At 44.9% G+C, this 72,089-nt stretch overlaps 1 protein-coding gene and 1 long non-coding RNA gene across 2 annotated transcripts; both read left to right on the forward strand.

Annotated features, from left to right (window-relative positions):
- Window positions 1–16,147: 16,147 nt before the first annotated feature.
- On the forward strand, window positions 16,148–26,190 carry LOC116991882 (putative uncharacterized protein DDB_G0271982; the record flags this gene model as incomplete). Its single annotated transcript, XM_033050858.1, is given in 3 exon segments — window positions 16,148–16,243; window positions 16,751–16,888; window positions 26,143–26,190. Coding segments are annotated over 3 exon segments (282 nt in total), but the record flags the coding sequence as incomplete, so codon positions are not given.
- A 4,035-nt stretch (window positions 26,191–30,225) lies between these two features.
- LOC116991925 lies at window positions 30,226–34,158 on the forward strand. The gene is made up of 4 exons (XR_004416930.1): window positions 30,226–30,325; window positions 31,216–31,287; window positions 32,648–32,719; window positions 34,086–34,158. It is a non-coding gene; the product is annotated as an uncharacterized LOC116991925 (long non-coding RNA).
- The last annotated feature ends 37,931 nt before the right edge of the window (window positions 34,159–72,089 follow it).

Here is a 72,089-nt window from a genome sequence, read left to right on the forward strand (position 1 = left end):
ATCTAAACTACAGAACAAATATCTTCAAACTATTTGCTGACCATGCCACGGATAAATCATCCTATAATGGCACAAATTTTTCTGACAATAAACGACATTATTGAGTTTAATATTTTAAGCTTACACTCAATGCATTACTACTGATATTGCAATTATGTCCATACTATAGGATGTATGATACGGCTTTCCGTAGTTTTTCTTAAAGACGGGAGATGACTGTAAGCTTATCAAATTAAAGTCCATCGCTATTTAAGATAAATCACCATCAAATAATATAATATTTCGGTTTAAATTATACTCAGGCCTATATAGCATAGTGTATTGCACAAATTCCACAGGGCTTGTCTACGCACTTGCTGATATATGATGCAAACCACGTGTCAGTTATTGCAGGCCATGTGCTCTGGGCGTGGCATTGCCCACATGGCATTGGTTTTAACGTAAATTATCAACTGAACACTATAACGGAATCATGCATGATATCCCTGCATTATAACAGCAAAGTATAACTATGTAGCAAAGTAAAACAACTTACCTCAAACAGCCGTAAACAGTGATTCTTTAATGCAAAAACTCCCATCCATTCTGATGTTGATATATTGATTGGCTGCAGCTAAGGAGAGCTTGTCACCGCATTCAGCCAAATGGCCAAATATATAGAAAGCCAAATAGGAAACTCCAACAACTTATACCCACTATTAGCCTCTTCTCCCTCTTTTCTCATTGAAATGGGTTGTTATGGAAATGGTCGATAAAGTGGTAATTTTTTTGACATGAGTCAATTTCAATTCACTAGCCGAAGGTTATGGTTGATCATATACATCTGGTTCAGCTCATGTCTTTAATACCTAGACAAGCTTACTTGGGCCCAAGGACTTATTAGGGGGAGGGGGGCAAAGCAATGGGTTATCATTCTGGCATGGGTCACTTTGTATTTCACAGGTTGTGATTGTTCATCTAAACCTGATTTTAGCTGGTTCCGGTTTAGCTGGTTTAGTTGGACAGCAGGGTCTAGGGCATCCATTTTTGGTGTGTCTGGAACCTGTATTGCAACGGACTATTTTTCTGGCCTAACCCATTTTGTACTCGGAAATTAACTTGTTCATTTCACATTATTTTTGAGTGGTACATAGCTCGTCTATATGCTAGCCCGTTTTTTAGGCCCTTTGTGGTGGGTCTGGCGGGCCTTTTGCAGCGGCAAAAATGTCTGCCGTTGGTGTTGTTGATATAGACGCGGCCGTGAGCACACCATGGTATTTAATTGAAGTGGTACCTCACTCATCTAATTATCACCCATGTTTTGGCCCCTTGGGGAGTTCCCCAGATGTACACGCAACGAGTGGTACCCGGTAGAGTCCCAATTCCGTTCATTTCAGGTGACACCCTGCACTACCAAGTCCCTTGGTTGACGGTCTAAAACCCACGCGGTCACTGGGAGACTGCACACATTCCCTTCAGCCAAGCACACGTTGTAGGGATCGAAGCCGGATCTCTGCAAGCTCTGTAAGGCAGCAGCTCTACCACTGCGCCACCATCACGCCCTACATGATATGGACCTGGCTTCGGATTTTCCGGCTGATGTCCAACTCCAGGGTCAGGAACACCGGGAATTTCACGCAGCTCCTAGATCTCCATGTTCTCAACTTGAAGACCTCCTTATCTTTGAAGAATATATGAGCGGAAATTATTTGGTTTTGGCTGCATTTCCCCATGTTGTACTTCAGTATTCCGTGTAAGATCTGGATCAGAATTCCATATAATCTAACCACTTCTGCTTCTGCTACTGCCATCCGGAGCTCACGGTTACCTGCCATTTTAATTCCTCTTTCATTTCCCACAGAGACTGGTTTCCCTTCGGCCTCCTTCACTGCCATGGTGCGTCTAAACGCAAACGAGAGGAATATCACATCATTTTCCACATGGGTACCTGCAAACTATCGGCGGGGAATCATGAATTCTCCAATTTCAGATAATGCCCACCCCCGGTGATCCTTTCCATCTCATCCTATCTATCCCGGTTCTCTCACACCCACAATTGTTATCACAACGAGCCCAACCCCGATCACCCTATCCTCTGTCCCGTACCCTATGTGCACATTGCCTACCCACACACTCCACCCATTGGAGTCACTCGCCGTCAATTTTAGCCACTCCTTCTTTTTGTTCTTACTATCTGTCCACCACCCCCATTTGTCGGCTTCACTCTGCCGCTTCATTTCCTATCAGGGTCGGAAACTGCACCCTTTTGTTCTCCACCTGCCACCTCTCAGCCTCCGGTGCTATCTTCACCCTTCCCTCCTCAGCTGACTCGTATCTACCAGTCAAGCCCTCTTCACCTGTATCCATCTGTTGCATGCTGGCTCCTGCCGCACAATTCACCTCCCTATCTATAGTACCTGCTTCCCCTCGGCTCATTGACAAGTTGAAGTATCTGCATCCGAATCCCCGTTTCCCTCCACAGATGCTGCCCGACCAGCTCAATTTCTCCAGCAGCTCTACTTTATTGCTTTCATCATCTGCAGTGTCTTGTTGCTCAACTTCTGCCTCTTGCCGTTGGGCTCCAGTGGCACTGTCATGGTTCCCGAGCCTGAATGGTCGATACACATTCCCGGAAAGATGTGCTTCCACATAATGTCACAGAGTAACACAATGTGGAACTTGTTCCGTTGATCCAATTTGTCCATGCCGACCAAGATGGTAGAATTAGTTTGAAAGAGACATGCATTAGTTTTATTTCAGAAAGTTTATCTAAGTAACGCTTGTTAAATAATGAAATGACATGTGTATGTAACGAAACACAAAGTGCTGGAGTAACTCAGCGGGTCAGGCAGCATCTCTCGCGAAGTGGTTTGATAAACCAGTCTGAAGAAGGGGGTCGACTCGACTGGAAACGGCACCTACTCAAGTTCTCCCAAGATGCTACTTGACCAGACGCAGTTACTCCAATCTATGGCACATTTTATAATCCAGCATCTGTAGTTGTTTGTGCCTCTCGATCACATGATCAACTTGTTTAATTCTTGTTTTCAATGCACAATGCGCACCCACTTCAGTATTCCCCACATTAACTCCATCTCTGGAGTGTAGAAACCACCCGCCATTTCAGCGGAGAAAGCAATGTTCCCCTGATTCGCGCTGAATCGCTCGATAGTCAGTCGAAAACATAAAGCTAAGATCAACTAAGTTTGTTTGCCTGCATATGACCCAGCTCCATCCATTCCCTACTTATACACGTGATAATATAAAACCTTCTTAAACTCTACAATCATATTTGCCCCTACCACCACATTGGGCAACGTGTTCTCGGCACTCACCACTCATGTATACATGACGTACCACACATCTGATGTATACTTTGCCCCTTTCATCTTAATGCTAAGCTCTTTGGTCTTTGACATTTCCATCCTGAGTAAAAGGTTCTGACGATCAACACTATCCACATCTCTCATAATATTATTTACTTCTATCAGGTTTCCCCCCCAATCTCAGGCGCTCCAGTGAAAACAAGCCAAGGCTGTCCAACTTCTCATTAGAGCTAATATCCTCTAATCCCGACAGCATTCTGGGAATCCTCTCCAAAGCTTCCGCACCCTTAGTACAATTGTGCGACCAGAACTGCATGCAATATTTCACATGTAGATCATCAGGTTGCCTATCTCAGCACAGTTTTTGTATCACCCCACGCGTTTTCTCCCTTCTGCTTTGCAAGTCATTCTTCGCCAGATATTTATCCAGTTCCTGTATTTAATACCACAAGTACCAGGTTCCACACTTCAGTTTCCAATCACAAGCTGCGCAACATTTCTTCCTCTTTGCCCTCTTGAATTGACTTCCCCTTTAAGTTACACTTGCGACCTCTGGTCCTGAACAGGCTAACATCGCACTACCCACTTCACACTGAACCGTAATTTTTTTTAAATTCAAATGGACATTTTCTCTTATCCGTCTCTTCTCACAAGAATCAATTCCAACCTCTCCAATGTATCCGTGTAATTAAGGTCGTTACTCCCAGAAGAAGTTTTCATCAATCTGTTATGGAAATTCTCTAACGCCCTCGTTCATTTCCTACAGAGACTATATTGGAATCAAATGTTGAAATTGACACCGGACCGAGGTTTGCTAAAGGTTCAGCACAACGACTAGGTATTTGACGCTACAATCGATACAATACAGAACTGTGTGCGTCTTATTTACTATTTCACCATTTACTATTGTATCATCCTGTCCACAAAGTCTAATAACTGCTGTGGCGCCGGCACATGATGCCCGGTTCGGCAGTGACCACATCAACATGGCTGTTCAGTCCTTCTTGGTTTACAAAGAGGAGACGTTGCGAAGATGGTAGGATTACCCCGCATTTGGCCCATATCTCTCCAGATGTTTCCTATCAATGTTCCTGTCCAAATGTTGTTATTGTACCGGCCTCGACTACTGGCAGCTCGTTCCACATTCCATCCACCCTCACGTGAACATTATGACCCTCAACTTCTGTTAACTTTTCCCTTCCCGCATAAAATCTTCAGTTCTTGATTCCCCTACCTCGGGAAAACTACACCGTGTATTCATTCTATCAATTTATCTCATGGTTGTGTACACCTTTGAACATATTATGCGAATCTGAAGCATTGGTTGCTCAATGTTCAGTTAATATTCTGTCGTATTAACTTCCCTTCTGGAGTAAGTTACTCGAAAATCCTCTCGAGCCTGCAGGCCAACACCGATAAAACTAAAAGGTTGGCGGTGGACTTTAGGAGGAGAGAGAAACCCCTGTCCCCTGTCTCCATCAATAGTGTCGATGTGTAGTTTACCAAGGAGTACAAATACGTAGGAGGTTATCTGGACAGTAAACTGGACTGGTCCAGGAACGCTGAGGCCCTGTACAAAATGGGACAGAGTCGGCTGTACTTTTTGAGAAGGCTCCGCTCCTTCAACGTCTGCGGTAAGATGCTGCAGATGTTCTACTAATCGGTGGTAGTCAGTGCCATTCTCTTCACTGAAGTGTGCTGAGGCAACAGGGTGAAGGCCGCGAACGCCAACATGATCAACAAAGTCATCAGGAAGGCTGGTTCCGTCCTGGGGGCGGAGTTCGATGCATGGCAGGTGGTTTTCAAGACCATCTTGGAAATACAGCTCACCCCCACCCTGACACACTAGTCAACCTGAGGAGTACATTCAGCAACAGATTGGTTCCATCACAGGACGCCACATGAGATCCTTTCCCTGTGGCTATCAAACTGTAGAACTCCTCCCCATTCTGTTGTAGGGTACACTGACTCCCCTCCCCCACCCCACCCCCCTCCCCAATCTTTTCGCACCCCCAATCCTTGCCACTTGTCACATTATTTTCATGCATATTATGTGTTATGACTGTTGCAGATTAATTTCCCTCCTGGGATAAATAAAGTTCCATCGTATCGTAGCGTAAAAACATTTGCATTTATTTGCCGATTCCCTGTTGAAGGTGGGTGGGGGTGGGGTTCAGGTATGGTTATCAGTTGGAAGGTATTTTGTCCTGAAATGAATTGTAAGCAGTAACGAAGGGAGTGCACTATTTTGACCTCCATCTATTTCAAAGCCTAGACTGTTTCTTGTGCAACATGCATGGGTATGGAACATTTCCAAATGGGCATGGATATAATGGGGCTTTTTCACGGGGCGAGTTGACGCAAGATGTCAACAGAGTGAAGTGGTCGTGGTCCAGCACGAGTCTCGCACGATATAACGGGTGGTAGATAAAGAGTTCCCACGGTATTCGGCATTTCTGTTATTTGTGCGAGTGACTTGTCCGTCTCCCGAGCTTTCGCGTTAAATCTTGAATGAACATCGTGAACTACACGTGACACAAATTATGTAACTTTTTTTTTCACACACTATAAATATCCTCCCTTGGTTGAATTGGCTCATTTGGAGACATGTTTTACTGTGTATGTGGGAGACACAGACAGGGCCGGTGCTAGGAATTGCGGGGCCCAATTAGAAAATTGATGGCGGGGCCCCTACCCTAGAAAAGTAAAAATTTATGTATGTTTATATTTCGTGTAGTATGCTCGTCTTTAACCAAAAAAAACATTAAATGCTTGATATACTAAAATTTTGAAAAACTATATGAAAGTGTCACACATCTAATAAAATGAGCGGCACTTTGAAAGATTGAATGTGTGTGTGTGTTTATGAGTGTATGCGATTGTGTCTCTGTGTCTGTGTGACTGAGTGTGTGTGTTTGTGTGTATGCGTCTGTGTGTGTGCGTGCATGGCCGGCCTTAGGGGGTTTAAACGGGTTAGAGATGTTTAGAGGGCTTCAGATGGGTTCAGGTGTGTTTACAATTGTTTAGAGGGGAATAGAGGGAAATAGGGGGGCTAGAGGGGGTTTAGAGGTGTTCAGAGGGTCCCAGAGGGGTTTAGAGACGTTATAAGCCCCCCGTGAGAAATTGTATTTCTCTGAAATTGAAGATAGACATAAAGCTGGAGTAACTCAGCAGACAGGCAGCGCAGCGACTCTGGAGAGAAGACCCTTCTTCAGACCGAACTGAACTCGCGTCGGTGAGAGTACTTGTGATTGACTGAAGAAGGGTCTCGACCAGAAACACAACCCTCTCCCCAGAGCCGCTGCCCGTCCCGCTGAGCCACCTTCAACTTCAGAGCCAAACAAAAAACACAGAGTGCTGGAGGAACTCAGCGGGCCAGGCGAATGCCTCACGAGCTGAGTTTCTCCAGCATTTTTGTCTACCGCTAAACATCAATGATTCCGGGAATGCTGAGGGGACAGGGTGATAGAGAGGGAGTAGGAGAGCTAGAGAGAGACGAGACGGGGAGCGGGAGAGAGAGCGCGAGAGAAAGAGGGAGGGAGGGAGTGAGCAAAAGACAGAGAGACACAACGTGGGTCGGTAGGTGAATGACTAACCTACACACCAGGAAGAAGCCCCTTCTCGCGGTCCGGGGCCCTCACTCATGATGGTGAGTTAAATGAAATTCTCAACGTGTCATCGATCTACATTCCTCAGTAATGTAATTGTGTTTTAAACAAGTATTAATGACGCCGCGTGAATTTTATTCAAAGGAACACGGCGTCATTAAATGAGTCTGAAGAAGGGGTTCGGCCCGAAACGTCGCCTATTTCCTTCGCTCCATAGATGCTGCTGCACCCGCTAAGTTTCCCCAGCAATTTTGTGTACCTTCGATATTCCAGCATCTGCAGTTCCCTTTTGAACACGGCGTCATTAATACTTGTTCAAAACACTATAACATTTACTGAGGAATGTGGATAGATGCAGATTCATGACATCGCATAACAAGGTGTTAACTACTTACCGTTAAGAAGTGCTAACAGCACTAGTTAACAATTCGTTTGTGTATGATGGCCGTGCAGCGGTTGTTATGCATGTTCGTTTAAAAAAATCCGGTTGGCGAATTTAAAAAAATCTTTATTTAACAAAGAGAATTCGTATTTCCATACGAAATACTGAACATTAGTGCGGGGCCCCCATTAGGCGCGGGGCCCAATTGGGAGCAATCGGTCAAATCGGCTTAACGCCGGCCCTGGACACAGATGGACTGAGCACAGTACCTCGGTCTTACTGTGTGTGGGAGAGGGGGAGAAAGAGACGTACACTCACAGAGGCAGAGTCTCTCAGCCTGTGTAAGAGGGAGGGAGAGAGAGAGAGAGGCACACACAAGGTGGATGTGAAATCTCACCTGCCTGTTTCAGTGACAGACACCCGCCGCCAGTAAATGAAGACACCCCCATCTGTCTCCCCCTCCTCTCCCTCGACTCCCCCACCTTTCCCTCCCAACTCCAGTCCCGTCCCGACCCCCTGGGAAACTGAATAGAGCAACAATATAGATATAGAAACTGAAACAATATAGAAACTGAATAGAGCAACATGGCAAAAACATCTCTGACACGCTTTACCCCCTTTCTTTGAGATTTTCTGGGAGCCATCTCTGCAAGTGTTCCTGTTAAAAAGATTATCCAACAATGACAATTAGGTGGGACGTCCTCGAAGGACACATGTTCCCTTGTCGATATTGAGACCACCTTTTTTACTCACCTTTTCTGTCCCCTCTGTCCAGCTTCCGGGTTCACCGTTCGCAGGAGTTCCCACGGTACCCGCAAGAGTTATTACGGATATCGCACTGGCCACTACGTCCATATAATGTTGCAATGCTCAACCACAAGTGTATAAGTCACTCTTGGAGAAATTCAAACTTTCTTGAATTTTCTCCCGAGTGACCAAGATACACGATTACCTGCCGTTAGCGCTACGGTGGTCCACGGTGGTCCACGAATGCCGTACTGTTATCGCACGAGGTTCCCACGATGTTAAACACTGGTTAACTCTTGCGTCAAGTCGCCCCGTGAAAAGGCCGCTTAAGCATTGATTTCTGGATGTTGCTTTAGAAGCGTTTGCACGACGGAGTGACGCCAGTGAATTTGCTTCGATCTCTCTCTTGGTAGTAATATCTCTTCTGGAATGGTTCACTTAAAAGCCACCGATCTGCAGACATACAGTACTCCAGGATTTTTTTTTGTCCTGGACTGTACCTTGATATCGCATTCAGTATCTGCGGCGATTGCGTTAAGTGTGTTATCATGTTTCATTCTGAGCATTGTCGCATTCCAGTGACAGTATAGTAAAATAATCTGAAATACCTACATACATTTTCATTAACTAACTGATATAATGTAAAATCAAGGAGGCAGGGGGCAAATTTGAAAGAGACATGCATTAGTTTTATTTCAGAAAGTTTATCTAAGTAACGCTTGTTAAATAATGAAATGACATGTGTATGTAACGAAACACAAAGTGCTGGAGTAACTCAGCGGGTCAGGCAGCATCTCTCGCGAAGTGGTTTGATAAACCAGTCTGAAGAAGGGGGTCGACTCGACTGGAAACGGCACTTACTCAAGTTCTCCCAAGATGCTACCTGACCACACGCAGTTACTTCAAAACTATGGCACATTTTATAATCCAGCATCTGTAGTTGTTTGTGCCTCTCGATCACATGACCAACTTGTTTAATTCTTGTTTTCAATGCACAATGCGCACCCACTTCAGTATACCCCACATTAACTCCATCTCTGGAGTGTAGAAACCACCCGCCATTTCAGCGGAGAAAGCAATATTCCCCTGATTCACGCTGAATCGCTCGACAGTCAGTCGAAAACATAATGCTAAGATCAACTAAGTTTGCTTGCCAGCATATGACCCATCTCCATCCATTCCCTACTTACACACGTGATAATATGAAACCCTCTTAAACTCCACTATCATATTTGCCCCTACCACCACATTGGGCAACGTGTTCCAGGCAATCACCACTCATGTATACATGACTTGTACCACACATCTGATGTATACTTTGCCCCTTTCATCTTAATGCTAAGCCCTTTGGTCTTTGACATTTCCATTCTGAGTAAAAGGTTCTGACTATCAACACTATCCACATCTCTCATAATATTATTTACTTGTATCAGGTGTCCCCCCCCAATCTCAGGCGCTCCAGTGAAAACAAGCCAAGGCTGACCAACTTCTCATTAGAGCTAATATCCTCTAATCCCGACAGCATTCTGGGAATACTCTCCAAAGCTTCCGCACCCTTAGTACAATTGAGCGACCAGAACTGCATGCAATATCTCACATGTGGATCATCAGGTTGCCTAACTGAACACAGTTTTTGTATCACCCCACGCGTTTTCTCCCTTCTGCTTTGCAAGTCATTCTTCGCCAGATATTTATCCAGTTCCTGTATTTAATACCACAAGTACCAGGCTCCACACTTCAGTTTCCAATCACAAGCTGCGCAACATTTCTTCCTCTTTGCCCTCGATAATTGACTTACCCTTTAAGTTACACTTGCGACCTCTGGTCCTGAACAGGCTAACATCGCACTACCCACTTCACACTGAACCACAATTTTTTAAAAATTCAAATGGAAATTTTCTCATCCGTCTCTTCTCACAAGAATGAATTCCAACCTCTCCAATGTATCCGTGTAATTATGGTCGTTGCTCCCAGAAGACGTTTTCATCTGTTATGGAAATTCTCTAACGCCCTCGTTCATTTCCTACAGAGACTATATTGGAATCAAATGTTGAAATTGACACCGGACCGAAGTTTGCTAAAGGTTCAGCACAACGACTAGGTATTTGACGCTACAATCGATACAATACAGAACTGTGTGTGTCTTATTTACTATTTCACCATTTACTACTGTATCATCCTGTCCACAAAGTCTAATGATAACTGCTATGGCGTCGGCACATGATGCCCGGTTCGGCAGTGACCACATCAACATGGCTGTTCAGTCCTTCTTGGTTTTCCAAAGAGGAGACGTTGCGAAGATGGTAGAATTACCCCGCATTTGGCCCATATCTCTCCAGATGTTTCCTATCCATGTTCCTGTCCAAATGTTGTTATTGTAACGGCCTCGACTACTGGCAGCTCGTTCCACATTCCATCCTTCCTCACGTGAACATTATGACCCTCAACTTCTGTTAACTTTTCCCTTCCCGCATAAAATCTTCAGTTCTTGATTCCCCTACCTCGGGAAAACTACACCGTGCATTCATTCTATCAATTTATCTCATGGTTGTGTACACCTTTGAACATATTATGCGAATCTGAACCATTGGTTGCTCAATGTTCAGTTAATATTCTGTCGTATTAACCAAAGATCATAGAGGAGCAAGATAGACCACTCCTCGAAAAACGCGTAGTATGACGCGTGTGATTGTCGCCGCCATTTTTTGAGGCATTTTATTGGGCTTCCCCCCACACTGTCATGGCGTCCTTATCTAAATCTTCATCTCACTGCTCTGCTATCAATTGTTCTAATCGTAAATCTAAACGACCAGACCTGTCAATCTTCAGGTTCCCCAATAAAAAAGAAAGGTGAGAAAATATTATTATTATTTTCAGTCGATATTCTGTCGTGAAAATGTCATTTTCTGTTCTCCCATCAACGGCCATTGGGAAACTAGGTTTGTCGGTACATTAGAAAGTTATTAGACTTATTTTTTAATAGATCTTTACTTACCGTAATAATAAAGACAATTTTAACACTTCTGTACGTTTTTGGTTTTGTTCTTGTAAGATTGGTCTCCAAAATATGGCCCGCGGGGCACATTACGCCCAGTGACCAGGAGATTTTTCGAGCTCAGATTCGAGTCCGAGAACGTGGCGGCTGTTACCCGTTATGTCCCTCGAATTGTCTAGACATCACAAGCAAAGATCACAAGCCCGCCGTGAAGAAGGGTGCAATCAAATATTATACAACTCTGCTCTATCATCTTTGGGTGCAATGGTGGGCCGGGGGGTTCGGCGGCGGCCGCAATCAAAGATACGAGAGGAGATCTGCTCTATAATCTTTGGTCGGAATGGGACGGCTGCGCGTTATAATGTGCTATCGTTCCACTCCCCCTTCTCCCTGTCCCCCTTCTCCCTCTCCCCCCTTTTCCCCTTCTCCCTCTCCCCCTTCTCCCTCTCCCCCCATCTCCCTCCCCCCCTTCTCCCTCTCTTCTCTCGATCTCTCTCTCCCCTCTCTTTCGATCTCTCTCTCCCCTCTCTTCTCTCGATCTCTCTCTCTCTCCCCTCTCTTCTCTCGATCTCTCTCTCTCTCCCTCTCTTCTCTCTCCATCTCTTCTCTCGATCACCCTCCCTTCCCTCTCTCCCTCCCTTCCCTCTCTCCCTCCCTTACCTCTTCGTGAGAGTTGGCAGCTCTGCTATGCCTTGGGTCCAAAAGAGGATAGAAATAAAATACTTAATGGTCTTTGTAAGAAGATTTTAATAAGCTTTTCTACATTTAAGATAAATTGACATATTAGAGGCAAAAAGCATCTTCAACATACAGGTCTCTCCACACAACTGAAAACAATTGCATTTAAGTGATATATCATCCATTGTTCAGGCATGTAGTTATGATCATCTTTTTTCTTATTAGTTAACCCTAAATTATATCTCCTGTAATTTCAGATGTCAACAGTGGGTCCAGAATACTCGTCGACAAGAACTCCTGCACCGAACTGCAGAGTATTTGTCAAATAACTGCCGTCTTATGTACATTGTGTGAAATTGTGATTTGTTAACTGCACAAAACTAATGCAAATGGCGATATATTTATTATTGTATCTACGTTGGACATTTTGCTCTTTGGTGTCAGAACGCGGGGTGGAAGATTGCAACCCTCACGTGGTCCGCCCTGTTTCGACAAATCCAATCAACCTGGTGTGCACAGTCAAATAAGATCAAATAGAACAAGTTGTCCTACAACATTAGGCTGTGCACGCCATACGCAAGAAGAAGAAGAAGAAGTGTCAGAACGCAGTCTGAAGAAGGCTTCCGACCTGCAACGTCACCTATTCCTTTTCTCCAGAGATGCTGCCTGACCCACTGAGTTACTCCAGCATGTTGTGTCTATCTCTGTTTAGATTGGACTCGTGGGTGGAGATTGCGGCTGGTCTGGTGATCTAGAACGAGGGCCAAAGTCTCAGAATATGGGTAATGATATTTAGTAATGAGACAAGGAGCAGTTTCTTCACTCAAGGGCTGGGAATCTTGGAATTCTTGATCGCGTGAGATGGTGGAAGTCGAGTCCTTGAAAGGAGAGATATTTTTTTTCAAATACGAAAAGGATGAAGGATAATGGAGAGAATGTGGGAATAAGGTGTTGAGGTGCAGGATCAACAATAATCTTATTGATGGTGGTGAGAACTTAGATGGCTTATCCTTGCTTTTATTTCTTACAGAGATACAGCGCGGAAACAGGCCCTTTAGCCCACCGCGTCCGCTTTGACCAGCGATCCCCGCACACTAACACCATCCTACACACACTAGGGACAATTTACACTTATACCAAGCCTACAAACCTGTATGTCTTTGGAGTGTGGGAGGAAACCGAAGATCTCGGAGAATGCCCATTCAGTCATGGAGAGAACCTACGAACTCCGTACAGACAGCACCCACTGTAAGGCAGCAACTTTACCGCTGCACCACCATGCCGGCCTGAATCCACTAGGGCACTAGGTTACAATAAACTTCCTACATATTCCAGGAATGCATCTCATAAAAATGGGAGAGGTTTAAATGCATTGTAAAATCTGCTCTCAGTTTCCTAGATCGGTATTGCTCTAATGGCCTCTTTGTATCATTTTCTTTGATTTAAACCATCCATTGTTCTGCATTTAGATTTTATTTTTTCCCCTGTGGATCACAAGGCACTGTTTGTTTCAGGGGTGACTCTAATCTCCAGCGTAATTTGACAAGACAGCCAAGAGGGCAAACACAGGCAGTTCAGATCTGCTGCCTGTATCGCATGAGAGAACAAGAATGAGACCAACTTGTTTTTTGCAGATCATCAACCCCTGACTGATGTTATCAATGCCGATGGTGACTCAAGGAGACTCAACCAGGTGGTGGTTTACAAAGGTCCATGCCCATTGTTCCTCATGGCATACCACCAGCCTCAACAGATCACCTAGTCATAGAGTCTCACAGCGTAGAAGCAGGCCCTTCAGCTCAACTTGCCCACGCTGGCCAACATGTCCCATCTACAATACAATACAATACACAATACAATTCAATTTATTGTAATTTGGACCCCTTGAGGTCCAAACCAAATGCCGTTTCTGCAGCCATACATTACAAACAAATAGACCCAAGACACAACATAATTTACATAAACATCCATCACATGGCTGTGATGGAAGGCCAAAAAAAATTATCTCTCCACTGCACTCCCCCACCCCGATGTCAGAGTCAAAGTCAAAGCCCCCGGCGGGCGATGGCGATTGTCCCGTGGCCATTAAAGCCACGCCGGGTGATGCAAGGTCGCACACCGGGTCTTGGTGTTAGAGCCCCGGCGCACGCTCGCAGTCCCGCAGCCATTCCAAGCCGCGCGGGGTGGTGCTGTAAGGCCCCGCTCCAGGAGCAATTCAACCCCGCAACTCGAGCGGGAGAAGTCGCCGTTGCGGAAGCCCCGAAAAGCGGTCTCCCTCCAGGATGTAAATAAAAATTGTTTTCTTTGTTTAAGAAGTTCAATTTACAATTATTTGAAATTGTGGGGGTTGGTACAAAATACTGCTGACCCACAAATATGTTGCTATGAGACATTCACATTTAAAAAATCCATGTCTCAAAAAAGCAAGAAGGTGCCCATGTTATTTGACCAACTTATCAGATGAATTTAAATATGTAGGTATGTATGCATTAGTTTTGCTCCTAATTCCCTTTTCCAAATCATCAATATATATGGTAAACAGTTGCGGCCCCAACACCAAGCCTTGCGGCAAAAAAATCCAGAAGATTAGTCAAACATGATTTCCCTTTCATAAATCCATGTTGACTTGGACTAATTATTTTACTGCTATCCAAATACCCCATTATTACATCTTTAATAATTGACTCCAGCATCTTTCACACCACCAAAGTCGGGCTAACTGGTCTGTAATTCCCCGTTTTCTCTCACGCTCCTTTCTTGAAAAGTGAGATAGCATTAACTATCCTCCAATCCACAGGAACTGATCGTAAATCTACTGATCGTTGGAAAATGATCATATGTATAATATATATGTATGTGTACATATGCATGTATGTGTATATATGCATGTATATGTATATGTGTGTATATATGTATGTATATGTTTATATATGTGTATGTATGCATATACATGTATCCATATGTATGTGTGCATATGTATGTGTATATGTATGTGTGTATATATGTATGTGTATATATATGTATGTGTATAAATATATATATATATATATATATATGCATATATTTATTATTACTATATAATTATATATATAATTGCCTTTATGGTTTATGTATATCATCTTACAAGACAAATGAATTAATAGTGATTATTTAAATCAAAGTTGCTTCTGAGCCATGAGAATAAACTTTATTATCTCTAACTTGCCTCTCACACACAGACACACATTCATATAAATATATAAAATATATATGTTAAATTTAATTTTGTGCAGTGTGTGTTAAAGCAATACAAGGGAAACTGCACAATACAATACAAGGGAAACTGCACAATGCAAGGGAAACTACGCAAAGGAGGGGGCTGTTCCCGCTACAAGATACTCGAGGATCTTTGCTTTGGATCAAAGATTATAGAGGAGCTCTATAATCATTGCTTTGGATCACAGCGGGTGGCATACCGGAAGTCGCGTGTCGCATTAAGAAATGGCGGCCGTGACGATCCGTCACGTACTACACGTCAGTCCATTGGATTTCGGAGGAGTGGTCTATCTTGCTCCTCTATGATCTTTGGTATTAACTTCCCTTCTGGAGTAAGTTACTCGAAAATCCTCTCGAGCCTGCAGGCCAACACCGATAAAACTAAAAGGTTGGCGGTGGACTTTAGGAGGAGAGAGACACCCCTGTCCCCTGTCTCCATCAATAGTGTCGATGTGTAGTTTACCAAGGAGTACAAATACGTTGGAGTTTATCTGGACAGTAAACTGTACTGGTCCAGGAACGCTGAGGCCCTGTACAAGAAGGGACAGAGTCGGCTGTACTTTTTGAGAAGGCTCCGCTCCTTCAACGTCTGCGGTAAGATGCTGCAGATGTTCTACTAATCGGTGGTAGTCAGTGCCATTCTCTCCACTGAAGTGTGCTAAGGCAACAGGGTGAAGGCCGCGGACGCCAACAGGATCAACACAGTCATCAGGAAGGCTGGTTCCGTCCTGGGGGCGGAGTTGGATGCATGGCAGGTGGTTTTCAAGAGCATCTTGGAAATACAGCTCACCCCCACCCTGACACACTAGTCAACCTGAGGAGTACATTCAGCAACAGATTGGTTCCATCACAGGACGCCACATGAGATCCTTTCCATGTGGCTATCAAATTGTAGAACTCCTCTCCATTCTGTTGTAGGGTACACTGACTCCCCTCCCCCACCCCACCCCCCTCCCCAATCTTTTCGCACCCCCAATCCTTGCCACTCGTCACATTATTTTCATGCATATGTGTTATGACTGTTGCAGATTAATTTCCCTCCTGGGATAAATAAAGTTCTCTCTCTCTCTCTCTCTCTCCGCTCTCGAGAGAGAGAGAGAGAGAGAGAGAGAGAGAGAGACGAGAGAGAGAGAGAGAGAGAGAGAGAGAGCGAGAGAGAGAGGAGAGCAGAGAGAGAGAGAGAGAGCAGAGGAGAGAGAGAGAGAGAGAGAGGAGAGAGAGAGAGAGCAGAGAGAGAGAGAGAGAGAGAAGAGAGAGAGAGAGAGAGGGGAGAGAGAGAGAGAGAGAGAGAGAGAGTGAGAGAGAGATATAGCTCTCTCTAGATCGCGATCTCTCTCTCTCTCTCTCTCTCTCTCTCTCAAAAACTTTATAGGCATGATTAAAAATACATTGTTATATTGCCAAAGTATAAAACATGATACACATATTTAAGATGCATGTGCATGGATAGGTATGTCCCTGTACATAAACTCGCAATAGGCCTATAGCTCTTTATTGATTGCCACACGTTCTTGTAGCCACACGTTCTTACAGCACAATAGCAAGTTAGCGGAGACAAAAAGAGGAGGGAGGGGGAGGAGAGAGAGAGAGAAAAAGAAAAAAAGAGAGAGAGAGAGAGAGAGAGAGAGAGAGAGAGAGAGAGAGAGAGAGAGAGAGAGAGAGAGAGAGAGAGAGAGATGCGAGGGAGAGAGAGAGGCGAGAGAGGAGAGGAGAGAGAGAGAGAGAGAGAGAGAGAGAGAGAGAGAGAGAGAGAGAGAGAGAGAGAGAGAGAGAGAGAGAGAGAGAGAGAGAGAGAGAGAGAGAGAGAGAGCGAGAGAGAGAGAGAGCAGAGAGAGAACAAAACAAAGAAAAAGAAACTAGAACGAGCAGAGAAAAACAAGACGCAGACGAACAAAAAAGAGAGAGAGCAGAGAGAAGAGCGAGAGAGAGATCGAGAGAGAGAGAGAGAGAGAGAGAGAGAGATAGCTCTGCGAGAGAGATCTCTCTCTCTCTCTCTCGATCTCTCTATCTCTCTCTATCTCTCTATCTCTCTCTCTCTCTCTCTCTCTCTCTCTCTCTCTCTCTCTCTCTCTCCCTCTCTCTCTCTCTCTCTTTCTCTCTCCCCCCCCCAGAGCCCCAACTCCCCACGAATGATTGGAAAGTACCCAGTCTGAAAATAGTAATGTACGAGCATGTGACTGAGAGATGACGCTCCTCAGTTCGAGCCGGTTCCTCGTGTAACCAGCGCCAGGAAACAGATGTAGTGACATTTCATGGAATTAATGAGAACAAATTTAGATTTAATGGAAAGTACTGCGTGGGTAAGTGTGTAACCAGACACTACATCTCTCTAACTGAAGAACACACACGCGCGTTCTAAAAAAAAACAGGAACAGTTCCTCGGTGACATGTTCGGATTGCACACAAACAAAGGTTTTATTTTATAAAAATAACTGAACTAAATTAGTTCATATACTCGAGGGATTCATGGCAGAGAGTTTGTAAAATCAATGGTAAAGATTGAACATTGTAAGGAATGGATGTATAAACTTATTTGTACACACAAGCAAAATCTACGCTATTGAATTAATGGAATTACGCAATTGATGCAAGCGTATAGTTGGAATGGGAGTGCATAGACTAGGTACACATTGACGGAAGGAAGTGGACAATGGTGAAATTACGATGCACGATCAATTGGCGTTATGGATTCAATAGAATGGAATAATCATGGGGAATTGGAGTGCATAGCCACATTTGGCCGTAATATCCCTATCTGAGATTAAGTTGCACGTGCACGGAAGGGTCTGTAATGAGAATGAGCTACCAGTTAAGTTGTAATATAAGCCTGATGAAATGTGTGCATATTAGATCCAGCTCCTAGCAGCATGGTGCGCTGACAACAACCTGGTCCTTAACTCCAAGAAGGCCAAGGAGCTCATTGTAGACTTCAGGAAGTCTAGGGGCGGCACGCATACCCCCATCCACATTAACGGGACGGAGGTGGAACGTGTTTCCAGCTTCAGGTTCCTGGGGGTCAACATCTCCGATGACCTCTCTTGGACCCACAATGCCTCAACTCTGGTCAAGAAGGCTCACCAGCGTCTCTTCTTCCTGAGGAGACTGAAGAAGGTCCATTTTTTTTTCTTCCGGTAGGGGGCGCTGCACTGGCAGCAGCCTGTCGGCAGCGTGTCCGTCTTTTTTCAACTTTTTTTATTTTTTTAGTATGTTTAAAAGTCTGTTTTTAATGTTTCTTCGTGTGTTATGTGTGGGGGGTGGTGTGGGGTGGTAAGGGGGAAACCGTTTCGGCCGCCTCTTCCATGGAGAGGCGACTTTTTCAGGTCGCCTCCCCCGTGGCCTAACAGCAAGGATCGGCGCGGACTTTCCCGGAGACGCGCCCGGAGCTTCAGCGGCGGGCGCAGCGTGGACTCTCGGCGCGGAGCGGGTGAGACCTCGTTGGAGGGGAGCGCTCCGTTACGCTGGCCCGCGGCAGCCGGCAGCCGGCAGCCTGAAGCCGCGGTCTGCAGAACTCCAGCTAGTGCGGCGTCTACAGCCCGGGATCTCACGTTGGGGACCTGTGTGGAAGAAGAAGCTTCCACCGCCGGCCCGCGGCCGTCTTCTACCGCGGGCGCGGTATGGACTTAACATCACCCCTGGAGGGGAGCTTCGACCGCCGGCCCTGCAGACTGCGGTGCTTCCGGCGGCGGCACGGCAGGTACTTTAAAACGTTGACCGCCGGCCTGCGGCCTACACCAGCCTGAAGCCGCGGTCTTTGGTTGGGAAGAGCCGATCCTGGACTCACCTTGACTTTGACTTTGTCCCTTACCATCTGGACGCCCGCAGCAACGGCTGTGGAGGGTGGAGGTCCCGACCACGGGCGAAAATGGAGGAGGACTGGGCAAGCTCTGTGCCTTCCACCATAGTGATGAATGCTGTGGTGGATGTTTGTGTAAAAGTTTTATTGTGGTTGTGTTCTTTATTATTGTACCTCTGCTGGCAACCCAAATACCACCGACCTTGGTTGTGTGGCAAATAAATTATATCAATCAATCAATCAATCAATCATCTGTCTCCTCAGATTCTGGTGAACTTCTACCGCTGCACCATAGAGAGCATCCTTACCAACTGTATCACAGTATGGTATGGCAACTGCTCTGCCTCCGACCGGAAAGCACTGTAGAGGTGGTGAAAACTGCCCAACGCATCACCGGTTCCTCGCTCCCCTCCATTGAGTCTGTCCAAAGCAAGTGTTTTCAGCGGAGGGCGCTCAGCTTCGCCAAGGACTGCTCTCACCCCAACCATGGACTGTTTACCCTCCTACCATCCGGGAGGCGCTACAGGTCTCTCCGTTGCCGGACCAGCAGGTCCAGGAACAGCTTCTTCGCTGCGGCTGTCACACTGCTCAACACTGTACCTCGGTGACTGCCAATCACCCTCCCCCTCCCTAGACACTCCTCCCACAGGAAAAATACTATGTCTGTATACATGTAAATAGATTTATTTATTAAAATCATATTCTATGTCGCTCTTTCAGGGAAATGCTAACTGCATTTCGTTGTCTCTGTACTGTACACTGACAATGACAATTAAAGTTGAATCTGAATCTGATAGTGGAAGCATCGGGGTACACATTCGATCGAATGGAATGTCAAACACAATAGAATGTGGATGGACAATGAATGGAATTGGGATGTACATTCATTGTAAACAGAACCTGAAATGCCTTCTATAACACGTGGATATGCTTAGCTTAGTTTAGTTTAGTTTAGTTTAGTTTAGTTTAGTTTAGAGATACACCTCTAAACTCTCAGCCCTGGTGAAGGGAAGTCCGCACCGGTGCATTGTGAATGCACAATGGTGGAATGCAATTGTGGTGCCATTAAGTATTCACTCAATGGAATTTAGATAATGAAATCAATGAAATGGTGGCAACAAATGAGTGAAATCGCGAAACACAATTGATGGAACGAAGTACATTATTGAACAAGTTGAGCGAACACAATTAATGGAAAGCAGTTCTCAACAATGGAAAGAAAAAGTATGCTCATTGAAGTGATAATGTACCTCGTTTAATAGAATATATGATAGAGAACAAACTCGAATGGAAATAGGTGGACCAATGAATAGAAACACAATTCCCTGTGACATGCTGTTCTGTCTCCAATGTTTGAATATGGGGATTAAAGGGGAACAATGTGAATCCCAGTACGCTGCCTGGTGATCAACAAAACAGAGATAGTTTCAGCCGGAAAGCTGAAACTTGCGGTTTGATTGGTGTTGTAGTCATTGCAGTTACTAATGCTTGGTTTAACCAACCAGTACATTACGCAAAATAAAGATTTTCCACTAAATCTCTGTAAACCTGAGAACGATCACCCTACCCATGCCAGAGTTTCCAATGCTCCAGTAAATGGGTGGATATTCATCGCACATTCACAGTCACAGACGGTGGAAGTAACCGTGAGGGGAATTGGGTAAACTGTGAGGAGGAAGGTGGAAGACGTATGAATGCAGAACTAGTATCACCTCTTTCCCTCTGTCCGTTTAGAACACTTCTATTCGTCGGGCGAAGGATCCAAGATGTTTGTTTTGGGCAATTTAATTATCTTTGTGTAGAGGACAACATTGCAGTCTTCTGCCATTTGTCAACGTCTAAACGAGAAAACGTTTGTCATCTTTCTGATTGTTCGATCCCACTCGTACGTCCAGAGGCGATATTTTTTCATTTCTAAATGTCAGCATGTGGTGTTAGACGGGTGGGATCAGACTTAGAAAATGTCAACCAACCCCCAAATAACAGGGTCCAAACCTCAACCTGGAACATGGCCTGCTTCTGGGTTTTTTGGCTGTCTTGATGGCTCCTTGGCTGTCCTTTCTACCTCTCTGCACTGGTTGTGTGAACACGCTGAAAATAAAATAAAGTTATAGGAAGTTCTGGAAATTATCGCCAGCTCAGTTTGGTTTCCTCTGGGACAGATGGGTGGAGTATTTCGGATAATTGAGAACCCTCGTCAGTTTGGTTGTGAAGGAAGAATGAGAGAACAATTGTGTGGTGGTGTTAGAAAATTAATGCGCCTTTCGGCTGCTGTTGATTTGAGAATTAAGGGGCAGAAGTTTAGGGGCATCATGAGGGGGGACTTCTTTACTCAGAGAGTGGTAGCTTTGTGGAATGAGCTTCCAGTGGAAGTGGTGGAGGCAGGTTCGATTTTCTCATTTAAAAATAAATTGGATAGGTATATAACCATGTAACCATATAACAATTACAGCACGGAAACAGGCCATCTCGGCCCTACAAGTCCGTGCCGAACAACGTTTTTCCCTTAGTCCCACATGCCTGCACTCATACCATAACCCTCCATTCCCTTCTCATCCATATGCCTATCCAATTTATTTTTAAATGATACCAACGAACCTGCCGCCACCACTTCCACTGGAATCTCATTCCACACCGCTACCACTCTCTGAGTAAAGAAGTTCCCCCTCATGTTACCCCTAAACTTCTGTCCCTTAATTCTGAAGTCATGTCCTCTTGTTTGAATCTTCCCTATTCTCAAAGGGAAAAGCTTGATCACGTCAACTCTGTCTATCCCTCTCATCATTTTAAAGACCTCTATCAATTCCCCCCTTAACCTTCTGCGCTCCAGAGAATAAAGACCTAACTTATTCAACATATCTCTGTAATTTAGTTGTTGAATCCCAGGCAACATTCTAGTAAATCTCCTCTGTACTCTCTCTATTTTGTTGACATCCTTCCTATAATTGGGCGACCAAAATTGTACACCATACTCCAGATTTGGTCTCACCAATGCCTTGTACAATTTTAACATTACATCCCAGCTTCTATACTCAATGCTCTGATTTATAAAGGCTAGCATACCAAAAGCTTTCTTTACCACCCTATCTATATGAGATTCCACCTTCAAGGAACTATGCACGGTTATTCCCAGATCCCTCTGTTCAACTGTATTCTTCAATTCCCTACCATTTATCATGTACGTCCTATTTTGATTTGTCCTGCCAAGGTGTAACACCTCACATTTATCAGCATTAAACTCCATCTGCCATCTTTCAGCCCATTTTTCCAAATGGCCTAAATCACTCTGTAGACTTTGGAAGTCCTCTTCATTATCCACAACACCGCCTATCTTGGTATCATCTGCATACTTACTAATCCAATTTACCACCCCTTCATCCAGATCATTGATGTACATGACAAACAACAAAGGACCCAACACAGATCCCTGAGGCACCCCACTAGTCACCTGCCTCCAACCCGACAAACAGCCATCCACCATTACCCTCTGGCTTCTCCCATTCAGCCACTGCTGAATCCATCTTGCTATTCCTGCATTTATACCCAACAGTTTAACCTTCTTAACCAACCTTCCATGAGTAACCTTGTCAAAGGCCTTACTAAAGTCCATATAGACAACATCCACTGCTTTACCCTCGTCAATTTCCCTAATAACCTTTTCAAAAAATTCAAGAAGATTAGTCAAACATGACCTTCCAGGCACAAATCCATGTTGACTGTTCCTAATCAGACCATGTTTATCCAGATGCTTATATATATTATCTCTAAGTATCTTTTCCATTAATTTGCCCACCACTGAAGTCAAACTAACAGGTCTATAATTGCTAGGTTTACTCTTAGAACCCTTTTTAAACAATGGAACAACATGCGCAGTACGCCAATCCTCGGGGACTATTCCCGTTTCTAATGACATTTGAAATATTTCTGTCATAGCCCCGGCTATTTCTACACTAACTTCCCTCAATGTCCTAGGGAATATCCTGTCGGGACCTGGAGACTTATCCACTTTTATATTTTTCAAAAGTGTCAGTACTTCCTTTACTTTGAAACTCATAGTATCCATAACTACTCTACTCGTTTCCCTTACCTCACATAATTCAATATCCTTCTCCTTGGTGAATACCGAAGAAAATAAATTGTTCAATATCTCCCCCATCTCTTTTGGCTCTGCAGATAGCTGCCCACTCTGTTTCTCCAATGGACCAATTTTATCCCTCGTTATCCTTTTGCTATTAATATAGCTGTAGAAACCCTTTGGATTTAATTTCACCTTACTTGCCAAAGCAACCTCATATCTTCTTTTAGCTTTTCTAATTTGAACCGGAAAGGAATGGTGGGTTATGGTCTGAGTGCAGGTAGATGGGACTAGGTGAGAATAAGTGTTCGGCACGGACTAAAAGGGCCGGGATGGCCTGTTTCCGTGCTGTAATTGTTACATGGTTATATGGTTACGGACATCTCGCGGGAGTCCACGTTGCATGCAATATATTTAATCCCGCATTACATCACGAAATGGACAAAGACACTTGTATGCAGCGAATGTTACGGGACCTGTCAGTGTCTTAGCAGTATTGGCGGTGATGTCAGAGGGTTAGTACGGGTGTCGGGGGTTACAATTATGGGGAGAAGGCAGGGGAATGGGGTTAGGTGGGAGACCTAGATCAGTCATGATTCAATGGTGGAGTAGCCTTGATGGACCAAATGGCTTAATTCTGCTCCTGAGACTTGTGAGTATGACCTCAGTGACAATGAAGCTTTGTTAAATAAAGTGGGTGCACACAAACCATTCGAATGCAGGCCGCCAGTTTAATCTAAGAGGATGTAGACTTTACTGAAACATCAATCTGGGGTAAACATGAATCTCGGATAATATTAACAATTATTAGAGAAAATGAAGCAGTAGATGCAAAGCAACGTGGATTAACTAAGAACAAATTCCGTTTAAACATATTATAGGACTTTCTTGATAAGGCCGCAGATGAGGTGGATGAGGCCAAGGCAGTCGCTATGTTGTATATAATCCATGATGATGACACGTTGCATGAGGGCGGGTTGGGGACTCTGGGCTACAAACATAGAATCATATAATATTATGTAGACTCCGAAATCTATCAATAAAAGGTTAATAATGTCTTTCTAGGGAATCCGTACAGGATGGATCACCAAACCCACGGAGGGTTTGATGAAACTTCACCGTTCAATTGTGGTAGACGATGGCTGAAGGTGAAGGGCCAGTGGCAACAATCAAAATGTACTGACGTGCCACTCCTCTTGACCAAGGGCCAGTGAGTATCTGTCAGCTTGAGCCCTGGAGACGATGGTCCTTCTTGCCGGGGCAAATATCTAGGACAACTCTGGAGTCACCTTTTCAGCTAGACTCCAACTGCTTATGAGTGTCTACACGTCCACCGAAATGCACTTAGCTAAAAATACATTTAAGATAGGAATATATGACTTAGTGATCGTGCGCCATGGTTAAACCGATTTCCTCTTGAACCCATCAAAATATCAGAAGTGAGCACTTTTCGTGCATTCAGCAGCAGGCATTTTAATTCGAGTCTATCCAGTCTTTCTTCATATGAAAGTCCTGACATCCCAGGAATCTGTCTGGTGAACCTTCTCTGTACTCCCTCTATAGCAAGAATGTCTTTCCTCAGATTAGAAGACCAAAACTGTACGCAATACTCCAGGTGTGGTCTCACCAACCCCGTACAACTGCAGTAGAACCACCCTGCTCCTATACTCAAATCATTTTGCTTTGAATGCTAACATACCATTCGCTTTCTTCACTGCCTGCTGCACCTGCATGCCTATTTTCAATGTGTACCATGACACCCAGGTGTACCATGTGTACCATTCCCCTTTTCCTAATCGGCCACAATTCAGATTAAAGTCTACTTTCCTGTATTTTGCCACCAAAGTGGATAACCTCACATTTATCCAGTTTATACTGCATCTGCCATGCATTAGCCCACTCATCCAACCTATCCAAGTCACCTTGCAGCCTCGTAGCAGCCTCCTCGCAGCTAACACTGCCCCCCAGTTTCGTGTCATCCGCAAAGCTCCGCTGGAGATGTTGCATTAAATTCCCTCGTCCAAATCGTAATTATTTAAACTGTACCTTTACTAAAAAGCACTATACCCTTAACTCACTGAACCCTTAACTCGCTGAACCCTTAACTCACCGAACCATTAACTCACTGAACCTTTCTCCCCGCGACCTGCGTGGGTGTTCCCGGGTATGCAAAGTATCAAATATACTGAAATTGATTATATTTGCCGATGATACGAATATATTTTGTTCCGGTGACAATTTAAAGCAGCGTTTGGAGGTAATCACATCAGAAATGAATAAATTAAAACAGAGGTTTGTTGTCAACAAATTGTCTTTAAATTTAAGCAAAACAAAGATTATGCTATTTGGAAAACATAAAATAAACCCTCAAGTACAATTGAAAATAGATAACATAAGTATAGAAAGAGTATATGAAAATACATTTCTTGGTGTGATCTTAGACCACAAAATCTGCTGGAAACCACATATAAACCACGTCAAAGCAAAACTGGTAAAGTTTATAGCAATATTGGGGCAATCAAGACACATTCTAGACCACAAATCATTACATACTCTGTATAATACACTCATATTGCCACATCTGAGTTACTGTGTGGAGATATGGGGTAACACCTACAAAACCAACCTGCAGCCGTTATGCACATTACAAAAAAGAGCAATAAGAATTATCAATAACGTTGGATATCTTGAATATCTTGAATTATCAATAGCGTTGGATATCTTGAATATACCAATTTATTATTCTTAAAGTCACATACACTGAAGTTCACTGATCTGGTTAAATTTAAGACTGCGCAAATCATGTACAAAGCAAGAAATAATTTACTTCCAAGAAATATACAAAAACTGTTTATGGAAAGACAGGGTGGGTATAATTTGAGGGAAACATAATTTAAAAAACTCAATGTCAGAACAACTCTTAAAAGTATGTGCATAGCAATCTGTGGTGTGAATTTGTGGAATGGTCTGGAACAGGAGATAAAACTTAGCACAAGCATAATTCAGTTAAAAAGATGTACAAAAACATTTGTCTAAAAGGATATTGGGATGAGGATAGGTGATTGTGAGTGGGATATTTGTTATACTGATTGTATTGGGAAGGGTGATTATAGAGTGATGGGTTGTATATATGACTAAGATACTGTCTCAGCCCCTGGCCCGAGCGGAGTCCCCTACAGGGTCTATAAGAACAGCCTCTTGTTACTGAAACGGCTGTGGAAGATCCTGAAAATCATCTGGAGGAGAGGAAAAGTGGTGCAGCAGTGGCGATTCGCTGAAGGGGTCTGGATCCCAAAGGAGGAAGATTCCAAGAAGATCGATCAGTTCAGAATCATCTCCTAGCTAAGCGTTGAAGGCAAGATTTTCTTCAGCATAGTGGCGAGGCGGCTGACCAACTTCCTCTCCAGCAATGGCTACATCGACAGCTCATTGCAAAAGGGAGGCTTATCTGGAGTGCCGGGGTGTCTAGAGCACAAAGGAGTGGTGACCCAGCTCATCAGAGAAGCCAGGGAGAACAAGGGAGACATGACAGTGCTCTGGCTTGACCTGGCCAACGCCTACGGCTCAATCCCGCACAAGCTGATCCAGACAGTCATGGCCAAGCATCATGTGCCGGGCCAAGTGGCAGATCTCATCCTGGACTATTACAACCAGTTCAGCATGAGAGTCTCATCAGGGTCAGTAACATCAGAGTGGCACAGACTGGAGGTTGGGATCATCACAGGCTGTATCATTTCTGTGATCCTTTTTGCCTTGGCGATGAACATGATCGTCAAGTCTGCTAAGCCAGAGTGCTGGGCGCCCTCGGACCAAGTCAGGAATGCGCCAATCAGAGCCTTCATGGACGACCTGACTGTCACCACTGAGTCAGTGCCAGGAGGCAGGTGGATCCTGCAGGGGTTGGATAAACTGATTGGATGGGTAAGGATGAGGTTTAAGCCAGGAAAATCAAGGTCACTGGTGCTGAAGAAGGGCATAGTCATGGACAGGTTCCGCTTCAGCATCGAAGGGACACCAATCCCAACTGTCTCCGAAAGGTCAGTGAAGAGTCTTGGCAAGGTGTTTAACAGCAGCCTGAAGGATACAGCATCTGGCCAGTCAACCTGTCAGGAGCTGGAGAGCTGGTTGAGAGCAGTTGACCGGTCGGGGCTTCCCGGCAAGTTCAAGGCATGGGTTTACCAGCATGGTTTCCTGCCAAGGATACTCTGGCCACTGCTTGTCTACGAAGTCCCAATATCCATCGTAGAGAGACTGGAGAGGAAAGTCAGCAGCTTTCTCAGAAGGTGGCTGGGACTGCCCAGGAGCCTTAGCAGCATCGCCCTTTACGGAAATAACACTAAGCTCCAGCTGCCCCAGAAGTCCTTGGAGAAGGAGTTTAAGGTGACTCGGGCCAGAGAGGTGATGCTGTACAGGGACCCCAGCGACCCCAAGGTGCCTCAAGCAGGGGTGGAGGTGAAAACTGGCAGGAAGTGGAGAGCCGGCGAAGCCGTGCTGCAAGCAGAGTCCCGGATACGCCACAGAGTCCTGGAGGGAGCAATGACTCGAGGAAGTGCTGGCCTGGGAATCATCCCATCTCCCCGGTTTAACAAGGCCAAGGGGAAGGAGAGGCGCAGGCTGGTCCTGGAGGAAGTGAGGGCAGTGGTGGACTAGGAGAGGCCTACCAGAGCAGTTGGATTGAGGCAGCAGGGAGCCTGGACAAGGTGGGAGCAGGCCATGGACCGAAAAGTCACATGGACTGAGCTCTGCCAGGCTGAACCACAGCGCATCAAGTTCCTGGTCCAGGCAGTGTATGATGTCCTGCCCAGCCCATCGAACCTCTTCATCTGGGGCAAAGCGGAATCTCCAGATTGCCCGCAATGCTCAGGCAAGGGGACGTTGGAACACATCCTGAGCTGTTGCCAAAAAGCTCTTGGGCAGGGCCGGTACACATGGCGTCACGACCAGGTTCTTAAACCTATTGCAGAAGCCATCAACATGGGAATCAGCAGCTGTGGACGAGAACGCCCCTCCACCCAGATGATCACCTTCGTGAAGGCCGGTGTGCAGCTGCCAAAAACCACAGCAGCCAGGAATCGGTCAGGAATCCTGGCAACTGCGCAGGACTGGCAGCTTTCCGTAGACCTGGTGAAACAGCTGAAGTTCCCACGGCACATTGCCACGACCACTCTGAGGCCAGATATCCTCCTGGTCTCAGAGGTGACCTAAAACGTCGTCTTGTTGGAACTTACTGTGCCGTGGGAAGACCGTCTGGAGGAGGCCCACGAGAGGAAGATGGCCAAGTATGATGAACTGGTCATAGACTGCCGCAAGCAGGGCTGGAAGACAAAGTGTATGCCCATCATGGTTGGCTGCAGAGGTTTTACAGGGCAATCGCTCTACAACGCCTTGAGTGCACTCGGCATAAACGGAGTGCCGAGGAGAAAGGCCATCACGAACGCCAAAGAGGCAGCGGAGAAGGCCTCGAGATGGCTCTGGATCGGGAGAGGAGGTCCATGGGGAGGAGCGAATGCCACCTGAACACAAGTCGTGGTCTGATCAACCACGGCTGGGTCGCCTGGGTGAGGGTGTCTGATGTTGAAAGACCCGAAACACCCAATGACCCCAGGTTACATCACTGATGATGTGTTCAGGAGCATCTATCGATGTATTTGTATCAATAGTATATGAGGGATTTTTCTTTTCTTTTTCTTTTTTTCTTTTTTATATGGCTTTGTAAATATTTGATTAGTGTATAAATGTAAATAATTTGGTGTACATATAGAGGCTGGTGTACATATGGTGTACATATAGCTGCTAAATTTGTATAAGATAATTACAATCTGTTGAATAAGGGGTGGGAATTAAGAAGCTTTGGCTTCTTCCTGCTCCGGACACATACGATTTCATTTATTTATAGATATTGTTTATGACACTTTATAAATATTCTTGTTTTGTTTTTTTGTATGCTGTTTCACACTTGCTTTTTATTCTTTCATTCTGTTCGAAATAAATAATAAAATAAATAAATAAATAAAACGGTGTGAATGGAGCGAGGATTCTTGATTCCTTGTACCTCCGCTTACATGTGGCCAGGTCCGTGCCTTAAGCAAATTGCAAAATCTCTATTCTCTGCTCGGGTTCGATCTGGAATCTGAAAATCACAAGTATGTCGGAAACTTACCATCGGAAGAGAAAATGTTGGAAAACCTCAGCATGACAAGTACGCGGGAAAGACATTGTAGAAATCATTAATTAACTCGTCAGAATATGCAAAAAGAATAAACTCGGTCGATGGATTTAGAATTATGGATACATATCCAGCGACCATGCATTGTCTTAACTCTGGCTTCATGAATGTCGCTGTGCCGCCATCCGTCCATGGTTTTACATCAGCCAACGACTTTAAGTTGGCGGCGAAGTTTCAAAGGCCGAGCTCCTGGGCCCCATTTCAATGTTACAACAGTGGGTGTACACACTTGCACAGAGATCCGCATTAAGCCACCAGTCTGAGAACACGTCTAGGGCAGAAATCGAGGTCAGAGTAATGTCACTTGAACACAGAACCTAATAGCAGAAGTGTTTTTGCAATGCCATTAATTCAGCGAAACAGATTTGGTATTTTGCAGAATTGAGCGGAAAAGTGGAAGTGCAGCTTGAGGAACTATATGAGCTCAAAATCGTCATCTCTCTGACTACTTCTTAAAAGTTCAACACAGACCAGATCTCCCAGCCGAGAACATGGAAGAAATGGACATTTATCAAATACCACTGCATTTCACATCGATGAGAGAATGGAGGCAAATCTGAGCCGGAAGATCTGAAGCCAGGTTTCATCACTATGTTGATAATATATATTAATGTTTCCTATTCATCCTAGTTTTCCAGTTCAAATAAATGGGCTTGAAGTAATTACTCGTTCATCATAACGGACGGGGGAGGCTAGAATTTAACTGCAGGGCAGGAAGGGGGTGAATGTGCGAAATGTTGAAGAAAAAGAGGAATGGAAATTCTTCCCATTTGAATTTAGCTTACGGAGCGAATGATCCTTTAGTCTGCAGATAGACACAGAATACTGAAGTAACTCAGCGGGTCACGCAGCATCTATGGAGAAAAGGAATAGGTGACATTTCGGGTAGAGACCCTTCTTCAGACTTCAGCTTTTCTCTGGTGTGTAACATACACCACCTCCACTCTCTACTCAGGTCTATGCCCAGGTTGTTTTGCGTTAAGGAAGATAAATATTTTTGTCAGTTGAAAATTGTGGTGCTGCCAATAGCCGTCGGCTCCGTTGGCCGTCGCCAAGTTTAAACCGGGAAAGGATTGGTATATTTTCTAATGGAGGAATCAATATTTTGCTTTCATTGATTAGTTTCACTTGCACTTTGCAGAACATTGGCCCAGAAGAGCAGATACTGCTCGACGAAATCTATCACCCAAGATTGTCTACACTCTTCTGGGTATCTGCATCCTGGTGTCCGTTCTGTCGCTTGTTCTTGCGTTGATACTGAGTAAGTTTAAACATTGAAAACTGCTCTGTAATCTAAATCTAAAAAAAAAAATTGTAAATGGTGGTACCCATGAGTAAGTCGGGTCGCATCGCTGCACAGAGAAACATTTAATGTTTCAGATCTGAGTTCAGTCGTGGGGGGGGGGGGGGGGGTGAAATATAAATATCTGTGATGCGCTGGAATACAGTCGCTACTATATGGACATTTAACCTCCTTTGTCTCTGTATTGTGTTGCTAAATTTCCGTTTCACGGACGCTTGGCATTTCTTGCATACTCTTTTTAATTTCTAGATTTCTGGTGTCTGCAGCTTTTATATTATTAGTTTCGAAACCTAATTGAGGAATATACATGGATCCGCAAGCATTAATATGAGAAGTGACATTAATCCAGTCTTGAGGAGCAACGCTGGTCGTAATACAAGCTTGAGGGTGTGTGTAGTCGTAACCCAATATCAAGGGCAATGTGGTTTATTTGAAAGCACGGGTCAATGTGTTGTTTTCTTCTCAGTTGCCCGTTACACTTTCCTTTCCGGATTTCCCATCACATAAGCGGTAGTATTCTAAGAGAAACATACGAGGACACGACAGCTGCAGTATGGAACTAATTTGGAGCAGGTGAATTCGGAGAAGTGGAAAGCCCTGAACGTTTTTAAGACATCCCGGACATCCATCCATGTTTATTGTTGCAACCAGAGATGTGTTTGTAGCTTGCAAGGAAGACGAAGGAATGCCATATCCTAACATATCCTAACTGGTGGTCAACATAATTCCTGCAGAATCTCCGATCTCTTTCATTCTCCGCCTCGAATAATGGGCATCAAGGTACTGTAGATGTTGTGGGGGCAAATTATATCGAACATGTGATATTCAAATCTTAGTTTCTATTTCAGTGGCACAGATGGGTGAAATGAAGAGGTCAGATGCTGACTTTCGGATGGAAAGTTCCCAATGGAAGAGCAATGGTGAGTGTAATAATCTAATCTGACAGATCTCTGTAATGTAGACATCCAATCTCAATTTCTCTATCCCGATAGATCTGCTAATCAATGGGTCAATTATCCCGAGTGTGTAGAGAATAATGTTGTGTCACATCCCCCCTCCCCACCTGCTTCACGTGAAATCACGTGCCTATTTTGTCAGAGAGGGATAGAGTGATACAGCGTGGAAATAGGCCCTTCGGCCCAAATTGTCCACGCCGGCCAACATGTCCCATCTACACTAGTCCCACCTGCCTGTGTTTGGTCCATATCACCTCCAAACCTCTCCTATCCATCTATCTGTCGAACTATTTTTTGAACGTTGGGATAGCCAGTCTCTGCTACACAACTTTCCCTCATCCACAATCCCCATCTATCCATCCACGACTGCCACTTCCCTTAATCCTCATTTGGTCAAATCGCAAAGTGCCGGAGCAATTTAGCAGGTTAGGCAGCTTTTGTGGAAAAAACTATCTAAGTGCCAATTCGAGTCCTACCTCTTAAAGCAGCTTCTTACAAGCTGCGCCACCTGCTGGTTCCTTGACTGAACGGCAGTCCTCTGCAGCTCACATCTCTCGGATAACAGCGGCCACCGGCGACGACGATGATGCATAGCAACTACTGGGCATTTGCTCCTCATCTGATGTCCAGTCCCAGTTCACAGAGCCGCATGCTATTCTGCTGCGCTTGAACGATTTTCTAGAGTTCAGATCACACTTTCAATGCTCGAGAGTGTGGGCCATACATTCTGAGGACAAGTAGTTTGATGTTCAAATGGAACCCACTTTGACTGTGTCTGGTCCATAACACTCCGAATTTTTGTATCAATTGACTTGTCGAGTGGTTTATTAAATGACGATATTGTAGCCGCCTCTCTCATTATTTTGGCAGCTCATTCCATGAATGTGCGTACTGTGCGAAACCGTTACGCCTCGGGTCATTTTAAATCTTTCCTCTCTCACCTTAAACTTGGACTCCCTTTCGCTGGACCGTGTCATTCCACGATTTATATGCCCTTTGTGATTTTATGAACGTGCACACATTCACTCCCCAGTCCACTACATCCCAGAGAATAACAGACTAGACTATTCAAACCCTTTTGATACTCAAACCCGTCAGACCGGGTAACATCTTCGTACATTTATTTTTGAACTCTTTACAGTTGAATGGAATTCTCACTACGACAGGGTGACCACGATTGTACACAGTTCACTCTCCCGTGCCGCCCGTATTTGTACAAACCGTAAACGTCAAGTAAACTCTGGAAGGAACGCGGAGTGACGGCTCGGGAACAGGGTCATTTAGAAAGGGGCTCCACGTAACCTAAACTGTCGTCCCTCTTCAGTTACAGGAAACGTTGAGAAAGCAACCAGCTCACTTTCCGACGTTCAGGCTGAGATTGCACTTCTGAGAGAGCGTAAGTATAATACTCGTCAGACGGACCGCAGGTCACCAATGAATCATCCGGAAAAAAATCCAAGTAGTGCAGTTGAGTTCAGTTTAGTTTATTGTCACGATCTGGGCGAGTTTAGCAACCGCCCCCCCCCCCTTTTCCCAACACACCCCATCCCAAATTCACAAGCAACTGATTCATCCGACCACTACTAGAGCAAGCCCTCAACTACTATCTACGTCATTATTGTCCCTCGGACTATCGTTGGTTCGACTGTATTCATGTATTGTCCTTCCGCTGACTGGTTAGCGCGCACAACGGTTTTCCACTCTACCCCGGTACACTAGCAATGTTACAACATATTGAGATTAAAAACATCAGGTCTGCAATGTATCACACCAGATAAAGCATAAAAAGAAGTTTAATTTGACACCTAATTCACTTTCATATCTTCAGTATCTTTCATATATTCAGTCATAAAAAGGGTAGGGCCATTTTATGACTCTGAAATTAGCATCCTGTTCCCTATGGCTTTTCAATTGACTTCTCAAATGCTGTGATCGAAAACAGTCAAAAGCCCATACATTTCTTAAAAATTAAGAGAACTGAATGACATTTTCAGTTATTATAGATTGAAGCATCCTGAAACAAATATGAAACAATCTTACTTGAATGACCTGAAGTTCAAGCGTATAATTATTTAGTTATCTAATTGTAGCTAATTACAAAATGCAATTACTGGATCTAAACATCTATCCATTTCTTAAGAAACGGTTAACATTTTTAAATAGCCTAAGTGTTCAAATAACATTCACACAAGAATTCACAATATAACATGATTTTTATTGTCAAGAATTTATAGGCCAAATGGAAGGAATTTAGTGTTTAATTCCCGTAAATTAATGTTTATTTAAATCGTCTTGCGAGTGAGATGTTGTGGAACGCGATCGTTTGGAACGTTGCGGTTGCGGTGAATTTAAACTCCATTTCGGCAGGAAAAACACTGCCGGTTCGTATAGGGCCTTAATCACATTTTCGCCGATGAAATTTTGACGAAAGCAATCCTAAGAAGCAAGTTTATATGTAAAATAAACGACTTACCTTATGTTTTGTCCCCTACGTGAGACCCATCCCGTTGTCGGCGTTGACAGCGTTAGAAGTAGATTTTATTTTACTCCAGCGATTAAATTGTCCAGCGGTTTTTTTTTTAAACTTCCGAGAACGCAAGTCGGAACGATTTTTCAGCATCAGGCAATAGCCCGAGAAAATATATCTCGGACAGATAGGAGTAAACGGCATTTTTATTCCCCCCACAAAGGCGCCAAAGTCGAGCACACGGCCAGTGACAGAACTGCAGCGCCGCTGAAGGTACGTTTTGTAACATACCTAGTTACAGGGAACCTTGAGAAGGCAATGCCCAACTCTCCAAACTCCAGCCTGAGATTCCACGGCAGAGGGAGAGTAAGTATGGTGATCATTGAAATGAGAAGAAGAATCAGAAATCAGAGGTGCAAAGGGAATTGGGAGTGCTTGTGCAGGATTCCCAAAGGATTAATTTTTACGTTAAGTCGGTGGTAAGGAAGGCAATCGAAATGTTGCCATTAATTTCGAGAGAACTAGAATATAAAAGCAAGGATGTAATCCTGAGGCTTTAAGAGACACAGGTCAGGCCTCATTTGGAATATTGTGAGGAGTTTTGAGCTCTGTACCTGAGGAAGGATAAGTTAGCATTGGAGAGAGTCCAGGGGCTCTGGATTTTAGGATACGGGACATCCCATTGAAAAGCCAAGATAGAGTGGATGAAGAAAGCATAGCGAATTTCATCATTCTAATCAGATCTTTCCGCAGTCTTCGCCTTCTCCCTATAATAGCAATGACTGAGGTTATTCGTTGCTACCCGATGGTCTGGGCTGACATCTTTGTTCTGGTATCAACCTCGCCCATATTTCCCACACCTTCCGTAGTTTACGGATATAGCGCGGGAACAGACCCTTCGGCCCACCGACTCAGCAGCGACCAGCACACTAACAATATCCCACACACACCAGGGACCAAGCCAATTTACTCGAAACCTGTACGTCTTTGGAGTCTGGGAGGAAACCGAAGATCTCAGGGAAAACCCACGCGGGTCACGGGGAGCACGTACAACCTCCGTACAGACAACACCCGTAGTCAGGATCTAACCGGGCTAAGGCAGCAAATCTACCGCTGCGCCACCGTGCCGCCCTGCTTTCTATTATGTAAAACGTTGATCTAAACTGGCCCTGGTTTTGTCCGGATGATTGTCTCGATAATTGAAACTGGAAGAGTGGTGAAGGTTTTTTACCCTCGCCTCGATCATCCAAATATGGCCGGAAATATTCCCGTCTGAAGCGGACTCCTCTGACAATCACCTCAATATCTTCACAGGTGTGCTTTGTTGTCCCGAAAAACTGGATCAGGTTCAAGCAAAGCTGTTGTTACTTTTCCTCAAGCTCGTACACCTGGGTGGAGGCCCAAAGAGTCTGTGCATCAGCCGCCGCCCACCTTGTTGCCATTAATAATGCTGAAGAACAGGTAGGGGTTTTTCTGTGATAACACCTGCAGACAACGTTCCCTGCTAAGCGATACTTTCGATCCACTACGAAGTGCGTTGCTATTCCTAGTAGAAATGAAAGTAATGTTTGACCCGGACAGTTTGCGTTCACACGCGGGATATTCTGAGCGCAATCACACACCATTTGTGTTTTCATGGAAATATCACCTGCTTCTTTGTATCGCATGAAATAGCGGTGGATATCTGGATCTGGATCTGGATCTGGGTGTAAAATGGCTGAAAAGCTCTAGGTGGAGCATCACTCAGCACTATGATGGTGGGGGACGTGCTATTCGAGATGGAGATGCTTTTGGAGTTGCATCTTTGTATGTGTTGATGTTTTGGAGATCTCTGATGCTGGCTGGTAGGGTATTCCAATCCCTTGCTGTTTTGAAGAAAAACGAGTTAGAAAGTGCCAATGAAGTGCCGTGCGGAATGAACTAATGTCCAGGTTGGTAGCTTCTAGATGATATGCCTATGGGTGCTTGGATTTACTGGATGTGATCCTCCATCTTTACATCAATGGTGGTATTCTTGATCTTGTGTAATGTTGTCAGTCTGATGAATTTGCGACAAGTTTTGGGCCGTGTTATACGACTTCACCTCCAAATGCAGAACGAGTTATCCCTACACGAGCACCGCCATAAAATACTTCGTCAAAGTCCTGCCTGATGTTCAGGGCATCAGCTTTATAACATGGAAAATGCAAAAACACATATTCCTCTCATCCTATATCTGCATTTCATTTCGCTAGTTGTTAATAAATAATCGAGCGTTATAGAGCGGGATAAATATTACACGGGGTTGCACATACAAGTAATACAGTACTGTCATCAGCTATTGTTTTCACATGTACTGACATCATTTCGTTTCCATGACAGGACTTTTTGAAGAAAAAATGTAATGCCCGTCGGTGGATTGGACTGAGTGATTCGGTCTCTGAAGGCGACTGGCGCTGGGTAGATGGAACAGATTATAGTTCCTCTGTAAAGTGAGTGGCTTTCCGGTCGCACGTTTTGTTCAGTATCTGTGGTGTTGAATGTTGAGAAGAAAACAAAATACTCTGTGTCAAAACTTTATAATCCACCTGGTGGCCAACAACCCACTGGCACGAACAATGGCTTTTTAATTTCAGGTGACCCTTAGGATTGCGAAGGAAATTCTCTCTTGTTGCAAAATACTCCATTAGAATTGGACCCTCATTGACAATGCCTAATCTTATCCGTTTTAGGAAAATGTAAAACTTCACCTTTCACTGCATAGACTTTCAAATGAGACACCGATCCACCCATGCCATGCTTGTATCTCCTTAACATTCCTTCGCGATTCTCAGCATAGTTCATCCTTTAGTTCTGATCTTTAGTCAGAGGGTGGTGAATCGAGGGAATTGTTGGCCACAGAAGGCTGTTGGACATTTTTAAGGCAGATATATATAGATTCCTGATTAGTACAGGTGTCAGATGTCAATGGGAGAAGGCAGGAGAATGGGGCTAGGAGGGATAGGTAGATTAGCCATGATTGTATGCCAGAGTAGATGATGGGCCAAATGGCCAACTCCTACTCATATTCCTAATAACCTTGTGATCAAAGGCAGTGAAGGATAACCTTTCAATTTCCGGGGGCTTCTCCATCCACAATAATTCTCAGGGATCACGACTCCCCACAGGATAAAATAGATGTCTTGGGAGGCAGTCCATTGACTATTCATCATCGTTTCTTTCCCCACCAGCTATGCACTGTGTCATCACCCACACAACAAACCACATTGACCTCCAAGGCTTATGACAATAGCTACACCCAAAGCCTCGTCCTCTTTCGCCAGAACATGGATAGTAAGAGGAAAGGATCGCCACTAATCCCCTTATTCCATTAGCATGCATCATACAATGTAAATGGCTCGGGTGTAATAATGTATTGTCTTTCTGCTGACTGCAAAGCACACAGCAAAAGCTTTTCACTATACCTCGGTACACGTGACAATAAACTAAATTGAAACTGAAACTGAAACAACAGGTTTGAGATCAACATGCCCTCCATCCTGTCATGGAAATTCAATGCTGGTTCTTTATGGTCAATGAATCGAAATGCTGAAATAGACAACCTTTGTGGGAACACCTTCAGCAAACGGAATTCATAATACAATCTAAACATTTGATGAGAAATGCTGGTCATGCTAGCGGCACCACAGGCTGTTAATGTTGAAGTAGGAATCCTTATAACATTTATATTTTCCATGTTCTATTTTATTATAGGTTTTGGGATGTGGGAGCACCCAATAATGAGCACGATGTGGAAGAGTGTGGTGAAATGATTGTTGATGGACGTTGGAATGATTTACAATGTAGTGATAAACTGAAGTGGATCTGCGAGAAACCAGCAAAGTGATGTTCTCCTTAAATTCGAACTTCGTGCAAAATGTGCAATGAACCGCGTTGGCAATGTTGAGCAAGTTGCAGGAATGTGATAGCAGTGTAGGAGGCCATTCGAATTCCGTGGTCGTTGCTTACATTTTGCAAAATACTTTAGAACCTTTTCGCACCTTTTCTCCAGTAGCGCTACCCAGTATTTGCCACCATGTTCTGAGCAGATGCCATTTCCAAATCCTTTAGTTGTCTGTTTCAGCCACTCACGCAGCAGAATTTTCGATCAACACCAATAGCAGTGAAAATAGGGCTTTCTCCACCCCTCCACAAACCCAACCCCCCCCCCCCTCCACACACACCCCTATCAACCCCAAATCCTATCTATATCACTTTGAATTTATCCCTGCTGATTCATGGAGCATGCTGTAATGGACTAACCTCACTACCTTAGCTCAATCAAATCCACCAGAACCCCATGTATCTCATGGAATGCTCTACTATGTGACCCCCAAACTACTGTCCATTATATATTCAGAGTTCGAAAGTCTCAGCCCCGGAGGCAGTCTAATTCACAACCATCCCACTCTGGGCCGTCCGACAAGATGTTTCATTACAGTCCCCTTGATCCTCCAGTGCAAATACTCACAGGCTATGCCTTGTCCTTTAAAAATGCTCGAATGATTTTGGCTGCGCTAAAAATTATAAACATGCCTTGTTTCGTAGCTGTAACTGAACCTCTGTAGGTTAAGCTGATTTATTTTCTATTCCCTGGCATGGAATGAATGTGAAAACATTATTCTTATAATAATTCCACAGGAACGTCATCTCTTTAGACAGTCCTCTCTATCTAACCTCGTCTTTCTCCTCACCCACACACACGGGGGTGGGGGGGGGGGGGGGGGGGGGGGGGGGGGGGGGTGTTAGCCCAGAGACATTAAGTTAGGCGAACTAGGTACCGATGTCTGACGACGGGAGTGTGCAGGGGTCACCTGAAATGAACGGAATTGGGTGTCTGCCGGGTACCACCAGGGCCGGATTTAGATGCAGAGAGACCCTAAGCTATTTCACTTGTGAGGCCCCACCCCCCTCCCAATCCCCCACCCCCACCAGTAGAGGACAATGACTACCCGACAGGGACAGTGTGACACTTTTAGATCATACTGTATGTGTCATTAAACAGTTGGTTATAAAATACACATTGGATTCACCGCGGAGCGGGCAATGCCTTGCCTGGATCGCCGTTTGAAGCTCTGGAGTGTTGGGCCTGCTGCTTCAAAATCATGGAGCTGCGGTTTACGGAGCTCCCAGCCTCGGGCTGCGCTGATTTAAACATCGTGGAGCCCTGGGATCCCTTTGCCGAAGGCCGCCAGCATGAATCTCCGCCCTGCTCAGTCTGTGGACTTCGGGTGGTGCGGGAGGGAAGGGTAGATTTGACCAGGGAGTTACGGAGGGAGCGGCTTTTGCGGAGAGCGGACGGGGGGGACGGGGGGGGGGGGGGGGGGGGGGGACGGGGGGGACGGGGGGGGGGGGAGATGGGAAGATGTGGCCAGTGGTGGGATCACGTTGGAGGTGGCGAAAATGATGGAGGACTATTTATTGTATGTGACGGCTAGTGGGGTGACCGTAACGACCACTGCGTGTAGACCTTGGGGACCCTCCAAATGGCCAAACAATGGGTGCTAAATAGATGAGTAAGGTACCACTTAAATCCACCACCATGGTGTGCTCATTGTCACGCCTATAGCAACAACACAAACGGCGGACGTTTTTCCAGCTGCAAAAAGGCTCACCAGACCCCCCACAAAGGGCCTAAAAAATGGGCTAGCATAGACGAGCAAGGTACCACTGAAAATATTGCCAAATTAACAAGTTTTGTTCCTAGAGTACAAAATGGCTTACGCCAGACAAATAGTGCGCTGCAATGCCGGTACCAGACACCACAAAAATGGACACCTGCTGTCCAACTAGGCAATCACACCTTGGGGGATATAAAATGACCAATGCCAGAACAATTATCTGCTTCCTTGGGTCTACCAGACCCGCTAAATTGGCCCTTGGGCCCATCTAGTCTAGCTTAGATATTAAAGGTACCAGCTAAAACCAGGTTTAGATGATCAATCGCAGCCTCGGAAATACAAAATCACGCATGCCAGCATAATAATCCATTGCCTAGGTCATACTAGACTCCCCAAATGGTCCCTTATTTGCCCAACTGAGGGGAGTTGATGGTCTGATAGGCACAAGGCATTCCCCAAGGTGTGATTGATCATTTAAAGCAAACATTTAGCCCGATGGCAAACATGTGGTCCAAAATTGACACTTTGGTCCAAAGCTCATTTGTATCAAGCCCAATGTATTTTAAAGTTTATTATTAATATACTTGTGTAAGGAATGATTCATTAAAGAAATACAGACTCAAAGGTTAACCAGACGCCTAAGGAATTTTTCTTTCATTATGTTACATAGTTATATTATACCTTTAAATTTGAAAGATATTGACTCCAAATTGTGTAGTAATAGTTGGAAGATACCCAATAAGATGTTCTCTAAACTTATTTGTGCGAAACGCTGTTAAAGTACAATAATCATTATTGTCGCGTGTTCATCTTACATTGGTGGTGAATCTAGCTTCCATTACCTGCACCGTGTCCTACTGGTACACTGTTCAATAACTTGTACTCTCAGGTAATCGTGGATTTCCCCGGAATTAACCAGCCGCCGAGGACAGGAATTTCTCCCCAGCTCGGACCTCAGTGGCCAATGTTCATCCTGAGGTTGACGCCCATTTCCATATCCCCGCCGTTGCAAAGAGTATCTCAGCCCCAATCCCTTCCAGCGTCGCTTTTTACATCTCTCATTCCTCCAAAACGTATTGGGCACGGGTCCCTCTTGCTTTACCCCACCACAGGACCCAGGCTCAGAGTGGATGTCCATGTGCTGAATGTGATCCACACTGCCCCAGGGCCAGTTTATCCCGTTGCAGGCTCGGAGACCAAAACCACACACAGCTCTCCATGCTTGGTCTTATAGAGTGCCCGGGGTTGCCATCTCTCCTCTTGGGATTTGATGTGAGCGCTGTTTCTCTCTGGGAAGGGCCGCCATCTGAGACACGAATTGCTCTAGGGTGCTGGATCTCAGAAAGAGCCACTAACCTCTCTGAGCATGAAACTCAGAATATGTTAGTTACAGGAAGCATCTCTCTTGACCTCTGCGACTACTGACCAGAAGAACACTGAGCCAAACACACGCAGTCAAACAACGTTCCTTTATTGAGCAATAGAATTAACAGAGGCACGCTCGCAGAGAATGGCGCTTATCAGCGGTTTATACAATCTACAGACTCTTCAGATGAGAGGACCGTTTATTTCACGATCCCAAAGGCCCCGTTGTCTCCTGAACAGCTGGGCCAGTAGGGATCGGAAGGGAATGACTACGGCGACTGTAGGGGTAAGGAGCAAAATGTTGTGCGGGTGGGGGAAGCCTTGGGAGATGCGCTGATCCTATGAGTGGTGTGGCTTCTGTTAGAGATTTTGTGAGCGCATTGTTTTTCACGCTACCGTGTCGGTGACAGAAAATGAAGCATGTTCACTCATAGAAGCCCAGTTAAAGTTGCTGCACGCCGAATAACATATTTAATTGAGCTTTGCACAGACACGCGGCGGGATGAAGGAAGTGACCATCTTAAATGCGAGTGTAACGCTGGCAACTGGTCCATTAGCTAATTCAATAGTAATTCAGCGGGCCATGCAGCATCTCTGAAGGACATGGATCAGCGACGTTTCAGATCGTGACACTTATTCCGACATTTCTGCATTCCATATTCCGACATGACTGTCCTCTTGATTCCATTGTATGCCTTGGTTGTCACCTTCCCCTCAGCTAACAACGATCTATTCTACATTCTCCTTGACCGGCGTACACTTTGATCTCTCGTTCACACCTTACACTTCCCTATCTCTGTGTCTCCCTCTCCCCTGACTCTCAGTCAGAAAAAGCGTCTCGACCCGAAACGTCACCCATTCCATATATCCAGAGATGCTGCCTGTCGCGCTGAGCTACTCCAGCTTTTTGTGTCTATCGTCGGTATAAACCGACACCTGCAGTTCCTTCCTACATATATTTGCATGCGGGCTTTTCAATGCCGTGTTATGAAAATGAAGCAAAACGGAATCTCAGCAGTGGGCTTCAAGGTGGGTGCAGTGGTGAAAGGAAGGGAGGTAGAGCGCGGCCTATGCAATCAAGTGGCCAATCTCAGCTAATGGTCGCACACCTGATACACATGTGCGGGACATTTACAGCCGGACGCATTGTCCGCTTTGTCCCCTATGTAACGCCAAAGGCAAGGTCACTTTGCTGGTTTTTCACAGATGACGCGGTGCTTGGCAATGCACGGCCAATCGCGCCACAATCCATCATCAGAGAGTACTGCGCAGTCTTCGTCGAAATCCTTGTGGCCATTGGGTTCACCATCCGCCCAAAATCTGAGGGAGGAAGAAGATATGAATGGGCCGTTGGGTAATTGATGAATGGACCAGTTCTGTAGCAATTTTTGCGGTGGGTTGTACAGACGGCTGGGTTGAACGTTTAATAAAGGCTATGTCACCTTATTCAGTACAGGAAACATGGAAACTCTTTTAGTGCTTCTGCAGGGACCACCATTCCTTTATGAAGCGGCTGCCATCTCGCTCCAAGACACTGGCGTGTCTCCTTTTGCATCTTGCTCCCGACATTCGGTTAATAGATGTTCATTGAGTAATAGAGTGATACAGAGTGATAACGGGCACTTCGGCCTAACTTACCCTCACCGACCAACATGTCCCAGCTACACTAGTCCCATCTGCCCGAGTTTGGTCCATATCTCTCTAAACCTGTTCTGTCCAGGTACCTGTCTAACTGTTGTTTTTTTTATATTAGGAAGTCCCTGTCTCAACTACGTCCTCTGGCAGGTTGTTCCTTACATCCACCACTATTGGTGTGAAAAAGTTACCACTCAGATCCTATTAAATATTTTCCCCTTCACATTAAACATATGTCCTCTGGTGCTCGATTCCCCTACTCTGACCAAGAGACAATGTGCGTTTACCTCATCTATTCCTCTCATGATTTTATACGCTACTATAAAGTCACCCCTCATCCTCCTCCGCTCCAAGGAATAGTCCCAGATTACTCAACCTCTCCCCAAAGTTCGGACTCGCCAGGCCTGGCAACATCCTCGTAAATCTTCACCGTACCCTCTCCAGTTTTACAACATCTATCCCATAACATGGCGTCCAGAACTGAACACAACACTCTAAATGAGGGCTCACCAACGTCTTATACAACTATACAATATGATGAGCGTTTGACGGCACTGCGCCTGTACTCGCTGCAGTTTATGAGGAGGGCCCTCATTGAAACTTACCGAATATTGGCTCGAATAGATGTGGAGAGGATGAATCCATTCAGGGGAGAGTCTAGGACTAGAGGTCGTAGGCTCAGAATTAAAGGACATTCCTTCATTATCTATTTAGTCAGATGGTGGTGAATCTGAGGAAATCTTTGCCACAGAAGGCTGTGGAGCCCGTTAATGGATTTTTTAAAGGAAGGGATAGATTCTTGATTAGTACGGGTCTCAGGGTTATGGGGAGATGGCAGGACAATGAGGTTAGGAGAGAGAGATAGATCAATAATTTTACGATACCAAATAGCCTCCGAGCCGCCATTAAAGTTTTGTGCAGTATTTCTCGTGTTGCCTTCCCGCTAACCTTCCGTTTCCACTCTGTGCCTAATGTCCAAACATAGGGTCTTTTGGGAACACTACCTCTTCTGTCAGAAGTAGGGTCTAGACACGAAACGTCGCCTATCCATGATCTCCAGAGATACTGCCCGGCCTGCTGAGTTACCCCAACACTTCGTGTATTTTTCAATGGAATCAGGGAATTAGTGGCGATCCTTTCCTCTTAGTATCCATGTTCTGGCGAAAGAGGACGAGGCTTTGGGAGTAGTTATCGTCAAAAGCGTTGGAGGTCAATGTGGTTTGCTGTGTGGGTGATGCCACAGTGCATAACTAGTGGGGAGATTAACGATGATGAATAGTCAATGGACTGCCTCCAAAGACGTCTATTTTATCCCGTATGGAGTCGTGCTCCCTGAGAATTATTGTAGATGGATTAGCACCCGGAATTTAAGAGATTATCCTTCACTGCCTTTGTTCACAAGGTCATTAGGAATAGTAGTAGAATTTGGCCATTTGGCCCAGCTAGTCTACTCTTGCATTCAATCATGGCTAATCTATATAACCATATAACCATATGACAATTACAGCACGGAAACAGGCCATCACGGCTCTACAAGTCCGTGCCGAACACTTATTTTCCACAAGTCCCATCTACCTGCACTCAGACCATAACTCTCCATTCATTTCCCATCCATATACTTATCCAATTTATTTTTAGATGATAAAATCGAACCTGCCTCCACCACTTCCACTGGAAGCTTATTCCACACAACTACCACTCTCTGAGTAAAGCAGTCCCCCCTCATGTTACCCCTAAACTTCTGTCCCTTAATTCTCAAGTCTTGTTCTCTTGTTTGCATTTTCCCTACTCTGGATGGGAAATGCTTATCCACGTCAACTCTGTCTAACCCTCTCATCATTTTCAAGACCTCTATCAAGTCCCCCCTTAACCTTCTGCGCTCCAAAGAATAAAGACCTAACTTATTCAACCTTTCTCTGTAACTTAGTTGCTGAAACCCAGGCAACATTCTAGTAAATCTCCTCTGTACTCTCTCTATTTTGTTGACATCCTTTCTATAATTGGGCGCGAAAATTGTACACCATACTCCAGAATTGGTCTCGCCAATGCCTTGTACAATTTTACATACATTTCATCCCAACTTCTATACTCAGTGCTCTGATTTATAAAAGCTAGCACACAAAAGCTTTCTTTATGACCCTATCGACATGAGATTCCACCTTCAGGGAACTATGCACAGTTATTCCTAGACCCCTCTGTTCAACTGCATTCCTCAATTCGCTACCATTTACCATGTACGTCCTATTTTGATTTGTCCTGCCAAGATGTAGCATCTCACACTTATCAGCATTAAACTCCATCTGCCATCTTTCAGCCCATTCTTCCAAATGGCCTAAATCTCTCTGTAGACTTTGGAAATCTACTTCATTATCCACAACACCACCTATCTTAGTATCATCTGCATACTTACTAATCCAATTTACCACACCATCATCCAGTTCATTGATGTACATGACAAACAACAGTGGACCCAACACAGATCCCTGAGGCACCCCACTAGTCACCGGCCTCCAACCTGACAAACAGCCATCCACCATTACTGTCTGGCATCTCCCATTCAGCCACTGTTGAACCCATCTTGTTATTCCAGCATTAATACCCAACAATTGAACCTTCTTAACAAACCTTCCATGAGGAACCTTGTCAAAGGCCTTACTAAAGTCCATATAGACAACATCCACTGCTTTACCCTCATCAATTTCCCTAGTAACCTCTTCATAAAATTCAAGAAGATTAGTGGAACATGACCTCCGAGGCACAAATCCAGGTTGACTGTTCCTAATCAGACCCTGTTTATCCAGATGCTTATATGTATTATCTCTAAGTCTCCGTACCTTTAATTTGCCTACCACTGAAGACAAACTAAAAGGTCATAATTGCTAGGTTTACTCTTAGAACCCTTTTTAAACAATGGAACAACATGCGCAGTACGCCAATCCTCCGGCACTATTCCCGCTTCTTATAACATTTGAAATATTTCTGTCATAGCCCCAGCTATTTCTACACTAACTTCCCTCAATGTCCTAGGGAATATCCTGTCAGTACATGGACTTAAGCACTTTTATATTTTTCAAAAGTGTCAGTACTTCTTCTACTTTGAATCTCATAGTTTCCATAGCTACTCCACTTGTTTCCCTTACCTCACATAATTCAATATATTTCTCCTTGGTGAATACCGAAGAAAATAAATTGTTCAATATCTCCCCCGTCACTTTTGGCTCAGCAGATGGCTGTTCACTCTGTCTCTCTAATGGACCAATTTTATCCCTCGTTATCATTTTGCTATTAATATAGCTGTAGAAACCCTTTGGATTTACTTTCACCTTAATTGCCAAAGCAACCTCATATCTTCTTTTAGCTTTTCTAATTTATTTCTTAAGATTCATTTTACATTCTTTATACTCCTCAAACACCTAATTTACTCCATGCTGCGTATAATTATTGTAGATCTCTCTCTTTTTCCGAACCAAGTGTCCAATTTCCCTTGAAAACCATGGCTCTTTCCAATTTTTACTATTTCCTTTCAACCGAACAGGGACATAAAGATTCTGCACTCTTAATATTTCCCCTTTAAATGTCCTCCATTTATCATCTACATCCTTCCCATAAAACAAAATGTCCCAATTCACTCCTTTTAAATCATTTCGAATCTCATCAAAGTTAGCCTTTCTCCAATCAAAAATCTAAACTCTAGCTCCAGTTCTGACCCTCTCCATAATTATATTGAAACTAATGGTATTGTGATCACTGGACCCGAAGTGCTCCCCAACGCATCCCTCCGCCACCTGACCTGTCTCATTTCCTAACAGGAGGTCCAGCACTGCCCCTTCTTCAGTAGGTACCTCTATGGATTGCTGCAAAAACTATCCTGCACACATTTTACAAACTCCAAACCATCCAGCCCATTTACAGAATGTGTTTCCCAGTCTATTTGTGGAAAATTGAAATCTCCCACAATCACTACCTTGTGCTTACTACTAATATGTGCTATCTCCTTACATATTTGCTCTTCCAATTCTCGTTCCCCATTTGTCGGTCTATACGTGTTGCTACACCTTTCCCACCTCTCAGTTCCACCTAAATAGCCTCCCTAGACGAGCCCTCTAATCTATCCTGCCAAAGCACTGCTGTAATATTTTCCCTGACAAGCAATGCAACACCTCCAACTCTTGCCCCTCCAATTCTATCACACCTGAAGCAACGAAATCCAGGGATATTTAGTTTCCAATCGCAGCACTCCTGCAACCATGTTTCACTGATCGCCACAACATCATACATCCAGGTGTCAATCCAGGCTCGAAGCTTATCCACCTTTCTTACAATGCTCCTAGCATTAAAATATACACATTTAAGAAACCCACCGCCTCTTATTCTCCGTTTATTATCTTTTTCTTCTTTCTCCATTAGACATTGGGTTCGAGTGCTTACCTTCTCTGCCTCCTGCCTCACACTCTGTCTGCTAGCTTTCTCTATTTGAGTCCCTCCCCCCAACCGTTCTAGTTCTCTCTCTGCTAGCCCCATTCTCCTGCCTTCTCCCATTGACCCCTGACACGTGTACTAATCAGGAATGTAGACAAAATTGCTGGAAAACATTGCCTATTTCCATCGCTCCATAGATGCTTCCGCACCCGCTGAGTTTCTCCAGCACTTTAGTCTATCTTCGATTTTCCAGCATCTGCAGTTCCATCTTGTACTAATCAAGAATCTATCTATCTATGCTGTAAATTGTCAATTGACTTGGCCTCCACAGCCTTCTGCGGCAAATAATTCCATAGATTCACCATCTTCTGACTAAAGATCAAAGGTTCAAAGGTTATTTATTGGTCACATACACCTAGGTGTAGTGAAATGCTTCTTGCCAATTCAGCACATAAAGAAAGAACACAGACATAACATTAATAAGAGATTTAAACATAAAGAACATCCCCCCACAATGGCTCCCACCATGAGGGAAGGCACAAAGTCCAGTCCCCAACCCCAGTTCACCCATAGTCGAGCCAATTGAGGCCTCCACAGTTGCCTCTACGGAGGCCCGATGTTCCTGGCCGTTCTCGCTGGGTGATGGTGCTCCGTCGTCGGGAGAATCCTCACAGCGGCTTGGGTCACCTGGAACGGCCGCTTCCGTACTGGAGGCCGCGGCTTCCAAAGCCAACAAGGCCGCGCCGGTTGGAGCTCCACTACTGGCGATCTCGTCGCGAGATCCCAGGCTCCCGGTGTACAGTTCGGCGCCACCGCCCGCAGCTGGCCGCTCCTCAGACCCGCAGCTCCGCGATGTTGTTCCCGGCGGTCTTCAGCTCACCGGCGCTCCAGCGCGGCGACCCGGGCAAGGTATCGCCCGCTCCACGATAGCGCTCCAGCGCTGTGCCGCTGCAGAAGCCGTGGTTCTGGGCGGTCCCCGACAGGAAACGCGCTCCAGGCCCGCTGGTAAGCCGCGAGGACGGGTCGAAACTGCAGCCCGGAGAAAAGCTGCCTCTCCGACCAGGTAGGGATGCTGAAAGGTAGTTTCCCCCTCCCCCCTCCCGCCCCCCCACCCCCCCCATAAAAAAGTCTAGAACTCCAGAAACAAAAACACTTTAACTAACTAAAAATATAGGCTCAGAAGGATGAGCTGTCCCGAGAATCGCGAAGGAATGTTAAGGAGATACACGCAGCATGGCATGGGTGGAAAGATGTCTCGTCTGAAAGTCTATACAGTAAAATGTGAAGTTTTACATTTTTCTCAGAAGAGACATTGTCAATGAGTGTTCAATTCTAATGGAGGATTTTGCAACAAGAGAGATTTCCCTTCGCAATCGTAAGGGTCACCTGAAATTAGCAATTAATTGTTCATGCCATTGGGTTGTAGGCCACCAGGTGGATTATAAGGTTTTGACATACCGTATTTTGTTTTATTTTCAACATTCAACACCACAGATACTGAACACAACGTGCGACCGGAAAGCAACTCACTTTAAACTGGACCTATCATCGGTTCCATCTACCCAGCGCCAGTCACCTTCAGAGGCCGAATCACTCAGGCCAATCCACCGAGTGACATGACAAAATTTCTCCAAAAAACCCTGTCATGGAAAAGAAAGGATGTCAGTAGACGTGGAAACAACAGCTGGTGACTGTACTTTATTACTTGTATGTACAACCCCGTGTAATAATTATCCTGCTCTATAACGCTCGATTATTTATTAACAACTAACGAAATAAAACGCAGATATAGGGTGAGAGGAATATGTGTTTTGCATTTTCCATGTTTGCATGGCCTGGTTAAAAAGCTGATGCCCTGAATATCAGGCAGGACTTTGACGAGGCTCGATGCTCGTGTACGGAAAGCTTTTTCTGCATTTGGATGTTAACTCGTAGAACAGGGCCACAACCGGTCTCTAACAACTACACACACAACAAGACCCTCCAACACCAAACCCCTGCTACTGGGGCTACCTCCTGTGCCTTGTTGCTCAGCCTGGAGCTTTGGATACCAGCAAAGCAGAGCAGCAAGGTTCATATGTAACAACTACATGTGGCAGAGCTCAGTCTCCAGCATGATAAAGGACCTTAAACTTCATCCACCTACTATTCGTCGCAAGTTCATCAGACTGACAAATTCCACAAGATCAAGAATACCACCATTGATGTAAAGATGGAGGAACACATTCAGTTAATTCAAGCACGATAGGAATGTCAACTAGAAGCTACCAAGCTGGACATTAGTTCATTCCACACTGCACTTCATTAGCACTTTCTAACTCGTTTTGCTTCAAGACAGCAAGGGATTGGAATACCCTGCCAGCCAGCATCACAGAACTCCAAAACATCAACACATACAAAGAAGCAACTCCAAAAGCATCTCCACCTCGACTTGCACGTCCACCACCATCAAAGTGCTGAGTGATGCTCCACCTAGAGCTTTTCAGCCGTATTACACCCAGATCCAGATCCAGATCCAGATATCTACCGCTATTTCATGCGATACAAAGAAACAGTTGATATTTCCATGAAAACACAAGTGGTGTGTGATTGCGTTCCGAATATCCCGCGTGTGAACGCAAACTGTCCGGGTCAAATATTACTTTCATTTCTAATAGGAATAGTGCCGCGGTTTCATTGTAGATCGAAAGTATCACTTGGCAGGGAACGTTGTCTGCAGGTGTTATCACCGACAAACTCCTACCTGTTTTTCAGCATTATTAATAACAACAAGTTGGGCGTCCGCTGATGCACAGTATCTTTGGGCCTCCTCCCAGGTGCTCGTGTTTGAGGAAAAGTGATAACATCTTTGGTTGAACCTGGTCCATTGCTCGGGACAAGAATTCACACCTGTGAAGATATTGAGGTAAATGTCAGAGGAGTCCGATTCAGCCGGGAATATTTTCGACCATATCTGGATGATCGAGTCGAGGGAAAAAAACCTTCACTAATCTTCCAGTTTCATTTATGGAGACAATCAACCGGCCAAAACCAGGGCCAGTTTAGTTCACCGTTTTACATAATAGAAAGCAGGGCGGCACGGTGGCGCAGCGGTAGAGTTGCTGCCTTACAGCGCCAGAGACCCGGTTCGATCCTGACTACGGGTGCTGACTGTACGGAGGTTGTACGTTCTCCCCGTGATCCGCGTGGGTTTTCACCGAGATCTTCGGTTTCCTCCCACATTCCAAAGACGTGCAGGTTTCGAGTAAATTGGCTTGGTCCCTGGTGTGTGTGGGATATTGTTAGTGTGCTGGTCGGTGCTGAGACGGTGGGCCGAAGGGACTGTTCCCGCGCTATATCTCAAAACTAAACTGAGCATTGCGGAAGGTGTGGGAAATATGGGCGAGGTTGATACCAGAACAAATGTGTCTTCCCAGACCATAGTGTAGCAACGAATAACCTCAGTCATTGCTATTATAGGGAGAAGGCGAAGACTGCGGAAAGATCTGATTAGAATGATGAAACTCGCTATGCTTTCTACATCCACTCTATCTTGGATTTTCAATGCGATTTCCCTTATCCTAAAATCCGGAGCCCCTGGACTCTATCCAATGCTAACATATCCATCCTCATGTACCGAGCTCAAAACTCCACACCACATTCCAAATGTTGCTTGGCCTGCGTCTCTTAAACCCTCAGGATTACATGCTTGCTTTTATATTCTAGTCCCCTCGAAATTAATGGCAACATGACGATTGCCTTCCTTACCACCGACTTAACGTTCAAATTCATCTTTTGGGAATCCTGCACAAGCACTCCCAAGTCACTTTGCATCTCCGATTGGTGAAACCTCTTCTCATTTCAATGATCATCATACTTACTCTGCCGTGGAATGTCAGTCAGGAGTTTGTAGAGGTGGGCAATTGTCATCTCAATGTTCTCTATAACTGAAAAAGGGACAATAGTTTAGATCGTTCGGAGCCTGTTTCTCGATTAAACCTGTTCCGACGCCGGCATTACAGTTTCCTTTCATCGTTCATCTGAAGTCTACGGCTTCTATAGGTTAGAAAATCTGGAAAATTGGAATCGTTTCGCGATGATTCACATCATCCTGCAAGAATATAGCAGGGCCCCAAGAACCACTAGTTGCAGTTGGAGAGAGTTCGGGTTAGCCACGGGCAGACTGGATTGCACTAAGTGGATTTACTTTAAATTGATCTGACGTGCGTCAGCCGGCTTTGTGCTTTAATTCCAAGCATTTCTCCATGATATCCCAGACATTTTCACTTTACCATTGTAAGACTTGAGTTGTTGCATACCATCTTTCATACCTAACGGTTTCATTCCCACCATTCGATCTTACCGTGCCTGTCAACGATTCTCTGGAATGGACGCAGCTTAGATTGCGATCAGTGCAGTAAATGTTGGGCATGTCGGTCAAAGGACCTGGTATGTTGATATTGAATAAGAGGTCACTGAGCAAATAGCGCTGAGAGGGTCTCTTCCCAAGGCTGAAGCTCACTCTTCATACTCCTCTCATATTGGGCACATAAGCGGGGACACGGTTGCCTTTCACTCTCACGTTACTGGACAACCCAATAGCTCCGACCCAGCCCCTAGCAGCTGCAACCAATTCCATTCCACAGGAGTTCTTTCACTCGCCCTTCCATGTAATCTTCCCTTCAAGGGAAACTGGTATCGTTGGTAAGAAAGGATGAGTAGCTGGGCAAGTTTCATAACCGCCCCCAACAACCCCCCCCCCCTTCCCCAACACACCCCATCCCAGATACAGAAGCAACTGAATCATCCGACCACAACTAGAGACAAGCCCTGAACTACTATCTACATAATTGATGATCCTTGGATAATCATTGCAGCGATTGTAATCTAGGCTCGATTATAATCATGTAATATACTTCCGCTGACTGGTTACCACGCAACAAAGGGGTTTCCCTTTACCCCCGGTACGATGACTCCTGGTGCATCTTACCCGTTTCCACCCTCGCACTCACCCACAACCGACTCTCACGCCCACATCCTTCTACCCCCTCTCCCATTTCCATCCGTCGCACTTCTCCTACTTTTTCCCCACCCTACACACCTCACACTGGTCCCTGACTTTAGAATCCCAAGTCAGAAACGTGTATTATCTCAGGACCACTTGCTCCTGCTACAAGCCTAGATGTAACTCCTGTGGCGCAGGAACGAACACGTCACATCCAACACCACTCTTCCACGCTCCAATCGACTCAAACTCTCCCGCCACACTCTAAACATTCTGTCCCAAGATACGTTTTTCTTTGAAGTTTTCCCGTCCAAGGTCTCCCCAGACACAATCTAATCAGCGAAGTGGTTACATGATATTTATTGCTGCGAGTTTGACCTACACTGATGCACCTTTTGTTGCAAATTCCACTAGACGAGTTCCAATCCACCAGTCAGGAAAATAGTTCCAGGCGGAGTCAGGACTGGAGTCTGGATATGATCAGAGGCGAACAAGAGATCTCCCGTGATGTGGGAAATGGACCAGTATCAGATTGAATTTCACAGTCAACATTCCTTTATTAATGGGCAAATCCCATCAGAAAACCAGGGTCTGACATTCGGAAGGCTGTTGATGAAAATGAAAACCTATGGCACTGTGCCCCTCTCAAAGAATGGTTAGGTGGGAGAAGGTAGGATACCCGAATTGGAAGGAAATGGCAACTACAAAAATGTCTATGTTGGGGATTGTTTTATCAGAGGGATGTTTAACCAAGTCTGTTGATAACCCGAGATTTAATGATGTTTCATTCATTGTTGTCCATCTATCTACATCCTCATCTATATCTCTCGTTTCCCTTTCCCCTAACTAGTCTGAAGAAGGGTCTCGACCCGAAACGTCACCCATTACTTTTCTCCAGAGATGCTGCCTGTCCCGCTGAGTTACTCCATCTTTTTGTGGCTATCTTCGGTTGAAACCAGCATCTGCAGTTCCTTCCTACACACTGGTTTTCCTTTTGTGGGGACACATATTGTGAGAAGTGGGGATTTTGTGTTTGTGCATGCTGCTTGTGAACTGAGGTAGAGAAACTGCGTCTACTTTGAGAATCAGATCCTTGTGGAGGTTTGAAAACGGGTAGTTTCAGAAGGCAGGAATAACGCCCAGTTTGATGTATAGAACAAGAAGCGCGCCACCGTATTATTTTGACCCGGTGCGGTTACAAAATGCATTGCATAATACGTACAGATCCTTTGAAAATTTCGAAATAACACTTTTTTTATACTCGGGCAAGTTCCTTTTTCTCCTTGCTTAGAAACGTTAAAAACCGGATTCTTACAGACTAGGTGCGTATCACAAGAAACAGGAATCAACGGGGGAGAGGTTGAGGTGGAGGGGGGGGGGGGGGGGGGGGGGGGGGTGGGAGGGAGGGTTCAATCCATTAAAGTGATGACCCTATTCAGAATTTTGCGCATCTCTCAACTCAATTCAAAATGTACCTTGCTCATGGCTTTTTAATCCGAGTTGTGTGTTATTCACGGCTCCAACTGCAAAAAGGCATGGAAAACACAGAATTAACAGCATTTTCGAGTGGAAAAGCCTCCGACAGACACAATGCGCTTCATTCTCATATTCTCCTGATGTGGTTCAGCTCACTGCACACGCCCCCGCCCCCTGCCCCTCGATTAATATCAGAACCACGAAGGTTGTCCCAACTATTACCAAGCAAATAATTATCTGCATATTTGTGACCGTCACGTGGTTAGTTTATATATTTTATCCAATAAGAAAAGCTTCACATTTTATATATTTGTTTTCACAACTTACTCAAAATAACTGCAACGCAGAGAGCCGCAGCCGATAACACGATGCTGAGTCCCAGCAGAGAGTAGACGACCGGCGCGGAGAGTTTGTGTCGGCTACGGTCCTCCGCTTTCATGCCACGGTCTGCAAAGTGCAAGTGAAGGACATCTCATAAAGTAGGCGAGGGAAACATCAGTAGAAAAATATCGGAATGTATTTCCTTGTTTACTCCGGAGCACGGGGCAAAGGAGCCTTGTGTTTTGCTAGTACCGGGATCTGTAAATTGTCCAACACCTGATTCGTCAATATGGGAACCCACATCAGGAAATATATCTAAACTCGGCGGGGAACAGAGGTGTTGCACATTCTTGACACTGGATCCCAATGAACCGATAATGGTACCCGTTTATGTAAGATTTAAATAAAGAATAATCAACCCCCATCTCTCCCTTCTTCGAAACTGAATGCCAATTCCATCACTGGAAAAGAATAAAGACAAAACAACAAGGAACCCACAATGTTATTCACGTCTCTGTGGACGAGTAGAGATTCACCGTTTGTCGGGGAATGCCTAACGTTCATCATTAAATTAAATTAGCTGCTAATTTCTTCAACGTTCTCCACCATGCCCAAGATTCAAGTTGATGAAACACTCCTAACTCCCATGACTGAGAGGCGTTAGATCGAACATCAAGAAGCTGGAGATCATTAATACTGAGTAGTGCGCTTGCTGCCGCTAAACACAACCCTCCCACTGGTGGCTGACGTGGTGTCGGTTTAACTATTGGTTTAAGAACTCCATTTCACCTAAGTCGTCGCTGCCTTCTATTCTGCATCTCTTGGAAATGTGCGTGCGTGTGCCTGTGTTTGTGTGTGTGTGTGTGTGTGTGTGTGTGCGTGTGTGCGAGTGTGTGTGTGTGTGTGTTTGTGTGTGTGTTTGTGTGTTTGTGTGTTTGTGTGTGTGTGTGTGTGTGTGTTTGTGTGTGTGTGTGTGTGTGTGTTTGTGTGCGTGTGTGTGTGTGTGTGTTTGTGTTTGTTTGTGTGTGTTTGTGTGTGTGTGTGTGTGTGTGTGTGTGTGTGTGTGTGTGTGTGTGTGTGTGTGTGTGTGTGTGTGTGTGTGTGCTTATGCCTATGTTTAATTCGACCATCAGAGTTGTGTACTTCCAACCCGCGATTTACTATTCTATGCCGTTGATTATGTATTCAATTTCAGTCCGTCTATGGAGCCAATTCTCCATATATTTCGGCAAGCTCTCCCTCCATCTCGTGCAATCAGTCTACCACGCTGAAGCTTATCAAATGCCTTGCTACGCCTCAGAGCGCCATAGACCCGGGTTCGATCCTGACCGCGGTTGCTTGTCTGTACCGAGTTTGTGCGTTTGCCCCATGCCTTGCGTGGGTTTTCTCCGAGATCTTGCTTTTGTAGGTTAATTGGCTTGATATAAAAGTAAATTTCCCCCAGAGGGTGTTGGGTAGTGTTAATGCGCGGGGATCGTTGGTCAGTGCTGAGTCGGTGGGCCGAAGGGCCTGTTTCCGCGCTGTATCTCTAAACTAAACAAAACTAAATGTCAATATGCAATGTTTATCCGTCTACCCATTGGAACATACCGATATTGGTATCTGTTGGTTTATAATTGTCATGTGTACCGTCGTAAAGCGAGAAACTTTATGTTACGTGTCATCTAGATAAATCAACCCATTCAGTAATCTCTATAATAACTACAATAATGATTAAACCACTGGTTTCTGTTTTTTCAGACTGAAATCTGCCATCGTTTTTCTCATCAATGCGCAACCGCGAAAGTTTCAACTTATTACTCCCTTGCTGCATGTTTATTTAGCTGCAAGATTTTCATGTTTATGAAACACACATCGCAAGATGCGGCTTCTGGTTCCTCGTGCTTTCGATATTTCGTGGCAAAACTCAGGAAATTCAGTGTCTGAAGAAGGGTTTCGGCCCGAAATGTTACCTATTTCCTTCGCTCCATAGATACTGCTGCACCCGTTGAGTTTCACCAGCATTTTTGTGTACCTCAGGAAATTAATTGCGTGTTGCTGAAATCCACGAATAGTGCTCACGTCTGATTTTTTTGATGGGTTCAAGAGGAAATCGGTTGAACCATGGCGCACGATCACTGAGTAATATATTACTATCTTAAACGTATTTTTAACTAAGTGCATTTCGGTGTACGTGTAGACACTCATAAGCAGTTGGAGTCTAGCTGAAAAGTTGACTCCAGTGTTGTCCTAGATGTTTGCCCTGGCAAGAAGGACCATCGTCTCCAGGGCTCAAGCTGACAGATACTCACTGGCTCCTTGGTCAAGAGGAGTGGCACGTCAGCACATTTTGATTTCTGCCACTGACCTTCACCTTCAGCCATCGTCTGCCACAATTGGACGGTGAAGTTTCATCAAACCCTCCGTGGGTTTGGTGATCTATCCTGTACGGATTCCCTAGAAAGACATTATTATTGATAGATTTCGGAGTCCTCATAATATGATATGATTCTATGTTTGTAGCCCAGAGTCCCCAACCCGCCCTCATACAACGTGTCATCATCATCGATTATATACAACATAGCGACTGCCTTGGCCTCATCCACCTCATCTGCAGCCTTATCAAGAAAGTCCTATAATATGTTTAAACGGCAATTGTTCTAAGTTAATCCACGTTGCTTTGCCTCAATTGCTTCATTTTCTCTAATAATTGTTAATATTGTCCGAGATTCATGTTTACCCCAGATTAATGTTTCAGTAAAATCTAAACCCTCCTAGATTAAATTGGCGGCCTGCAATCGAATGGTTTGAGTGCACCCACTTTATTGAACAAAGATTCATTGTCACTGAGGTCAGACTCATAAGTCTCAGGAGCAGAATTAGGCCATTGAATCATGACTGATCTAGGTCTCCCACCTAACCCCATTCTCCTGCCCTCTCCCCATAATTGTAACCCCCGACACCCGTAATAACCCTCTGACATCACCGCCAATACTGCTAAGACTTTGGCAGGTCCCGTAACATTCGCTGCATACAAGTGTCTTTGTCCATTTCGTGATGTAATGCGGGATTAAATATATTGCATGCAACGTGGCCTCCCGCGAGATGTCCGTAACCATATAACCATGTAACAATTACAGCACGGAAACAGGCCGTCTCGGCCCTTCGTCCTTGCCGAGCACTTATTCTCACCTAGTCCCATCTACCTGCACTCAGACCATAACCCACCATTCTTTTCCCGTCCATATGCCTATCCAATTTATTTTTAAATGATAAATTCGAACCTACCTCCGCCACTTCCACTGAAAGCTCATTCCACACAGCTACCACTCTCTGAGTAAAGTCCCCCCTCATGTTGCCCCTAAACTTCTGCCCGTTAATTCTAAAATCAACAGCAGCCGAAAGGCGCAACAATTTTCTAACACCACCACCACACAGTTGTTCTCTCATTCTTCCTTCACAACCAAACTGACGAGGGTTCTGAATGATCCGAAATACTCCCCCCGTCTGTCCCAGAGGAAACCAAACTGAGCTGGCGATAATTTCCAGAACTTCCTATAATTTTTTTTTATTTTCAGCGTGTTCACACAATCAGTGCAGAGAGATAGAAAGGGCAGCCAAGACAGCTTAAACGCTCAGAAGCAGGTCATGTTCCAGGGTGGGGGTTGGACCCTGTTATTTGGGGGTTGGGTGGCAATTTCTAAGTCTGATCCCACCCGTCTAACACCACAGGCTGACATTTAGAAATGACAAAAAAGAAAATCGCCGCTGAAGTACGAGTGGAAATCGACCAATCAGAAAAACGACAAACGTTTTCTCGTTTAGACTTTGACAAATGGCGGAAGACTCCAATGTTGTGCTCTACACAAAGGTCATTAAATTGCCCAAAACAAACATCTTGGATCCTTCGCCCGACGAATGGAAGTGATCTAAACGGACAGAGGGAAAGTGGTGATACTAGTTCTGCATTCATACGTCTTCCAACTTCCTCCTCACAGTTTACCCAATTCCCCTCACGGTTACTTCTACCGTCTGTGACTGTGGATGTGTGATGAATATCCGTCCATTTACTGGAGCATTGGAAACTGTGGCATGGGTTGGGTGATTGTTCTCAGGTGTACAGAGATTTAGTGGAAAACCTTTATTTGCGTAATGTACTGATTGGTCAAACCAAGCATTAGTAACTACTATGACCTTTCCGGCTGAAACTTTGTTCCTCACCAGGCAGCACACTGGGATTCATATTGTTCATGTCAGGGTGGATGGTATGTGGAACCAGCTGCGAGTAGTCGAGGCCGGTACAATAACAACATTTAAAAGATATTTGGACAGTAGCATTGATGGGAAATGTCTGGAGAGATATGGGCCAAATGCGGGGGGATTTCACCATCTTGGTCGGCATGGACAAACAGGGTAAAAGAGACAAGTTCCACGCTGTTTTACTCTATGACATTACGTGGAAGAACATCTTTGCGGGAAACACTCAAGGCTTAGAAATAGACGGATGTCAAAATAGTGCACTCCCCTCGTTATTTCTTACAATTCATTTCAGGACAAAATACCTTCCAACTGATAACCACAACTGAACCCCACCCACCTTTAACAGGAAATCGGCAAATGAATGCAGATGTTTTTAGGATACGATACGATGGAAGTTTATTTATCCCAGGAGGGAAATTGATCTGACAACAATCATAAAACAGAATATACATTATATTAATGTGACGAATAGAAACGATTGGGGATGTGCAAAGATTGGGGAGGGGGGTGGGGTGGGGGCAGACGAGTCAGTTTACCCTACGACAGAAGGGGGAGGAGTTGTACAGTTTGATAGCCACAGGGAAAGGATCTCCTCTGGCGTTCTATCCTGACATTATGTGGAAGCACATCTTTGCGGGAATGTTTATTGACCATTCAGGCTCGGGAACTATGATAGTGTCACTGGAGCCCAACGACAAGAGGCAGAAGTTGAGCAAAAAGACACTGCAGATGATGAAAGCAATAAAGTAGCTGCTGGAGAAATTGAGCTGGTCGGGTAGCATCTGTGGAGGGAAACGGGGATTCGGATGCAGATACTTCAACTTGTCAATGAGCCGAGGGGAAGCAGGTACAATAGATAGGGAGGTGAATTGTGGGGCAAGAGCCAGCATGCAATAGATGGATACAGGTGAAGAGGGCTTGACCGGTGGATAACAATCAGCTGAGGAGGGAAAGGCGAAGATAGTACCAGAGGCTGGGAGGTGGCAAGTGGAGAACAGAAGGGTGCAGTTTCCGAACCTGATAGGAAATTAAGCGGCAGAGTTAATGGGGGTGGTGGACAGATAGTAAGAACAAAAAGGATAGGGTAAGAAGTGAGGGCGAGTGCATCCAATGGGTGGAGTATGTGGGTAGGCAATGTGCACATAGGGTCCGGGACAGAGGATAGGGAGATCGGGGTTGGGCGCATTATGATAACAATAGTGGGTGTGAGAGAACCGGGATGGATAGGAGGAGATGGAAAGGAACACCGAGGGTGGGCATTATCTGAAATTGGAGAATTAATTTCCCGCCGATAGTTTGCAGGTACCCATGTGGAAAATGATGTGATATTCCTCTCGTTTGCGTTTGGACGCACGTTGGCAGTGAATGAGGCCGAAGAGAACCGGGTCTCTGTGGGAAATGAAAGAGGAATTAAAATGGCAGGTAACCGTGGTATCCAGATGTAAGTGGCAGAAACAGAAGTGGTTAGATTATATGGAATTCAGACGTAGATTTTACACGGAATACTGAAGTACTACATGGGGAACTGCAGCCAAAACCAAATAATTGCCGGTCATATATTCTTCAAAGAAAAGGAAGTCTTCAAGTTGAGAACATGGAGATCCAGGAGCTGTGTGAAACTCTCGGTGCACCTGACACTGGAGTTGGACATCAGCCGGAAAATCCGAAGCCAGGTCCATATCATGTAGGTCGTGATGGTGGCGCAGCGGTTGAGCTGCTGCCTTACAGAGCTTGCAGAGATCCGGGTTTGATCCCGACAACGTGTGCTTGGCTGAAGGGAGTTTGTACGTTCTCCCAGTGACCGCGTGGATTTTAGACCCTCAGCCCAGAGACATTAGGTTAGACAAACTAGATACCAATATCTGACTATGGGAGTGTGCAGGGGGTCACCTGAAATGAACGGAATTGGGAGTCTGCGGGATACCACCCATTGCGTGTATAACTGCGGGACTCCCCAAGGGGCCAAAAATGGGTGCTAAATGGATGAGTGAGGTACCACATCAGTCCACTATCATGGTGTGCTCACTGCCGCGTCTATATCAACAACACCAACGGCAGACATTTTTTTCCACTGCAAAAGGCCCGCCAGACCCACCACAAAGGGCCTAAAAAACGGGCTAGCGTATAGACGAGCAATGTACCACTCAAAAATAATGTCAAATGAACAAGTTGAGTTCAGAGTACAAAATGATTTAGGCCAGCCAAATAGTCCGCTGCACTACAGGTACCAGGCACACCAAAAATGGATACGCGAGACCCTGCTGTCCAACTAGGCTAGCTTAGATATTGTGGGTACCAACTAAACCAAGTTTAAATGATCTACCACAGCTTGGGGAATATAATTTCACTGGTGACAGATCAATTATCTGCTGCATTGGGCCTACCAGACCCCCTAAATGGGCCCTTGGGCCTATCTAGGCTAGCCTAGATATTAAAGGTACCAGCTAAAATCAGGTTTAGATGATCAATCGCAGCCTAGGAAATACAAAATGACCCATGCCAGAATGATAATCCATTGCCTTGGCCGTACCAGACCCCCCTCCCCCTCCTAATAAGCCCTTGGACCCCAGTAGGCTATTCTAGGCATTAAAGATATGTATTAAAGGTATTAAACCACAACCTTCAGCTAGTGAATACAAAGTGACTCGTGTCAAAAAATTAACCACTTTATCGACCATTTCCACAACAACCCATTTCAATGAGCAAAGAGGGAGAAGAGGCTGATAGTGGGTATACGTTGTTGGAGTGTCCTATTTGGCTTTCTATATATTTGGCCATCTGGCTGAATGCGGTGACGACGCTCTCCTTAGCTGCAGCCAAATAATGTATCAATATCGGATTGGATGGGAGTTTTTGCAGTAAAGAATCACTGTTTACGGCTGTTTGAGGTAAGTTGTTTTACTTTGCTACATAATTATAGTTTGCTATTATAATGCAGGGACATCATGCAATGATTCCGTTATAGTAGTTCAGTTGATAATTTACGTTAAAACCAATGCCATGGGGCAACGCCACGCCCAGAGCACATGGCCTGCAGAGAGGTACCATAACTGACAGGTGGATAGGATCATGTATCTAGCTATTTTTTTTCTCATGGCAAAATATGTCCCAGCTGTTCACATTTTGCCAATTTTGTTAATGGCAACTTCAGACTGCTTGTTGTGCATACTGTTTGTTTGCAAATCGCCATATCTAAGAACTGCGTAACGGCAGACCCAGTTTTCTTTTCAGAATTAATCTCAGGTAAACATGTTGAAGTACAGAATATGGGAATTGGAAGAAACGTTATTGTTTCGTAATGCCCAAGCCACCTTCAGAAAGTAATGTAATTTCATTTCATTCAGCATTTTTTGTTCATTTTGTAATTCAAGATTTAGGGTAAACCGCGTAAATGACCTGGTGAAGCTGTTTTGGGACGCATCTTAAAATGCCAGTGAGCTTTACTCAAATGACTGTGTGGTTTTAGCAATACATACTCCCTTTGAAATACCAATATACAAAGTACCAACAGGTGCATATCTAGTCTTAGGTCATCATATCACTTCCATTTTTATTTGTAAATGAGGTGAGATTTTGCTTGAAAACATTTCCAAAACAACTTGCACAACTGTTGGTACAGTAATTATTTACATTTTCCTTCAAAAGCTGAAATCATTTTCCATTTTTGCCATAAGAAACGTTTCATTTTTTGTACAGGTGTCCTCTAACCTCAAATACAGTTATCATGGCGACCTCGAGATTTTGATCTCTCAGTAATGTTAGAAAATGGAAATGATTATTATAGTTTAACAGCGTTTCACACAAATTAGTTTAGAGAACATCTTATTGGGCATCTTCCAACTATTGTTACACAATTTTGAGTTAATATCCTTCGAATTGTAAGGTGTAATTTAACTATGTAACATAACGAAGGAAAATTTCCTGAGGGGTCGGGTTAACATTTGAGTCTGCTAAACTTTAATGAATCATTCCTTACACAAGTATATTAATAATCAACTTTTAAATATATTGGGCTTTATACAAATGAGCTTGGGACCAAAGTGTCAATTTTGGACCACATGTTTGCCATCGGACTAGACGTTTGCTTTAAATGATCAATCACACCTTGACGAATGCCTTGTGCCTATCAGACCATCAACTCCCCCCCCCCGCCCCTCCACCACCAGTTGGGCAATTAAGGGACTATTTGCGTCTGGTATGACCAAGGCAATGGATTATTATTCTAGCATGGGTGATTTTGTATGTCCTAGGCTGTGATTGATCATCCAAACCCTGTGATTGATCATCCAAACCTGGTTTTAATTGGTACCTTTAATATCTAGGCTAGACTAGATGGGCCAAAGGGCCCATTGATGGGGTCCGGTAGACCCAGGGCTGCGGATAATTGTTCTGTCATAGGTCATTTTATGTACCCCAATATGTGATAGATCATTTAAACTTGGTTTTAGCTGGTACCCACAATATCTAGGCTAGCCTAGTTGCACAGCAGGTGTCCATGTTGGGGTGTCTGGTACCTGTATTGCAGCGGACTATTGGTCTGGCCTAACCCATTTTGTATTCTATGACCTCAACTTGTTCATTTGGCATTATTTTTGAGTGGTACCTTGCTCGTCTATATGCTAGCCCATTTTTTAGGCCCCTTGTGGGGGGGGGGGGGGGTCTGGCTGGCCTTTTGCAGCGGAACAAATGGCTGCCGTTAGTGTTGTTGCTATAGGCGTGACAGTGAGCACACCATGGTGGTGGATTGAAGTGGTACCTCACCCATCTATTTAGCACCCATTGTGTGCCCCTTTGGTGGGTCCCCCAGGTCTACACGCAACGGCTGGTACACAGCAGACTCCCAATTCCGTTCATTTCAGGTGACCAACTGCACACTCCCATAGTCAGACATTGGTACCCAGTTCGTCTAACCCAATGTCTCTGGGCTGACGTTCTATTATCTTACCTAATGATCGGTTTGATTTCCCTCAGCATGGTTTAAAACCGTCCATGCTATCCTTACTCCAGTTAGCAATGACTTCCAGTATAAATCATTCTTAAATCTATTTATTCCCTCTCTAACTTGAATTTTAATTTATAGGCATAGATACATGATCTTCATACTGCTCCAGCATGCAAGCTCTAGTGTTAAAGATATTACAAACAGACCAACTTCTTAATTTACCAAATCACACCTTTTTTAGATAATATTATGGAATCCCTGGATGACATCCGCTTCTTCTATCGATAACTTTCTCAGTTCTCACAATGTCACATTATTCCACATGGTTCCCTCCTCAATACAACGCATCGCCCTTTGTTAGCTGTGTAATCCAGTCCTATGTGTTGTGCACTTCATTCCATCGATTCTGTACTCCATTGCACCAAATGTGGTAACATCGTTTATCAGTTAAGCAGCGCATATAGCTGTGCGAGTCATCCCGTGGGATATAACTTTGTACTTTTCACGGAGAACGCAACCGATTCAATGAGTTAAATTATTTTGAAAAGAGAAAATTTGGAATTTAATTTTAAAAAATGACGGTTCAGTGTGAAGTGGGTAGTGCTATGTTAGCCTGTTCAGGACCAGAGGTCGCTAGAGTAACTTAAAGGAGAAGTGAATTCAAGAAGGCAAAGAGGAAGATATGTTGCGCAGCTTGTGGTTGGCAACTGAAGTCTGGAGCCTGGTACTTGTGGTATTAAATACAGGAACTGGATAAATATCTGGCGAAGAATGACTTGCAAAGCTGAAGAGAGAAAACGCGTGGGGTGATACAAAAACTGTGCTGAGATAGGCAACCTGATGATCTACATGTGAAATATTGCATGCAGTTCTGGTCGCACAATTGTACTAAGGGTGCGGAAGCTTTGGAGAGGATTCCCAGAATGCTGTCTGGATTAGAGGATATTAGCTCTAATGAGAAGTTGGACAGCCTTGGCTTGTTTTCACTGGAGCGCCTGAGATTGGGGGGGACACCTGATAGAAGTAAATAATATTATGAGAGATGTGGATAGTGTTGATAGTCAGAACCTTTTACTCAGGATGGAAATGTCAAAGACCAAAGGGCTTAGCATTAAGATGAAAGGGGCAAAGTATACATCAGATGTGTGGTACAAGTCATGTATACATGATTGGTGAGTGCCGAGAACACGTTGCCCAATGTGGTGGTACGGGCAAATATGATAGTGGAGTTTAAGAGGATTTTATATTATCACGTGTGTAAGTAAGGAATGGATGGAGATGGGTCATATGCAGGCAAACCAACTTAGTTGATCTTAGCATTATGTTTTCGACTGACCATCGAGCCATTCAGCGCGAATCAGGGGAACATTGCTTTTCCGCTGAAATGGCGGGTGGTTTCTACACTCCAGAGATGGAGTTAATGTGGGGAATACTGAAGTGGGTGCGCATTGTGCATTGAAAACAAGAATTAAACAAGTTGGTCATGTGATCGAGAGGCACACACAACTACAGATGCTGGATTTTAAAAAGAGCCAAGGTTTTGGAGTAACTGCATCTGGTCAGGTAGCATCTTGGGAGAACTTGAGTAGGTGCCGTTTCCAGTCGAGCCGACCCCCTTCTTCAGACTGGTCTATCAAACCACTTCGCTAGAGATGCTGTTGTGTTCAAAAGGGAACTGCAGATGCTGGAATATCGAAGGTACACAAAATTGCTGGGGAAACTCAGCGGGTGCAGTCTATGGAGCGAAGGAAATAGGCGACGTTTCGGGCCGAAACCCTTCTTCAGATGCTGCCTGACCCGCTGAGTTACTCCAGCACTTTGTGTCTCGTTACATACACATGTCATTTCATTATTTAACAAGCGTTGCTTAGATAAACTTTCTGAATTTAAACTCATAATGACTCTTTCAAACTTGCCCCCGGCCTCCTTGATTTTACATTATATCAGTATGTTAATGAAAAGTAATGTAGATATTTCAGATTATTTTACTACACGCAAAAGCTACTATTGGTATTTCCCTTGAGTGTAAGATTACTGTCACTGGAATGTGACAATGCTCAGAATGAAGCATGAGAACACACTTAACGCAATCGCCGCAGACGCTGAATGCGATATCAAGGTACAGTCCTGGACAAAACAAAATCCTGAAGTACTGTATGTCTGCAGGCCGGTGGCTTTTAAGTGAATCATTCCTGAAGAGATATTGCTACCAAGATAGAGTTCGAAGCAAATCGACTGGCGTCACTCCGTCGTGCAAACGCTTCCAAAGCAACATCCAGAAATCAATGCTTACAATGTTTCCCTGCCCATTTGGAAATGTTCCATACCCATGCTTGTTGCACAAGAATCAGTCTAGGCTTAGAAATAGATGGAGGTCGAAATAGTGCACTCCCATCATTACTTCATTTCAGGGCAAAATACCTTCCAACTTATTACCACAACTGAACCCCACCCCCATCCACCTTTAACAAGAAATCGGCAAATAAATGCAAATGTATTTACGATACCATACGATGGAACTTTATTTATCCGAGGAGGGAAATTGATCTGACAACTGTCACATGAAACATGAAAATAATGTGACGAGTGGAAAGGATTGGGGGTGTGAAAAGATTGGGGAGGGGGGTTGGGCTGGGGGGAGGGGAGTCAGTGTACCCCACGACAGAAAGGTGAGGAGTTGTACAGTTTGATAGCCACAGGGAAAATATCTCCTGCGGCGTTCTATACTGCATCTTGGTGGAACCAATCTGTTGCTGAATGTACTCCTCATGTTGACTAGTGTGTCATGGAGGGGGTGAGCTGTATTTCCAGGATGCTCTTCAAAACCACCTCCCATGCAACCAACTACGCCCCCAGGACGGACCCAGCCTTCCTGATGAATTTGTTGATCCTGTTGGCGTCCGCGGCCTTCACCCTGTTGCCCCAGCACACTTCAGTGAAGAGGATGGCACTGACTACCACCGATTAGTAGAACATCTGCAGCATCTTACCGCAGACGTTGAAGGAGCGGAGCCTTCTCAAAAAGTGCAGCCGACTCTGTCCCTTCTTGTACAGGGCCTCAGCGTTCCTGGACCAGTCCAGTTTACTGTCCAGATAAACTCCAATGTATTTGTACTCCTTGTTAAACTACACATCCACACTATTGATGGAGACAGGGGACAGGGGTGTTCCTCTCCTCCTAAAGTCCACCGCCAACCTTTTAGTTTTATCGGTGTTGACCTGCAGGCTCGAGAGGGTTTTCGAGTAACTTACTCTAGAAGGGAAGTTAATACGACAGAGTATTAACTCAACATTGTGAAACAAATGCTTCAGATTTGTATAATATGTACACAGGTGTTCACAACCTTGAGAGAAATGGATAGAATGAAAGCACGGTGTCGTTTTCCCGAGGTAGGGGAATCAAGAACTGAAGATTTTACGCGCGAAGGGAAAAGTTAACCGTAGTTGCGGGTCATAATGTTCAGGTGAGGGTGGATGGTATGTGGAACGAGCTGGTCGGCATGGACAAATTGGATCAACGGAACAAGTTCCACACTGTGTTACTCTGTGACATTATGTGGAAGCACATCTTTGCGGGAATGTGTATTGACCATTCAGGCTCGGGAACTTTGATAGTGCCACTGGAGCCCTATGGCAAGACGCATAAGTTGAGCAACAAGACACTGCAGTTGATGAAAGCAATAAAGTAGAGCTGCTGGAGAAATTGAGCTGGTCGGGCAGCATCTGTGGAGGGAAACGGGGATTCGGATGCAGATATTTCAACTTGTCAATGAGACGAGGGGAAGGAGGTATTATAGATAGGGAGGTGAATTGTAGGGCAAGAGCCAGCATGCAATAGATGGATACAGGTGAAGAGTGCTTGACTGGTAGATAAGAGTCAGCTGAGGAGGGAAGGGTGAAGATAGCACCAACGGCTGGGAGGTAGCAAGTGGAGAACAGAAGGGTGCAGTTTCCGACCCTGATAGGAAATGAAGCGGCAGAGTGAAACCGACAAATGGGGGTGGTGGACACATAGTAAGAACAAAAAGAACAAGTGGCTAAGAAGTGAGGGTGAGTGAATCCAATGGGTGGAGTGTGTGGGTAGGCAGTGTGTGGGTAGGCAATGTGCACATAAGGTACGGGACAGAGGAAAGGGTGATCGGGGTCGGGCGCATTGTGAAACCTTGGGTGGGGTGCAAAGTCTCCGGAGGTTTCCGTTCAGGTTTCCTAAGTGGGACAGGGGAATTACAGCGCTTGCAGAGATCCGGGTTCGATCCCGACAACGTGTGCTTGTCTGAAGGGAGTTTGTACGTTCTCCCAGTGACCGCGTGGGTTTTAGGCCGTCAACCCAGAGACATTAGGTTAGACGAACTAGGTATCAATATCTGACTAAGGGAGTGTGCAGGGGGTCACCTAAAATGAACGGAATTGGGAGTCTGCCGCGTACCACTCGTTGCGTGTACACCTGGGGGACTCCCCAAGGGGTCAAACAATGGGTGCTAATTGGATGAGTGTGCTCACTGCCGCGTCTATATCAACAACACCAACGGCAGACATTTTTTCCACTGCAAAAGGCCCGCCAGACCCACCACAAAGGGCCTAAGAAACGGGCTAGCATATAGACGAGTAATGTACCACTCAAAAATAACGTCAAATGAACAAGTTGAATTCAGAGTACAAAATGAGTTAGGCCAGACAAATAGTCCGCTGCACTACAGGTACCAGACACTCCCTAAATGGACACCGATACCCTGCTGTTCAACTAGTTTGCTGTTATAATGCAGGGATATCATGCATGATTCAGTTATAGTGTTCAGTTGATAATTTACGTTAGAACCAATGCCATGTAGCCATGTCACGCCCAGAACACATGGCCTGCATAGAGGTACAATAACTGGCACATGGTTAGGATCAAGTATCAGCAAGTGCATATAAAAGCCCTGTGGAATTTGTGCAATAAACAATGCTATATAGGCCTGAGTATAATTTAAGCTTGCATATTATATTATTTGATGGTGATTTTTCTTAAGGAGGGATGGACTTTAATTTGATAAGCTTACAGAGTCATCTTCCGTCTTCAAGAAAATCTATGGAAAGCCGTATCATGCATCCTATTGTATGGACATAATTGCAATATCAGTAGTGATGCTGTGAGTGTAAGCTTAAAATATTAAACTCAATACTGTTGTTTATGGTCAGGTTCAATTTGTGCCATTATAGGATAGTTTATCTGTGGTCTGGTCAGCAAATAGTTTGAAGATATGTGTTCTGTACTTTAGATTCATTACATTCAGCCTCGTGTTTAAAATTGTAAGTATGAATTTTGGAATATTTGCAATATTTACTTACCATATATTACAGTGGAACATTTGCAATATTTACTTAGCTTAGCGTAATACCCAAGCCACCTTAAGAAAGTCATGTAATTTAATTTCATTAAACATTTTTTGTTCATTTTATAAATCAGGATTTAGGGTAAACCGGGTAAATGACCTGGTGAAGCAGTTTCTGGACGCATCTTAAAATGGCAGCGAGCTTTGCTCTAATGACTGTGTGGCTTTGGCAATACGTAGTCCCTTTGAAAGACCAACATACAAAGTGCCAACAGCTGCATATCTAGTCTTAGGTCATCATATCACTTCCATTTTTATTTGTAAATGAGGTGAGGTTTTGCTTGAAAAAAAATCCGAAACAACTTGCACAACTGTTGGTATAGTAATCATTTACATTTTCCTTCAACAGCTGAAATCATTTTCTATTTTTGTACTGGTGTCCTCTAACCTCAAATACAGTTACCATGGCGAACTCGAGATTTTGATCTTTCAGTAATGATAGAAAAGTGAAATAATTATTGTGCTTGAACAGCGTTTCACACAAATAAGTTGAGAGAACATCTTATAGGGTATCTTCCAACCATTGTTACACAACTTAAGAACATAGAGACATAGAAAATAGGTGCAGGAGGAGGCCCTTTGAGCCAGCACCGACATTCATTGTGATCATGGCTGATCGTCCCCGATCAATAACCCGTGTCTGCCTTCTCCCCATATCCGTTGACTCCACTAGGCCCATTTCGCTCCATCTAACTCTCTCCTAAATCAATCCAGTGATTTGGCCTCCACTGCCCTCTGAGGCAGGGAATTCCACAAATTCACAACTCTCTGGGTGAAAAGGTTTTTCTCACCTCAGTTTTATATGACCTCCCCTTTATTCTAAGACTGTGGCTCCTGGTTTTGGACTCGCCCAACATTGGGAACATTTTTCCTGCGTACAGTTTATCCAGTCCTTTTATAATTTTATATGTTTCTATAAGAGCCCCCTCATCCTTCTAAACTCTAGTGAATACAAGGCCAGTCTTTTCAATCATTCGTCATATTACAGTCCCGTCATCCCAGGGATCAATCTCGTGAACCTACGTTGCACTGCCTCAATCACAAGGATGTCATTCCTCAAATTAGGAGACCAAAACTGTACACAATACTCCAGATGCGGCCTTACCAGAGCCCTATACAACTGCAGAAGAACCTCTTTACTCCTATAATGAAATCCTCTTGTTATGAAGGTCAACATTCCATTAGCTTTCTTCACTGCCTGCTGGACCAGCACGCCAACTTTCACTGACTGGTGTACAAGGACTCCCAGGTCACGCTGTACCTGCCCTTTACCTAACCTAACCCCATTGAGATAATAAGCTGCCCCCTTGCTTTTGTCGCTAAAGTGGATAACCTCACATTTATCTATATTATGTTGCACCTGCCACGCATCTGCCCACTCACTCAACCTGTCCAGGTCACCCTGCAACCTCCTAACATCCTCTTCACAGTTCACACTGCCATCTTTGTGTCGTCCGCAAACTTGCTAGTGTTGCTCCTAATTCCATCTTCCAAATCATTGATATAGATGGTAAACAGTTGCGGACCCAACACCGAGCCTTGCGGCACTCCACTCGCAATTGCCTGCCATTCTGAAAAGGACCAGTTTCTTTGCTTCCTGTCTGCTAACCACTTTTATATCCATCTCAACACCCTACCCAAATGCCATTTGCTCTAATTTTAGTTTGATTAGAGAGATTAGAGAGAGAGAGAAGGGGGAGATGGGAGCATGGGGATCATTTTTCCACACACGCCATAGGTAACTGGGCAATCTGAACCCAAGCACCAAGTTGTAAGCGGCCGAAAGTGCGCATTCCTCGGGACAGCCCCTACACTTCCACGGCCACACTCCGCGGGCTGTGGGTCGGGTGGAACGGAGGTGTGGGACAATGTTCAACCCTCCACAATTATGTGATGGACGCGGGTGTGTGAACCAATCGCTGACAAGTCCTGCCCCCCGGTACGTCATGTCCGTTATTTGACATTTTTGGTGAGCGGCATTCGGTTCGTTGGCTTGTTGGCGACGCCGCCTTTCGGGTAGATGCCGTTTCGACAAAGCGGCCATTCGGTGAGTTTGCTTTTAGGCGACACAGCTTTCCAGCTAGTTGGCTTTTAGGCATCCCATCCTTTCGGTTAGTTGGCGTTTCGGCTTCGTACTATTTTATTTGACGCTTCGGCCTTGTTTCAATTCGGTTCTTTGGCTTCGACTTCTTTACTTCGGCTTCTCGTCCGTCGGCGCCACGACCGCACACGAGTGTACATTCTGGGAAAGGGGACCAAGCCTCAATTGAGCAGGCAGCAACATCCGCCACTCTCCACACAACCAGACATTCGCCCTTTCTCCTTTGTACACATCCATCCATGTTGACTTCCCCAATCTTCACTTTCACGTCTCCTTCCATCTCACTATTCTTCAACCCTCTCACCCCCTCGCTTTCATCCCACTATCTAATATCACAACCTACGTCTGTTTGTTTCCACACTGCATCCTCACCCTCCCATGTTCTTTGCAACAGCCGAGCTAGCGAGAGAGAAGAGAGGAGAAGAGAGAGAAGAGAAGAAAGAGAGAGATAGATAGAGAGATAGAGAGAGCGGAGAGGAGAGCAGCTATAGAGATACGATGAAGATAGCGACGAGTATCTCTCTGATAGAGAGACGAGAGCGAGAGAGAGAGAGATCGAGAGAGAGCTACTCGTCTAGCTATCTATATCTGCTCTCTCTCTCTCTCTATCCTCTCTATCTATCTCTCTCTCTCTCTCTCTCTCTACTCTCTCTCTCTCTCTCTCTCTCTCTCTCTCTCTCTCACACACACACACACTCTTGCCCTCTCCGTGTTCTTATTGTCGCACCCTTCCATTTCCCCACGCAATCCCATTCATATTGTGCCCCAATTCCGCGCACGATCTGACCTTATGTATTCCTTCTTTAGTCCGAATGTGCCCAACACATATTCCATCCTGCCCCAGACTTCCTCTGGTACACCCTCCATTTCTCTTCACACTCGGCTTCTCTAGCATTTGCTCTTTCTCAATATTCTAACACTGTCGTCATCTTTCTCTGCCTAACTTATTCCCTCTTCCCATTCGCAACTCTTGTTCCCTTACGTCGTGTTCATCTTACATTGGTGGTGAATCTAGTTTCAATTACCTGCACCGTGTCCTACTGTTCAATAACTTTGTACTCTCAGGTAATCGTGGATTTCCCCGGAATTAATCAGCCGCCGATGGGAGGAATTTCTCACCAGTTCGGCCCTCAGTGGCTAATGTTCATCCTGACATTGGCGCCCATTTCCACATCCCCGCCTGTGCAAAGAGTCTCTCAGCCTGAATCGCTCCCGGGGTCGCTTTTTACAGCTCTCATTCCTCCAAACCCCATTGGGCACGGATCCCTCTTGCTTTACCTTATCACAGGACCCAGGCTCAGAGTGGATGTCCATGTGCTGAATGTGATCCACACTGCCGCAGAGCCAGTTTATCCCGTTGCAGGCTCGGACACCAAAACCACACACAGCCCTCCATGCTTGGTCTTATAGACGGCCCGGGGTTGCCATCTCTCCTATTGGGATTTGATGTGAGCGCTGTTTCTCTCTGGGAAGGGCCGTCATCTGAGACACGAATTGCTCTAGGGTGCTGGATCTCAGAAAGAGCCACTAACCTCTCTGAGCATGAAACTCAGAACATGTTAGTTAAAGGAAGCATCTCTCTTGACCTCTGCGACTACTGACCAGAAGAACACTGAGCCAAACACACGCAGTCAAACAAAGTTCCTTTATTGAGCAATAGAATTAACGGAGACACGCTCGCAGAGAATGGCGCTTATCAGCGGTTTATACAATCTACAGACTCCTCAGATGAGAGGACCGTTTATTTCACGATCCCAAAGGCCCCGTTGTCTCCTGAACAGCTGGGCCAGTGGAGGTCGGGAGATG

Source organism: Amblyraja radiata, chromosome 35 (genome assembly GCF_010909765.2).
Source record: "Amblyraja radiata isolate CabotCenter1 chromosome 35, sAmbRad1.1.pri, whole genome shotgun sequence".
NCBI lineage: Eukaryota > Metazoa > Chordata > Chondrichthyes > Rajiformes > Rajidae > Amblyraja > Amblyraja radiata.